Source organism: Salminus brasiliensis, chromosome 22, assembly GCF_030463535.1.
Source record: "Salminus brasiliensis chromosome 22, fSalBra1.hap2, whole genome shotgun sequence".
Lineage (NCBI taxonomy): Eukaryota > Metazoa > Chordata > Actinopteri > Characiformes > Bryconidae > Salminus > Salminus brasiliensis.
The window spans coordinates 22,407,435-22,472,007 of NC_132899.1; the positions used below are offsets into that span (position 1 = coordinate 22,407,435).

Sequence of the window (64,573 nt, forward strand, 5' to 3'; positions counted from 1 at the left end):
AGAAAGCTTTCGTTAGTGGGCTGGGTGTATGTACACTTTGGGGTGTAAAAATAACAGTTTTGGCGTTCTGGAGCCTTTTTTTCTTTTCAGTGAGGAATCCGATTAAACTATGCCAAGCTAAATACAGCTGTTCATCCAAGGTCACCTTTAAAACAATTAACATTTCCTGCCCACAGAATAAGACAAGCTCACTGCTGAACCTAAAACTAGTACAAATGTCCAGACAGTTCACATAAGATCTCATAAGGTCATTTCACATTTAGGTAGTTGCATAGGTAGCATATTATAGGATTGTTATATAAATATTGCATATGTTGACTAGGTTCGAGATATATTTACATGCCAGGATCTCTCTTTTGTAAATCTATCCATCAGACAATGAGCCACACACAGTAAAAGTTGGCAGGAGCCTCAACTGCATGCCATCTTTCAATAAGCCGAGCTTTTCTGACCAGAAACAGAACAGCTCTGAGTACTCCCGGCTGGAGTTTCAGCATAAAAGGCACCGAAGGTGTTGAACATGTCCACAAACAAACCCCAAAACAGCAGATAAAAGATTAAGGAGTCATATCAAATAGTAAACAGTGTTGCTGTATAACTTTAATCATTAAGAATGAGCAAAGTTGAAATAAATATATGGTAAATACATCTGTATTCAGTCATACAAGACACGAAAGCAATAAAGTGAACAGTTGCAAGACAAGTGGCTGACAACTGAGATAAGGACAGTTCACACAACGTGACCAAAGTTCAGCCATTCAGAAGGCAAGTCGAGAGAGCTCCTCTGCAGAAGGATCACTCATCTTTAACATCAGATCTTCCTGACAGTTCAATCAAAGGAAAAACTGCTACCAACAGAGCTTTGAGTCTCATTTTCATTAATTCTACTCGTCCAACCTGGCTTTAAGACAGACAGTTAATAAATTAATCTCCACACCGTTCGATGTTGTCACACACACATACACACACAAAAACACACCTCAGTGTCCAATCTGTACCCAACACACTTAACAATGAAAGTGCTACAAAGGGTTCTTTGAGTGATGCCGCAAAAGACTTCCATTGAAAAAATGAACCCTTGGTGAAAAATTCCACTTTGGTGAAAATGCATGTATGTTTCTGGCTGAATCCCAAATACCTTCTTACTCCCTACGTAGTGAACTACATAAGTCATAAAACTGCAATATCACACAGACAGAACAAGATTTCAGATTTTCCACATATAAATAAATGTAAATACTGTTCTATTATATATATATATATATATATATATATATATATATATATATATATATATGCTTTGTTTTATAGAATCCATCATTTTTTGACTAGTCTAGTACACTACATAGGGAGTAATGTGTAATTTGGGATGAAACCTCTGTGTGGTGTTGTGATGTCTGTCTTTATGAGGTACCATCACCCTATACAAGGCTAGCAGGCTCATGCAAGCTCATTTCAGAAACGGAGGGAGGGAAATCTCAGTAAAAAAAATGGCCAAAGAATCTCTTAAATAGATGAATGAGTCTTAAAAAACTTTTTAAAGTTTTAAATGACCTTCAAGGATCAAGGTCGACGTAAAATTTTATCTATTCAAACTTGAACATTGGTTCCTTTATGGCATTGCTCAAAGAACCCTTTGTGGAACCCTCTGTGGAAGAGTGAAGGGTTACTAGCACAGACGATATCTAAGCTATCATCGCTCACTATGGCTAGTCATCACAAGGGTCACTGTAACCGACACAAAAGCAGACATGTTAGCACTGTTCCTTTCCTTTCACAGAGGTTAAGAAAGGGTCGTCAGGACTTTTCAGAATTATATACACAACAGTTTTCTGGATTTCAGAACCTTTAACAACAGCTTTATCCACCTAAACAGTGGAGGAATATTGTGAATCGATTACAGTCTAACAAAGAGGCTTTGTATTACCAGCTAGACAGAGAGAGAGAGAGAGAGAAAGAAAGAGAGAGAGGGAGCATGTAGCCAAGGAGTCGGGGCACTGTCACTTTAAGCACTTAGAGCAGGGCAGTGCTAGTGCTAGTGACAGACTGTTAGCGAAACTATTTTCACACAGACCAAGCCTCTCTCTGGCCTATTTTCAGCCCCTTCACTGCTGGACTGTGGGATTGCATTAGACTACACCACCCCTGCTAGCCAAGCCAAATCAAAGCTGTCAAACTGAAGGGGCGCTGACCATTTAAATAGTTCTCAGCCAGCGTGCTTTCACGCTACTGGAGTCTTGAACATATCGAATGCTGATATTCTGCGTCGAAATACCACGTTCTAATGGAACACATCCAGGTGTTGATCACATCAATGTACGGAACGTGGATCAAATACATGGAGTCCAAACACCTGCAACCCGGTACACTTCAACTGGATTCTTCCTGGAATCCTGGTTCATGACAAACTGCAACTATCAACACGCACATACGCAACACAGCACACCACAGTCATATGGAATGGCTATCCTAGCTACAGTGCGAACTTCACTTGGCCTGCTGGGCTTTTTCAAGCCACTACTCCTCAAGGAATCTTTTTATTCTCCAGGAACAGAATGCACAAGGAACTTCTCTTGGCACAGCTATGTGACATATATTGCACTAAAATATAGAGAATATACAGTACGATGCAGAGATTTAAGGCACCTAAGTATATTCTTTAAATGCATTTCCACATTTTTGTAATTGTACAGATGAGACTGAACATAAATATAGTCAAAAGACAAGAATTTCTCATTCTGAAGAAAGCAGTTCACACCAGAGAATCAGCTTTCACTCCTCACTATTTCTATTAATGATATAATAGAATGAATATAATAAAATATAAAAAATAAGCATGATGATATTAACATGCTTCAGTTTTACAATTCGGGGAGGCTCTGACAGCACTGGAGGAAGAATGAGGGATCGGAGGAGTAAAGATTGGATTACAGACACCACGCACTACAGCATAATCTGGGAAGATCACTGTGGAGGCTTTTGGTGAAATCGCCAAATCGGCCTGATTCACCTGTACTGAGGGCCATTAGTTATTAATTCTGAGATTTTCTTTTCAAGCCAAGATACCATATCAATTGCCACAGTATCACTGCGGTGTAAACAGCCTTCTCTATGCTGTCTATTATGGGCTTTCTATGTTAATTTTTATATATATGTGATTGATGGGACATTACTGAGACACATACCAAGAGAAATTGCTTGCACACCCTGTACTAGATAACCGAAAAGATTGGATATCAAACTAATGAAAGGATGATGATTCCTTTTTCATGTCATGGTGTCATTTCACGTCACTCCAAGCCAAAGCCTTCAGCGTTTGAAATGGCGATGGTAAGCTTCTGCCTCAGTTCTTTCTTGCTCTTGTATGGAGGTAGGCAGATCTGGTTGAAGCACGTATGTGACACGGGCAACCTGCACAGAGGAAATGAGAGGTTAACATGACCCCAAGCTTACCGTTAATCTAGAACTACATAAACACAGCCACCCCCCACCCCCCACACAAACACACACACACAATCTGACCTCTCCCTTCAGGAGAGTTAATTACCAGTCCGTGGAGACGTCTATCTTGGAGATTTTGAAGTTGAGGTCGGCCATCCCTCCCACTGGAACACGATCACTTCCTGTGGTGAAGTGGAGCAGCCTCTTCTGCAGCTCCAGAGGAAAGGCCAGGACTACATCCCAGAATGCACTGCATCACAAAACAATACATTCGCATTTTGACAATTTCCTCCTCACACTTCAAATGTAGTTAATCTGTCAAGACATGTTTGGCCTGGATAAAGACCAATGACCCATAACATTAAAACCGTGAAGTGACGTAGGGTGAATAATATTGATTATCTGTTTACAATGGAAACTGTCAAGGGGCGGGATGACTGGATCAGAAATCTCCAAACAGCAGGCAGGTCTTGTGGAGTGTTCCCAGTCCAAGTTCTCCTCTGACCTCAGTGATCAGTCCCTACCAAAAAAGCTCCAATGAAAGACAACCGGTGAACCAGTGACAAGGTCATGGGTGCCCAGGACCCACTGATACTTGTGGGGAGCGAAGGCAAGTCCACCTAGTCCAATCCCACACTCTATCTGCTAAAAACGTTAATGTGGAGTCCATGCCTCAATGGGTCAGAGCTGTTTTTGGTGGCATGAGGAGGACTTTCTCCAAGTTAGGCAGGTCGTTTTAATGTTATGGCCTATTGTGCAGATGTAATGTACACCAAGCTATCTTAATATTGGTCTTTGCCATGCTCATACACTATATGTCCAAATGTTTGAGGACACCCAATGCTTTCAGCTACACCCATTGCTGACACAGGTGTGGGCTAGAGGGGTGTATAAAGCCCCCTAGGATGGGTCGTGGTGTTCTCTGGAATGATGTTGCGTAAAGTTGTTGAGTCGGGGGAGTGAGATGGGGTGGTGATCATCCACCATCTGGGCCTAACTAACGCTCTTGCTGCTGAATGCAATCAAATCCACACAGCAATGCTACAAAATCTGGTAGAAAGCCTTCTTCCCTGGATAATAGAGACAGTTACTCCAGAATAGTTCACAAAAGCAGGATAAACTATTTTAATACCCTTAAGGGAAGCCATGAATGAGAAGGTGCCCCAATACTTTTGTCCGTATAGTGCATCACAAAAGCTGTAACATGAGCTGAGAAACATGAGCTGAGAAACATGAGAAATGAGCTGCCGACCAATCACAGTTCAGAATCAGTTCAGAAGTTTCTGAGGGTGCTTTTTGTGAATCCTATGAAAGGAAATTATCTCAGGAGGTCGCATTATCTGAAGAACACTGAAAGTGGTTTGTGTAAAAATCATCCATCAGTGATGCTTGCAGAACTTTTACCGGATGGTAGGATCCGTCTTGCTGTAGCCCTCGTACTGTGCCACCCTCTGCAGAGAGCTCATGTCCAGATTGGGACTCCCACAGACCAGGATTTCCACCTCCTCTGGCCTCAACAACTACAGTGAAATAGACAGAATATCCATCTTACTGTAGTAAGTGATTAGCAAGATTAGCAACCCTGCTAGACAAAAATATCAAAGTCAAATTTGATTGAGTTTTACAAATTCACAATAGATCTTCTGTGACTTCTGCCATTTCATATTGCTTTAAGACTCTGTATTAGTGCATTCATCTTATCAGGTGTTTCAAATATATAGTGTTGCTCACCTGCAGTCAGCGGTTTTAACTCTGATTTAAAGGTAAAGCCCTAGTATGATAAGGCCCAGAGAGAGATAGAGAGATAGACAGAGAGACAGAGTGTGTTGCAAAAGACAGCACAATGGCGCGATCCCATCAGTCACGTCCCTTCCCCTCCCAACACCCTCCCAACACTGGGGTTATTACTGTCCTCGAGCCTCTTACATAAGCAACCAGGGACGGAGACAACTGTTGCATAACGGACAGAGCAAGAGGGTGGGCTTAAAACCCAACAGCATTCTCCAAAAGTAGGCCAAACTCAGCCTGACTGCTTACTTTTCACTTTAACCAGCACCACAGCGTGGACTGAGCAGCTGTGTACATACGAGAGCCTTCGCCCAACATGCGGCCTCCACACCCAGCTGAGTAAGTAGCGCCTGGTGATACGGCAGTTCAGTGAACTGAGAGATAAACACTGACTCAGAACAATCCAGCAAAGGGAGGCCAGGAAATTCCAAAAACAAGAAACTGCACAACACTCTCTCTCTCTCTCTCTCCATCTCCCCCTAATTTTGGTTTAGCTGCGTGTTTGGAAGAGCAAAGCCTTGAGCAGAACACTCTACCATATTGGGAAGCATAATTTTCAGCCTGACGTTGCCAAGACAAACACGTGTGCAATTTCAGCTTTTCTCCAAACCTCTCAAAGCGCACTGATGGCAAACAAAGGGAGACCTTCAGCTTCAGGTTCCTTCCCAACTTCCGCTACATGTGACGTCCATGCAATGGTGACATATGGTGACATTATTATGATTAGGATATCATGATGATGATGCAAAAATTATATTTTGTCCTGAAGTCTTGGGTCAAGCAAAGATTTCTTTCCCTTGCTGTATTGACATAACTGTGACCCGAACGTGTAACTGTGGCTAACATAGACAAAAACCACACAACTTTGACATAATGGTGTCGTAAACATGTTATGGCAGATAATGTTCATGTATCTATGTCATAAACCATGTTCAAGCAGATTGCATTGCATTGCACACTATACAACCTTATAAACCTGTCATAACCGTGCCACAAACATGTTATGGCAGTTATGGCAACATAATGATGTTATAAACCATGTTATAGATTATAATATTGACAAACATGTCATAAACATATTATGGCTAATAACACTGACATAGACGTGTCACGGCAGATGTCTTGACAACCATGTCTTAAATATGTTATTACAGATATTGTAATTAACATGTAATTGCAGATAGTATTGCTAAACGGTATGTCAGATAATATTGACATAACCATGTCATAAACATGTTGACATGACTTTGACATACCCATGTCATAAACATGTTATGGCAGATAATATGGTCATAAACATAATATGGCAGATAATAGACATAACCATTTCACAATCATGACATTGACGTGGCACATGCTACTGCAGACAAACAAGTCAACAAACAAGATAAACAAATGTTATTGCAGAGAGCTTTAATAAATATAGTCATGAACCATGTCATGTCATGGAACATGTTATAGCAGATGATATTGTCCAACATGGTATGGCAGATAATATTGACATAACCATATCATAAACATGTTGACATGCCATTGACATAACCATATCATAAACATGTTGACATGCCATTGACATAACCATGTCATAAACATGTTATAGTAGATAATATTGTCCAACATGTTATTGCAGATATTGACATACAAGTCAACAAACAAGATAAACAAATGTTTTAGCAGATAGCATTGATAAACATTGTCATTATCCATGTCATGTCATGAACCATGTCATGTCATAAACATGTTATGGCTGATAATATCGACATAACCACAGCATAAACATGTTGGCATGACACTGACATAGCCATGTCATAATTGACAATGTCAAAGATCTCAAGACAGTGTCATGCTATGCAATGCAATGCAATGTCTTGTTCACTTTTTAAATCTTTGAGTTTAAGTTCATTATTGTTCACCAAAGTATTTTATTTTTTGTATTGCTCTCCCTTTTTATTAAAACTCTTATTAGTGGTAATAACACCAGCAATGCTCATGCAGTATAATGCTCTTATATTACTTGACAGCATTTGGTGTGAGATGTTTATTGAAAGGCTATGTCAGTGTATTGTACCAGGGGTTAACGAAGCTGTTGCATTCCTATACAGGCCTACAAAAACATATGAAATATACATATATAATAATATATACATACTTAATATACATATTTCATTCCTCAAAGAGCTCCTTATAGTAATGCAGGCTTAAAAGTAGGCATCACTGTCTGTCATATCTAACACACAACTATGGCAGTGAGAGCAGTCATCACGGTAAGTAGTAGTTAAGAACAGAATAGCAAACAGGTGTAATTTGAATGTATGAGTTAGCTGCAAAGCAGAGTGGTTTAATCCCTTGTTCATGTGGGAGACCACCGTTTAATGCCCTTTTGCTCGAGTGTCCGACTGGTCTAACTTTAGACCAAGCAACATTCCTACCAATCCAATTATGTCACTCCCTCAGTGTGCATGTGTAATGTAATCTGCTTTGTCATTGTTTAAAGATGTGTCCATTAAGGAAGCTCGCACTGTGATTACAATAGCGAAAATAATGATGTCTAAAGACAGAGCCCAGTCTAGACATTATAGAAATTAGGAGTAAATACAGAGGGTATATGAAGAGGTACTCACAGCTGTTAACAGTCCCTTAAAATTAGGGATATTAGGAACGAAGAACGAATTGAATCTTTAAATCTGCACTGATTAGCTGGCAGTTTGTTGTTTATCTTTAACGAATAGAGTGTTTGGAATCCCTAAAATGCTCAGCAACGTTAGGTACTACTTGCTTACTCAGCAGAATAATTAAGAGAATACTCAATTACTAATACTAATACAATTTAGCCTGATTTACAATGGAATCATTGCAAATGGCCGCTTGTGCTTTTTAATGGTACAGTGGTGGCTCAGTTAGAGCACTTGTTGTGGGTTCAATACCCATGTCCACGCATTGACCTACCCAGGGGCAGTGGTGGCTCAGCGGTTATAGCTCCGGGCTATTGATGACAGGGTTGTGGGTTCGATACCCAGGCTCGACAAGTTGGGCCATTGAGCAAGGCCCTTCACCCTCTCTGCTCCCCGGGCGCTGGAGTGGGCTGGCCATCGCTCTGGATGTGTGTGTGCTCACCGCCTCTAGTTCACTAGTGTGTGTGTGTGTGTGTGTTCACTACCACAGATGGTAGATTGCATATTTTGCTGTACATAGTACAGTGACAAATATGTGCACCTTTACCTTCACCATGTTAGGGTAGATCACATTGACCTAACCGTGTCATATATAAGCAGTGGTGGCTGAGTTAGGTCACTGGTTGTGGGCTCAATAACCACGTCCACTATTGGACCTATTGGGTGCTGTAGCATTAACATCAACGTGTCACAAACATAGACATGTAGCAGTGGTAGCTGACTTAGGGCACTGGTTGTGGGTTTAATACCCATGTCTACTAAACCGCCATAATTGGATTTTATTCAGGAATGCTGTGGCATTGACCTAACCATGTTAGGACAGATCACACTGACTTAAACATCTTTAACTAGTCATGTTTTTATGGACTTTTTTAATAATAAAATAGAAAATATTAGACAACAAATCCAACCCTGCTTATTAAATCAAACATGGCCGTCACCCGATGTAGTTGCTTTAGAACAAAACTTAGTTGTAGAACAAAGGCTGGAAGCCTTCTACCCACTTCCACAGCCAGAACTAGAAAAAATTATATCCTCAGCTAATTGTACAACATGTACACTCGACCCGATTCCCTCTAAATTGCTAAAAGAAATTCTCCCAATTATAATCGGACCTCTTTTAACAAAGACTTAGCCTTGGGCATGTACCCCAAACCCTTAAAATAGCAGTTATAAAACCTTTAATCAAAAAAACAAATCTTGATCCTAGTGTATTATCTAATTATAGACCCATCTCAAACTTAACATTCGTATCTAAGATATTAGAAAAAGCTGTGGCCCAACAACTCTGCTTATACCTGAGTAAAAATGACATGTATGAGAAATTCCAGTCTGGATTTAGACTCAATCACAGCACAGAGACAGCCCTAGTGAAGATTACGAATGATCTCCTTCTTGCCTCTGATCAAGGCTACGTATCTTTATTAGTCCTACTAGACCTTAGTGCAGCCTTTGATACAATAGATCATTCTATATTACTAGAAAGATTCGAGAAAATGGTTGGAATCACAGGGACAGCCCTATCATGGTTCCAATCATATCTAACGGGACGCTTCCAATTTGTAAAGATAAATGATTTATCTTCAAACTACGCAGAAGTAAGATATGGAGTTCCGCAAGGCTCAATTTTAGGACCACTATTATTTACATTATACATGTTACCACTGGGCTTAGTTATAAGCAGACATGGCGTTAATTTCCACTTCTATGCAGATGACACACAGCTCTATATATCAGCCAAACCTGACGATAAATTTAGATTACAGAAAATGGAGGACTGTGTAAAGGATATAAAACTCTGGATGTCACATAACTTCCTTCTCCTTAACAGTGACAAAACCGAAGTTCTCCTTTTAGGTCCAAAAGACTCTAGAAATAAACTATCAGACTTAATGTTAGACTTGGCAGATTCTCCCATCATTCCTGGTTTAGCAGCTAAAAATCTTGGCGTCACATTCGACTCAGATTTATCATTTGAGCAACATATAGCTAATATTAGTAGAACAGCCTTTATGCAGCTTAGGAACATCTCCAAACTAAGAAACTCCTTATCACTACAAGACGCAGAAAAGCTAGTACATGCTTTTATTACCTCAAGGCTAGATTACTGTAATGCATTACTGTCAGGTTGTTCCAGCAGGAACCTCAATAAACTTCAGCTGGTGCAAAATGCTGCAGCCAGGGTCCTTACTAAAACTAGAAAATTTGACCATATCAGTCCAGTTCTATCAGCACTTCATTGGCTCCCAGTTAAATTCCGTATTGAATACAAAATTCTTTTATTAACATATAAAGCCCTACATGGCCTCGCTCCTGAGTACCTGCAGGATCTTATAGTATATTACGAACCATCAAGACTACTTAGATCTCAGGGTGCTGGCCTCTTACGCGTTCCCAAAATTCAGAAAACCTCAGCAGGGGGAAGAGCCTTTTCCTATAAAGCCCCCCAGCTCTGGAATAACCTTCCAGATAATGTTCGGGACTCAGACACAGTCTCAATCTTTAAATCTAAACTGAAAACGTATATGTTTAGTTTAGCTTTTGGTAATTAATGTTTCTTAGATAAGGGCTGCAGGTCCAGGGGTTCGCGGACCCAGGGAATTGTAGTACTCTGACATGCTGGAGCTGTCGTCTCGCTGCTTACACGCGATCACTCAGGTTTGTTGACGGTGGAGCAGATAGATGCTGGTGTTCTCAGGGTACGCCCGTGTCCGTGTTACCTTCTGGCTCTCTCCTTTTAATTATGCTGTGATAATCAGACCTGCCGGAGTCATCAGACATACCCAGATGATGATGATCAACATTCTCTGCACTCCATAAAATTCCTCTTAGAACTAACTTCTCTCTCTTTACCTTCCCCGAGTAAATGGCCACCCAGCCCGATCTGCAGGAAGATTGCCCGCTGAGGTCCCCTCTACCTGCATCTAACCAGCTGCCACCTACCAGTCCAGCCAGCGGGCCCCCCCCCCCAACCCGCCACCACCCATGGCTCACCCGCCAGCCGCTGCTGCCTGTTTGGTGGCCGTGCTGAAACCTAGATGGACTCGTGCCTGTCTGACACTATTAATATCACAACTATTAACTTTCTGTTGTACCTGGTTTGGTAATTTTTATCATTAATGTTTAAAACAGTCTGGCCAGAGGAGGATGGGTCCCCCTTGTGAGTCTTGGTTCCTCCCAAGGTTTCTTCCTCCAGCTCTGAGGGAGTTTTTCCTTGCCACTGTCGCCGTTGGCTTGCTCACGGGGGTCTTTGACGCTTCATGTGGTTTCTTCTTTCTTCTCTGAATCTGTTCTTTATTAAGTAATAATTATGTAAAGCTGCTTTGTGACGACAACAGTTGTAAAAAGCGCTATACAAATAAATTTGACTTGACTTGACTTGACTTAACCGTGTCATAGGCATGTACTGATCACAGGGTTCGGAGGTTCGGTTCATGCTCAACTACAGTAGGTTCCTGTAAAAGTCACTGTGATCCCATTTTTACCCACATAAGGTAACATAACAGCATTGGCTGCCTATCAGAGTGCAGCGCTGACCTACATTTCAGTCTGGCAGTTCATTAAACCAAACCGAAAAGTTAACAGCCGAGAGCATGACTGCACATATACAAGTCATGAGCTTTGGAAAATCTGCATGAAAAAAAGGCTCCTTTGTGAGGCCCCTAATTGAAATGCGAGGCAGGACACGGGGGTTGCCGTTTTCTTTGCATGCGTCTGCATGTGTTAATTCTGCAGGCCTCGGCTTCATATTCGCTCCTGTTGGCTCAAAAGCCTGGATACCGCATGCAGGCTGATCACACAACACTCCCCCTTTTTACATGGAGCTCAGCCAAGAGAGAGGGTGGGGAGGGCAGACTGGGCCCAACTTTCACTCTCGGCCTCTCTCTCTCTCACACACACACACACACACACACACACATACATACACAAATCAGTGCTGCCTGTTGCTTTGCTACCAACACCCTAACTGTCTCACAGCGACCAGAGGAACTTTCTAGACTGCACACCTACCCTCCCTACCTCCATGGCTCTTGCTTGAAGTTGAAGTTGTAGAGAATTACCCTAGCTCACTTAAAGAAAGCGCTTCCCCTAATGCTAATGTAGCTAACAGTGAATGGAAGCTGGTAGTCCCCAATTAGCATGATGATGCCTCCTATACAATGCTAATCTGTGGCTCTTTTTAAAACTTGAATGCATTCAAGTCCCTCCCCATATCTACTCCATCTTTAAAAAGCTCTATTATTTGGAAGCAAATTTTAAAGGAAGGATGTGGAGAAACTCACCATCAAGGCATTGGAGGCACACACGCTGTGAAAGCCATGATAGAAGGCTGCAAACTGTCTGTAGATGGACTTATTCAGCAGGAAATCGATGTACAGCTGGACGTACTCTGCACAGGGACACAGATTTCTCATTCAGCACAAAAGTCACGCAACCAGACAACTCCTAATGGTAATGGGGACATGCAACCAGGCGTGTCCATACTTTTGAAATATGACTTGGAAAGAGTTTCAACCTGTTAAGGAATGCTCGGCTACAGTCTGCTCTCCAGTACAGAGTAAATTCGATGCATTTGTATACACACACATGCTATTATATCAAAGAGAGTGAACACACACACACACACACACACACACACACACACACACACACACAGGCTGTTCTAGGAATACGAGTCCTTCTGGAAAGTCTTTTAATGTCACATTGACCTACTATTGTGTGTCTACTGTGTCTATATCACTGTAATGTAATGGACTAGTTATCGTTATCAGCTTATGTCTATATATATATATATAGTCTATATCTATATCCCTAGTCACGTGCATTCATGTGTGTTGCTCTGGACTTCGTCAAATGCACCCACTCACCTTTTCTGTTCTGGTTTGTGACGGGAATCTTATCCCCCCCTGGTTTCAGGTTATATGACTTGACTACTCCAAGTTCTTCTTGGAAAACCTAGAAAGATAATCAGCAGCATGAACCTCTAACTTTACCATCCCTCAACAAATCACTCACACAAGTGCAAAGAAAAAAACATACTGCACAAACAGCGCTTATTGCTACTGTGTAGCTCAAGGTGCCTCAGCCATCTTACAAGCCTTGAAGTTCTGCAAACATTTTCAGGGTTATGCACGGCACAGAGGCCCATCTGTTGCAAGAGCTGCACACCTGAAAGGTCGTATAGAAGTCCTCTTCAACGTTTCCCTCATAACTGAGCAGCTCCCCGAGGCCATGAGCGAGATCCTGCAAGACAAATGCACCGTTGATATCAACCCAAAAGAAGAGAGGCCTCCTCCACGCAGCACATCTGTCAGCGGAAACGTCCATCAGCACAGGTAATATTCCTCTGCATCTGCAAGGCCTTTAGATCACAACCTGAAACGTCTAACCACTATGAACATGATCTGTCCTAGCAAAAAGTATGGACGGCAGATGGGCTCACTTCTGCAACCTATTCCGGATGGCATGGGTTTCGGCCTATTGGGAAAATGAGTCAGTAAAGCTAAAGGCAGGGCAGTCGTGCATAATAACCCTATTCACTGGTTTTACGACGAAAGGCAACACTTCACACTGATGGAAATGAGCTGCAGTCATTTTAATCCACACCTCGGTGCTACCAATAAAGTGGCTTTATGACTAAAAGGCAGAGAGGAAAAAGTGAACAGCAAACTGCCATGTTTGACGTCAGCCACACCAGTATTCTTGCACTCGCACTCGTTAAATAACCTTCAGGAGCTCTGGCCGCTCCAGCTCCGCATTACTTTGTGGGGAAAAAAAGTTTGAAACAAGGGAGCAAACAACGCCCAGAGGCAGCGGGTTATATAAGTGTGGAGGAAGCCAGAAGTCTTCTTTAAAATGGAACATCTGGTACACTTAGGCCTGACTCGGCAGAAACCACTGGAAATGAAGGAAAACGCTCAATTGCGCTTTTAATACTTTTGCAAATACGGAGCAGTCTTAAAGCATATCAGCAGCACGCTGTATTCACATGACCACTTGTTGAATGAAGGATGTTTGACAGAGCAAGGCCATTTTATAGTTAATGTTAGGGCGCCCTCTTGTGGACATCATCAAAACAAAGGGAAGCTTGCATCGGAAAAGGAGCATAATTGGCTCCCCACTGCAGGGCCTCACAGTCTCAATACATGAGGTTGCTTATATTCAAGGTATTATGGTATTATGAAGAGGTAATTAAGTGTTACTGGCAAATATCTGAGGTCTGAAAACCTTGTATCTCCATAATAGCAGCTTTTCAGGAGAAGAAAAAAGGCTTCTTAACTTTCAGTGAAAGGAAATGTAAAAAAGATTTTACTCAAAGTCAGTATGGAGCATTTCAGATTCACATGATGTCAAAAAAGTGAAAAATGGCAGAAATGGAGATACAAGGTTTTTGCAGGACATCGACTACATTTATAATCAGAATAGAAGTAGAATATTACTATTAGTAATAATAATAGTAGAATATTACTATCAGTAATAATAATAGTAAAATATTACTATTAGTCATTATAATAGTAAAATATTAACATTAGTAATAATAATAGTAGAATATTACTATCAGTAATAATAATAGTAGAATATTACTATTAGTAATAATAATAGTACACTACATCTATCAGTAATAATAATAGTAGAATATTACTATTAGTCATAATAATAGTAAAATATTAACATTAGTAATAATAATAGTAGGATATTACTATCAGTAATAATAATAGTAGAATATTACTATCAGTAATAATAATAGTAGAATATTACTATTAGTCATAATAATAATAGAATATTGCAATTGTACAATATTACTAATTACCAGCAATGAATGACTGACTGTAAGATTCTGCATTTTCATAAGATGTTATTTATCACTTTCAAGGCCACTTTAGAGAGCAGACGTTTCTCTGTGCCGTCCTGTGGGCCGCAGCAACAATGCACCATCTGGAGCCGACCCTTATTAATCTCGCAGTGTCGCTCTGCCAAGTGACACCATCACACAGGGGGAGCTGCAACAATACTGCAGGTGCTATTTTAAATGCCGGTGACTCAGAGGGGGTTTCTCTGAGGCAGATTCACAGAGCATTCACTGGCACCGCTTTAATATGCTAAAGCATGTGTTCTGGATTTTCCTCTTTGGTTTCAACTTCGACTCCAACATGACAAAACAAAGGACAATCTTCTTATAGTTAATATGTCTAATATTCTGAAACTGTTGTATGATTATTATTCCATTACTGAAGACATTTTACGTTTTTTAGCATTTTCTAGTGCAATCATCAATTTTACTAGATTTTACTATTCTTTTCAGAAGTTTCTATAATTAGAATAGAAACTGAAACTGAGACCAAAATTCTATTGGCCGATAATTTAATAACATGCAAATTACCAGCCAATAAAATAAGACAACTTTTCAGATGATTATTTTAAGCATTTTTATCTAGAGAAACTGTCTATTTCTATTGGCTGACAATTTAATAACATGCAAAATTATCAGCCAATAAAGTAAGAGAAGTCTATTTCTATTGGCAAATCATTTTTTCTAGATGTTTCCTAGAAATTGTAATAACATAGTTATCCAATCGAATTCATGTTCCCTAGATATAACTACTTAAATTTGAGATGATTTCACTAGCCAGGACATTCTCGTTTCAGTAAAATATAATTAGTAGTACTATCCTGGATTTTGCTGTAAATTTGTTAGGAAAACAACATAAATGACTACGTTCATGACCTGAATATCAAATATATAATATATTTCATTATCTGGTGTCTAGTAAAGCTTTATGGTCATTTATGTACCACCTTTCTGTAACATACACACCTACTTTGTGGCTAAAGGCTTTCATTGGTTTCCAACTTTTGGGTTTTAATAAAATAAATGTGTCAGAATGTTTTATTATTAACATTAATAACATACACAGCTATTTATGATCTTTGAACAATCATAAATAAGTGAATTCTATCTCAACAAAACATGAACCTTACTATCCAGACTGTTTTGCATGACAGTGGAAGATGAGATACTGCAGCAGAGGAGGGGGTCTCAGGGGGCTGGCTGTCACTGTGATTTGTGAATGGCTGTGTGTGAGTGTATGTGTGTGAGAGCACTGCAGGCTGTGCCTAATGAGAGCGGATAGAGTGTTAAGCAGAACGGCGTGTCACAGCTTGTGTACATACAGGCATGATCTGCTGCAGGTCGTCCAGGGTGAGGGTCGCCATGCCGACAGGGGCGTCGGGGTCACACGGCACGATGGGAGGGGTCAGCAGCTTCTTGTAAACGCAGGGTGGGAATCGGATGTCTAGGGTGATGCTGTTATACACAGCTAGACCCATCAGCTGACACATTGTGTTAAGAAAGCACGACTGCACTGAGTCTACTCAGACACACACACACACACACACACACACACACAAACGAACACATCCGTCTATAGACACACACGAGTGTCTTACAAAAACTCTTCTTACCCGCCAGGGCTAATGTACACAAAGCCCTAGCTCAGGTCCTGGGAGCAGGGCCTCACTAGAACAGAATTCTCACTGATACTAATGTAAAGATCTTCAAACTTCTTAAATTTATACAGACAGAATCTAAAGAGAATTGAACAATATATGTTAAACCAAGTTTGGGCCATGCAAAGCATCACTTTTTCTGTGTGCCCTTGTTTATTTAAATTAACATAGAATATTTTCTGACTGGACTTGTGTTAAATGGGATGGAATGGGAACAGTATATTGTTACAAAAGGACAAAATGAAAATTAAATTTTGTTCAAATCTGGCAAAACATACTGGTGGCTATCTATAACCTATGTGCGGGAATAGGTAAATCACTTAAACTTAGATAAACAGCAGAAACTCTTAAAAAATACATTGTCTAAAATGTATAAATACAATATTATTATATATATATATATATATATATATATATATATATATATATATATATATATATATATACACCATTACAAATTTTCATAAAAAATGTTGTACTACTGTATTATAAATATTTGTAATTATTAAAGAATATAGGGGGCAGTGGCACAGCTTAATTCTTGGTGTGGAACAGATCAGATAACAGATCAGACACCAGATTAACTACCTACCAGTAAGTTACCAAACCATGTGGGAAACTGGGGTTTGACTCCCGACTATGGTGACTATGCTGTGCTTTACTAATAAGAGTCCTTGGGCAAGACTCCTAACACTACATTTGTCCTCCTCTATAATACAAGTAATCTTAGAAGTAAGTCGCTCTAGATAAGAGCAGCAGCAAAAGGTCATAAATGTAATGGTTTTATCGTTTGTGTTAATTCGATCTTCATGTTTTTAAATCAATTCTCTTTACAGATCTTTAGGATCGTCTAATAAGGTCGAGTTTGGGTAAATTTGCACAAGTGTTTTGTGTCTAGTTCAGTCTGTATTACTGGACTAAAGATAAGTGGCATTGTATCAGGCTCTGTCGAGTGTGATGTGTTTTCATTATGATATATAAAACAAGCAGTCCTAAAATGATGATGTAAAGCCCATCACAGTGCTGATTATTGCTAATTATTTTGTTTATTTCCCCCAATATTGTCCCCATATTTCTCATCCACTAGGTAGCACTACTCCCATTACACAATGATATCAATGCTGTAAGGGCAAAGGCTAGAACGTGCGTCCTCCAAGTCACATGAAGTGAGCTGACCACATCTTTTGGATCCATTTTAAAAAATGGACGTAACCCTTCAAATTTTATATTGGTGCTCTATTGGTGAGGTTTTTACCCTTAGCAGTAAAGGGGAATTCTGATTTCACCTTAATATTGTCTGATTTCACTGGACTGTCGATTTAACCGGTTGCATCCAAATTGAATTCAAAAGATTTACCTCAATTTTGACATTTTACCTTTGAGTCTCATTAACTCCATTGTATACAGTTGGACATGTCAGCTGCTCAACGGATTACACTAGCGTTACGCTATAGCAGCACTTTCTGATGTGCAGAAAGAACAGCCAACAGGTGTATTATACATTTAGAGGAGAATGTGAAGAGACTGCTCCTTAAGTGCTTACAGCTGCAGCTGATAGCACTGCTCCATGTGCTCTACACATGAGAGTGACAAAGAGAGAGAGAGAAAGAGAGAGAGGAGTGGAAAAAGAGAGAGTGAGAGGGATAAGCTGGATTTAAGCGGTTGGAGGGAAAATCTTTGTGATGGCTCGAGTGCAGAGACAACACTAGGCCAGTCCCGGGCTGAGACAAAACAAAAGAGACTATTTTCAATGTGCCAGGCTCGTGTGACACAACTACTTCCGGCCTGCTGGAAAAAGGGCACGCAAAGCTGTTTTGAGTTGAGGAGAGCTGCACTGGCAGCCGTGAGTGGGCCGAGTCGGACTGCCAGAGCCAGAGGGGACGATTAGAGGGGTAATGGCAGGACATGGCAGAGCTTGGCTGCCACTGTGTCTCCTTTTCTACCTCGGACGGAGCACTGCTTAAACTGCGATGCCAAGGCCACACAGCCAATCATCACTGATGAGTGTGCAGTCAGGCTCTCATTTACCTAATCATTTCATTACAGCACTGAAGTGCACTCCTCATTTCACTGTTTGGAACCATTTGTCATTATTAATCACTCTGTATATTTTCTATAACTTTAGAGACAACAAGCTGAAGCCCACTCAAAGCCCACTCAAAGCCCACTCGGAGATGAAATGAATAAGGCCGATTATCCTGTAACTACAGCGCATGTCGAGGTCTGGCATGTTCGTATGTTTCGTGGCAACAAAAAAGTCGGCTGGAGAAATGGGAAATGGACAGGCGTCAAGACTAGAGCTACTTTGACAAAGACCAAATCAGGCAACTGCGTATCAGAGTATCTCCACAACAGCCAGGCTCGTGGGGTGCTACCAGTCAGCAGTGAAAAGGACCAACCAACAAGAACCATCAACACAGGCATTGAAGGCGCATCCAATGGTAATACCTTCTGGTCAGAACCGAAAGGAGGGGTACTGTGGAACAAGTCACTTGAAGTAATGGAAGAAGAATGCAAGGTCCAATGAGCCCAGGAGGGCACAGGGATACACACTGTGAGAAGATCAGGCGGTAAAATGAGTGTGATTCTCTGGGCATTGCTCTGCTGAGAAACCCTAGGTCCAGAAATGCCAGTTGGTCATGTGCCACCTACCTAAACATCGTTACACACCTTTATGGAAATGGTGCTCCATGATGGCTAGGATAACGGATAATGTGTCCTCAGCACTGCACACATTGCTGATGAAGAAGATCATGGCCTCTAGATTCTGCAGATTTCAGTCCGATTGAGGATCTGTTGGACGTGCTTGAAGTCCCATCCGTGGCGACTCTACCTCACAACCTGCAAGACTTAAAGGATCTGCTGCTAATGTCTTGGTGCCAGATACCACAGGATGGCTGTCTGTGCCTCAGCAGGTTGGAGCGGTTTTGGCAGCACTAGCAGGACCGAAAGCATATTAGGCAGGTGGTCATAAGTTCTGGCTCGCTGGAGTATATTTAACTGAAAATTACAGAAAAGCCTCAGCAATTTAATCTAATATCAGATGTTTCAGTACTTACTGAGACCACCTTAACCTTCACCATGGCTTCCATTCTTTTCAGGAGACTTGCTTTCAAAGTTACTGCAGAAATCTGCAGATTTTGTTCCACACCTCCAAAGTTCAGTCTCAGAACTTGGAGCATTTTCTGCTGCTCATCATCCAAGTCATCCCAAACACATTCAGTGATGTTGAAGTCTGGACTCTGGGGTGGTCGGCCCATTGTTTTGAGAACAGTATGACCACATCCTTTCAGACCCACAGTATTGAGTCGTCTTCTCACAGCTGATGGACATACAGAAGCATCTGTGGACGTTTTATATGTGAAGCGAGAGTGGAGCTTGTTTTTTCCCTTCTCTATCAAAGACGTCGATCAACTTCGAAGGCAGTTTATCTAAAGTGGGCACTTTTGGTGGTCTAATAGGTCTGGTACCCTTGTTAGAGCTCCAAATTTCTCTGTATCTTTTAATCATTTTATGAACCTCCAGTTAATCACTCCCTTAATTTTCCTATTATCTTCTCCCTCCTTTTGCAAAGTGGATTATTTTGACTGTAAATCTTAAAACCTAGACATTAAATCCATCTGAAATGTTCTATTCTGAAACCAGCGTATCTCCTGTCCTGTTGTTGAAAGAGAAGCTCTGCACAGTCTCTGTGAATAAACGTTCCACGTTTACTCCAAGTGGAAGCGCACTGTATGTGGAAAGGGTTACTTAGGAAGCCACATATACCGTTAATGAAAGGATACAGCTCCAACCAGACGAAACTCAGAGCAGTTGTCACATTTCCAGCTGCTGAACCAGTGACACTGAGAATCCTTCAGATATGTGAACATGCCTGTGAATGATAGACACAGAAACACAGATCATCACTAAAACTAAACTCTTAAAAAATATAGAATTTCTAAGTGTTTTGGGCTGTTAGTAGTGACTGATGTTGTACTGAAACAAGCTAGTTTCTGACAACACTACTAATCTAAAAAGCCACTGATTATAGGTTAAACCATGCAAGGTCACAATTTTAGTTAACAGCTGCCAGTATGTCTGCGCCCATCAGGGCTCTTTCACTACAATACCCAGCATGCATCAAGCAACCATTGGGAACTCCCTGGTGGTAATTAAGGAGTCCTGTCTGCTTGCATAGCCACTGACATGGAGGCTAATAAATGCAGAAGTTTGCTGTCCTAGCAGTTCTGTCTTTAGCATTAGCATGGCTATCAGCGCAGCCTGATGTATCCACGCTAAAGCACTTTTTTCCCTTCCAAAGTCCCTCCCACCTTCAGCATGCATCATCAGAATCTTTTTCTATTTAGATTTCTATTGTAGCACCAAAGATTTTGAACCTTGGCTAAAGAACCTCTTTACATTATGCATTACAATCAAGCACTAAATAAATGAATTAACAACAATAATAATAATAATTGAATAATATGTTGGGGTGTAACAGTACATGTCTTCACCCTGCAGCATCACTGTACGGACGTTATGGTTGGAAGATTAAGCTGTAAGCTGTTAGCAAGGTAGCACCATGACATGCTAAGCTTTGCTCCAGCTGCTTGGTGTCTGACTACGGCGAGTGCGAATAAAACACAGGAGCTAGAAGACCTGGCTAAAGAGCTGAAGACCTTTTAAACAAACTAAGACACGCCTCCTAATGCACACGTGTATGCACAAGTGTCCCCTGCTTACATTTTCACTACTGCTGTAACTTCAGTGTTCCGTTACAACATCACTAATAAGTATAATTTTGCTATTACCTAGTTCCTTACTTTACTCAGTAGATTAAAGGGTCGCTATATGAATTTCAGTGGCCTTTCTGCCACTAGATCACCAGCATCTCAGACCAAAACAAATACTACGAATTCAGCCATGCTCTTATCTTCAGACACGCCTCCCTCCTCCCATTCATGTCAGAAAAAGCGTCTGCTAAACACAGACGAGCAGTTATAACTATGTTTCTTCAAATTTGAGCAACTTCGTAATGTTATTTCAATCTCAGTATGAATATTCGGAGCTGGTGAAAGCAACCCTGCTTTTACACTGATAGAATTTCTTCTTTTATCTCTGAGGTCGCACGCTAAATTGTGCCATGCCCAAATAGGGACTGTGGGATATCCAGATACTACTGAAACTATTTTTTTTAATTCTCTCCAGGGCGGGAAAACGTTTTTAGATGCAAAGTGGAATCAAAATGCAGCTTTTTAAAAAACACTCGACCTGGTTCACATTTCATTACACTGTAACAGAACATCTTGCGCTCACTTTTGGAAAAGTTACAGTACAGCATAAAAAAGTTGGTGTCACTTTACTTGAATGATCTGTTGTAGACGCCTCGTAGACTTTCATCAGACATTCAACTAACATTCAACTGAATGTGTATTAAATTTAACGGAACTCTAATGTAAATGACTGTCCATTGAATGTAACCATACATCTAACCATTAACCTTAACACTTTAGGGTTAGTTTATCTAAATCTAAATCTCAGGTTTACGGTTAGATCTAAATCTAACCATAAACCTTAGATTTAGGTAAACTAGTGTTATGCTGCTTATTTCAAACTTTAAGAGATATCAGTGACCCCTGCTGGGCTAGCATGATCACCCATGTTAATGTTAATCGGGGTCATTTTAGTGTTCTGGTGTGAATGAAGAGATTTGGTGTTCTGGTGAGGCCTAAGTTGGTTTTGCCTTTAGAAAAACTTTATGGCATCATTTGTAGTACACAGAAGTGCTAAACACGTAACACACTACGAGTAAGCTAATGCTAATGTGAGGTTAGTACTGTAAAGCTGGGCAAAATGGCAATATTTTTATGGTATTGTGATGAATACACAATATTCTTTTCTGAGCAAATCAAGGATATTGTTAGTGCTTAATAAACACCGATCAACTGCAGGATTCATTACTAACAGAGTAATTAGAGGCAGATGAATAAAAATCACTGTATTCAGTATGGGAGATTATTAGAATAGTAGTTTTTAAGAATCTGTCGCTACTAATGTATTTAGTCTGTGATTAAATGTATTGTGAAAATGTCTTTAAATATTGTGATCTATTTATTTATTTTATTACCTAAACCAGCCCTAAACTACACTACTACTACTATTACTAATGCTGTCAATCAGCAAACACATTAGCTAAGCACTAAACACAATGTCAGCACTTACCAAAATGGCCAACAAGACTTTTTACAACTACATTAAATGAGTCAGTAATATTCATTCACTAAATATTCATATGATTCCTTTCCCAGTCCTTCTGTGCGGTAAGCTGGCTAAAGATTTTCCACTGTCGAATAAAAGTTTTTTATATATAAAAAAAGATCCTGTCATCACAAGTCTGAATCCAGTCACGAGTCCCAAAGTCTTCAGCTCCAAGATGAGTCAGGCGTGTGGTTTGAATCTCTGCTGTAGACGTTCCCCATCAGGAATACAATGTGGCAAAAGTATAGGAAATGGAGTCCCTGTGGTTTTATAGTAGGGCAGTCTGTTACGCTGTATAAGAAAGGAGTGAGTAATGCTTCTGCGGGTGAACTATAGTTGTCCTGGCTTTCTAAACAAACACAAATCACGGGGCCTCTGATTAAGCATGCTTTTGGATGACGGCCATTAAAGACCAGAACTGTCCGTCCTGCCCGTACGTCTCACCGTAGTCAGTGTGAAAAATCTGTCGAATCAGGAGAAGAAACCACTCCTTTGTGAGTCCGCCCATGTCCAAGCCCGCTTCCCCAACAAACGTCACTTTCAACTTTTTCTTCAAGTCTGCTCTCTTTCTCGAAAGCTATTAAAAAAAAAGAAAAAAAAGAAAGAGAGAGAGAGAGAGAGAGAGGGAACACGTTTATGGTGGGGCCATTTTTTCCAAATTAGGCCATAGCCAGACATAGAACTTTCCAGACCAGACTATACTCGCTCTTGGCCAAGAGAGCCCTTTTTCAGTCTTAGAAAAATCAAATGTTGACTATGGCTCTACTTTGGATGGGAAAAAAAAGAAAAAGCAGAAGCAGGCAGAATACATACAAAAACCACTACATTACTCTTATACTTCTGTAAATATTTCCCTGCGCTTCAGAGCTTAGTGGTAACAACTGAAAGGAACAGACAGGCGCTGTCCATGTTTCCGTGTTCACATACTTGGAGCGAGTGCTATTACCTCATCCAGTGAGTCACTGACCAGCTGCAGACGCCTCACTTTAATGTTGAGAAAGAGCAGACTCATATCCACCCTCTGTCTGCGAGAAACCTTGTCCACCAGGGTTTGCTGCAGCCGAAATAGAAAGTCAAGTGTTTAGTCAGTCAGTGTTCACATGCTGTAAGCCTGTTTACATAACATTTACATTACAGCATGGCACATTCTGTCACTTGATATTCATTCAAAGGAGTTTGAGCTCTTTTCATGTTGTTCGGGTGGATTCATGTACCAGAAACGACACAATTTTTCCACTCTTCACAGCCTACAGCAGCACTACGTAGCATTTGTACTTTATATACCTTAGTTTTACCTTAGAACAGCTTCGAAATCATTGACATGCTCCACTGACTATAATCGGGAGAATAGCTTCAGCAAACGTTGGCTGCTCTGAGCTCGGTCTGCCGCTACCTGCACTGTGCAACTCTGGTGAAGCTGGCAGGATAATGCTCACAAGGGCTGCATAACGCAGCGTGACCTTATGAACTGAGTCATATGTGTGTAAAACCCTGCAATATTACTCTACCGCTTCAGTCCACATTCAGAAATGGAAGGAGTGCAAGGGAGCCCTGAAGCAAGAGATACCATTATATGCATCATTCTGCCTTAAACAGGCTGTTGTGGTTACTGCGGCATTAAGACTAATCAGATTGATTCCCAGACTAAGTGACTATGCAGCACTACACCATTAAGAGTCCTTGGGCAAAACTCCCAACACAAATAATCCTTAAATGATCTCTGCTCTGATTGGCTGACCAGTTCAGGCTTAAACACTCCTTATAACTTTACCATGAATAGGTGAGGTTAAACCCCTATGGGCTGAATAGGCAGATATACTGTGCCTATTCACTGTGCCTATATATCTATGTGACTGTGCCTGTCACACAAAAACCTTATCATGTTTGTTACTTCTTGACCATCTAAATCTGGCAGTTGTTTTTTTTTTTTTTTTTACATCAATTTACAGTTTATGCCATTTTGGAGATGCAAGCATGATGATGCGCATTAAGAAAATCCTGTTTGAAAATGTAATTTGTAATGTATTTAGGTCTGTTTTGGCCGTAACGCTGCTTTTTGAGGAGTCAGACATTAAACTTTGTTAGATGTTAGGCCCCCCTGCAGGGCCGGCATGATCCTGTCAGTGTTTTAGGGAAGTTCAGAAATGCTACTGAAGACGCAGAAAAAAACCTACGCTTTCAATTATATTCAGATATGTTTGAACAGGTCCTAACCACTGAGCAATGATGATAGGGTTGTGTGTTCGACACCCACTGTTGGGCCCTTGATGCAAGGCCCTTAACCCCCTTGGCTCCCTGGTCATTTCATATCTCTTACCACTCTAATAGGCTGTGTTTTTAAGATCAATATTTCTAGTGATCTCCGCTCTGACTGGCTGAAACACTCCTTGTAACTGCTTTCCAAAACAAGAAAAAATACCTTCTTAACTTTCAATAAAAGTGAATGTAGATTTTATTCCTGATCATTTTAGAGCATTTCAATGGGTCAGTTTATGATGAAATTCTGACAATTAAAAAAAAACTGCCACCAGGAACTCTGTATTTCCCATTCAGGCATAGTTATATTTACACCCCTGTATTTACGTAAAGCCAGTCCAATAGCAAAACCCCTAGGCAATACTGGGAGAATATGGTGGTGTTTGTACTGGAGAGCAGCACAGTGCCTCCAAAACCAGGCCACCGTGACCGTGGCTTTTCCTGTGCCGGACACCGGAAAGGGAACTCAAACTCTGCACATGATGAAGCAAAGGTTGTGGGGGGCTAAAAACAGGGATTTGTGCTGGGCTAAAAGCTAATGCTAGACCACGAAACAGGAGCTAAACACACATCAAAAAAGAGAAAGCACAGTATTATTTTTTTTTACAGGTAGGGCTAGAGAAATCCAAACTAGGGGAGGCTGGGCTGAAAGCCAATCCAGCTTCAGCGATCTCTCCAGCTTGCTGACAGCACATCACTGAGAGGACAGCAACACTATTTGGGAAGATATAAGCACGATTACGGTGCTCTTGTCATAGTTTTAAAGCAGTGCTGTATAACATGAGCTGTATAACATGAATAAATGCGTTTTTTTTTCATGTACCCTTTGTAATAAGGTTTTGTACAACCCTGTAACAGGGTTGTAAACAGGCTTGTTAAATTTTATCTAGAGCATTTTCTGGCCTAACCAGTCACATACTTAAAATTCTTAAGAAATGCCTTTTTTGGCACCGTTAAGGTCAAACAAATACAAAAAAACAGACGAATTGATGGCGGCAAACTAAACAAACAGATGCCGGATTGGATGTCCTATGCAGTTCCACTGCAGTTCTATGGTGAGTTTAGTTTTCTGAAGTTGCATCAATACATTCACTTGAATATGGGTTTGGACTACCCATTCAGGGTACATAATCTTTCATAGCAGCTTTGCCTTTTGTGCATTAATTGGCATTAATATATAGTGTAGGTTCCTTTGGTTTTCAATGCTTTAGTGAGGCCACTACGCTCTATGCTGATGAGAACACGTTCCCTTGGTGCTCTTTGGGGATGACTGTGGACACTCCTTCCAGACTGCACTGTCTTCCATCCGACAGCCACGTGTCTGCTTAGCCTACGCTCTCTGGTCACATATGTTTGGGAGGGAGCCTGGGAGGATTTTGCACCCCTCCATAAAAAAAAAAGAAGAAAAAGAAAGAAACATCTCACTTATGCAGCCCCACCCTGCACAAGACTGTTATCAGAAGACTTTCCCAGCAGTTCGGACACATGAGTGCACTTAACTCAAATGCATACATCGATTCCTCATGAATTAAGGAACTGTGTAAAACGTGAAATCCCATTAGGTTTCAATTCCAATTACATGCAAAAGAAAGTCAAAGGTATTTCGCCTTCCAGTGAGTAATAACCATCCGGCTTAACTTAAATTGGCTCATCTCCAGTATGATTAATGGATTTGTACCACAGCTTTCAGGAGTCCCAATGGACTTTTTTTTTTCTACAGCAGAGGAAAACTTGTTTTCTAGAGTCTCCGAGCACAGGATGCTTAGATAAATACTACGGTCTCTGGACAGTAATATAGAAAGCCATGGAGCGAGAGTCAAATCCCACAAGGCCCGTATGGGCTAAACAGTCTCACTCCTTAGTTTCCACTCTACTGTTCCCCGTCTTTTCTGGCAGCTCCACAGTCCAGAACAACTTCAGAAGAACGCTAGAACGCTCACCCTGGCCATGCTGATCATCTGCTGCTCTGAGTCTCGCTGGATGATGGCCTTCTTCACCACTGTGGACAGGATGAAGGGGAACTGGCAGAACGTGAACCTGAGCAGACAGCAGTGGGTTGGGTTAGACTGGACTGGCCTGTACTGAACTAAATTGCATACACATGCACTCTGAAAACTCAGAGGTCCCTAGAGGGCTCTAGGCTTGGACATATTGTTCTTGTACAAATCGTTACATTCTGTGGATCTAAAGGTTCTTCACATGAACATTTAATTTCTAAAGAAACTGAAAGGTTCTTTAGTAAACCAAATGTAGATATTTAATGACGTCACCCTGCAGAACCATTACTTTGTGGTCAAAAGGCAGCCTGGTCCAGTATCCAGTGCTCACGTTCTGAAGGGCTTGGGCTGATGAGGGCCCTTAAAAATGTAGTTCTATGGTGTCATCTCGAAGAACCATTTTTGGGTCTTTATTTGAGGTCTGATGAAAATAAACTGTCCACTATGATGTAGCATGTGGCCGATGTAGCAGTTTGCTCCAGCTAAGTCAGCAGCAGTTAGCTTGAAATGTCCCTCCAAGTGTTGGGATTCAACTGTGGCTTTTCTACGCTACCAACAGTGTGCAGGTCTTATTTTGTCTCCTCAAGTGCTGAAGGTACACAGAAGAGGGAGCTCCTACGCTCATTATTTTCCATAAGTATCTAAAAGACTAAAGAAAACACCTCGAGCGGAAAGTGCTCGGTGCGTGTGGGCAGGGAGAAAATTGTGCAGAATGGTGCTCAGTGAGAATGATATTTTCGTGCCACACCTGTTGGAATTTCCATGAGCTTGCCACGTCTGGTAGTCTTCCATGAAGTCAATGTGGTCCAGTGTTAGATTATAAAAATCGGAGAAAGGAATGATGGGAGGAGAAGAAATGCTGTTTGCAGCATCTGAGGAGAGAGAGGGAACATAAGGGTCAATATTTCTGTTGAATAGTTCAGGGTGTAGAAGGTTAGTGTATTATTTTAGATTTGCACAATTTTAGAGTGAAAACAAGTAAATGTGCACCATGCACAACATTGGGCAGCCCAGGAGATTTAACCTCTGATAACCTTTACCAAAGCCTCAGCCCCTTATTCACAATCATCGTTAAGAAAGGCCCGGTGCTGCAAATTGCAAAGCTTAATCAATGCTGACTACTTAAATCTTCCCAAAACCCGGCAGCCACAACCTTCTCTAAGCAGCTGTCTAGCAATAATTCTATTGCAATATTCCATTAAGTTGATGTTGGTAAACCAAAGGTTTGACAGACATCTCTAAATGGTTCTATTCCTGTTTTTCTGCCTCATAATATCTTCTGTCACTTTCATCGGCAAAGCTGTTGTCCTCGTGTCGACCAATGGAACCTACAGACTCCAAAGGTGTTTGAAAGCTTAGAAGCAAGCCTTGGTATCTTACTTATGTCTGCGCTAAAGCAATGGAAAACACAAATCACACAAATAATATGGACAAAAGTATTGGGACACCTGCTCATTCATTGTTTCTTCCTAAATCCAGGGTATTAAAAAGAGTTTATCCTGCTTTTGCTGGAGTAACTTTCTCTACTGTCCAGGGAAGAAGGCTTTCTACTTAATTTTGGATCACTGCTGTGAGGATCTGAGTGCATTCAGCAACAAGAGCGTGAGTGAGGTCAGGATGTTGGATGATCACCACCCTGCCTCATCCCCAACTCCCATAACTTCCAGAGAACACGTTAGGCATGCTGCCTAAAGATTCATGTTTATCTGCTCCACAGAGTGCTCCTGTTCTGTTGGTAATACGTCTCCACAGGGACCAGACAAGGTGTGTAAGCAATGGGTGCAACTTTCAGTAGCTACATTCATTAGACAGGGTGTCCACAAACTTTTCAAGAAAAAAAAAACCAAATAAATAAAAAATATTTTTGTGGATAATAGAAAATATAGTTTTTTTATATTAATATATTAATATATATTTAAGTAATGGTGCTTTATCCAATAGTTTTGGGATGAGTTGGGGATGAGGCAGGTTGGTGATCATCCAACACACTGACCGACCTCCCTAACGCTCTTGCTGCCGAATGCAATCAAACCCTCACAGTAATGCTCCAAAATCTAGTAGAAAGCCTTCCCAGCACAGTAGAGACAGTTACTCCAGTTACTCCAACAGTTACTCCAACAAAAGCATTTTTTTTAAATACCCTTGATTTGAATGAGCAGGTGTCCCAATACTTATGTCCATCTAGCGTCTTGCTTAAATACTTGAGTTGCCCCACTCTCCCCCAACTTTCATTGAAATCTGAAAGCAGTTACAGAATATTTAATAACTCTGGGTGCTTCTCAACATCATGCATCATCATCATCTTCTTCAGCCCAGCAGTGATGTTCAGCGCAGCCCTTCGTACTCACTGAGGAGCGAGAGAACTTTAGTGGCAGACGGGATCCACCATGAGCACTTGGCCATGGGCGGCAGCTCCTCTGGTTTGGCAGGGAACAGCCGTGTGGTGATGAAGAGCTGTAGGCGTTCCACCAGCTGCTTAAACCGCTTCTGAGATAGTCTGAGAGAGGACATGTCTCCTCAGTCAAACATACGTACACAACACTGAAGGCACAGGGCGTATACGTTTCACGTGGCGTTAACCTCTTACAGGCCTGTATGTGGACAGTATGCCCAAATCTCCTCACTCTCAAAACAGCATAACTTACATATTACTCTGGTTATTCCTTCAGCATACCTCCAACTATATTAACTACTATATTATATTATTAAAATTCTAATCTGAACTTACAAGGTATATAACTGACTCTCTAGTCGCATTATTACAGATAATTACGCTTAATTGAGTGAAATAGCCACTGGAGTTGATTATGCAAGAATACGTAAATAGTCCTATAAAAAATCCCCCCTTATAATCGTGGTCGTTCTGTAGTTATGGTTTTAATTTGCGAATTGCTTCCTTAAGCAGGCTGGACTGCAGACGGTGGCGACAGAAGGGAACGTTTCAGACTCACTTCTTAAACCAGTGCATCAGGAAATGGTGGTCTGCTTCAGCCAGCGCCGCGATTTGCCTCAGTAAGTGTGCATAGATGACATATGTGGCCGTGCTGGTGTACTGAGGGTTCTGCAACACAGAGGAGCCTTTTTTCAACACACTTCAAAAAGGAAATCTAGCTTTTCGTTCCTCGGGAGAGCCGAGGAAGCAGTCTGGCTTTTAATAAAGAGTGGCATTTCAGCGGAAACCAGCCATCCCCACTCCAGCATGACCTCATCGGTTCCTCAGGCTCGGAGAAAGGCAAATAATACCAGTGGCTGACTCACATCAGCGGCAGACACATCAGCCCAATAATTGCTGCTGCCTTTCGATTTCTGCCCTGTCTTTAAGAGATATGTAGGTCGGGACACCCATCCACAGCCCGAGGACGGCCAGGATGAGAAGCTAATTCTGGAACGGGCCGACCTTGGAATATGAAAGCCATCGACTCTCGCGTAACCACGGCGTTCGGTTCCCCTCCACTTCAAACAAGGAGTTCAGAAACGGAGCAAAAACCCAAACAAAGACGTTTTCAAGCAAATCAACAACCGCTTAAAGACACCGGCTCTCTTTCATCCGTGCCAGTCTAGCCCAGACGTGAAGCCCAGTGGCTTTGACCTTATTTGGACAAGCCAGAACCAGTCTATGCTGGTCATGTGTGAAGTAAACACTTAGCTCATAATATATCTGCAGCCGCTCTGACTGCAGCTCGCAGCTATGGCTGGAGTCAATGGGCCATGTGGTGAGAGGGGAGATCAAGAGTTTCCTGCCTCGTCTCGTCTCGTCTCGCCTCGCGCTCTGCCTGCGCCGGTTTTTGACGTGTGCCCCGACACAGAGGCCACGTTTACAGATCAGCCCGATTGTGCACATATGCATGTCTATAAGCGCACGCAGATAAACGCCTTGATTTAAGGGAAGGAAATTACAGCTATTACAGAAAAGGGCCACATGTCTTTTGGGTTATATAATGAAGGCAGTTTTCTATTCATAGCATACTTCTGGCCATTCTGACTCAAACTCAACCGGACTAGATCGTCACGATAAATCCTAACGTATGGTTTGATGGTCATAAACAGAGCATGCCAAAACCTTTACTGCATTAAACGGCAACTTTACGAGAAGTTTTAATGGAAGTCAATGGAAAAAGATTTGAATCCCAGGCATTTTGGAGCATTTCTATTGGTCCATTCGTTACAAAATTCTGACACAATGTAAAGAACAACTGTCAGATTCATGTTGTTATGTCAAAAACAGAGAGGTGAGGTTTTTCGAGAGTCGTGCTATACAAGCCAACACCACCAAAAATCACATATAGTCATAGGATAGGAAACAAAGTGAGACACAGTACCTGAACCAGAATGAAATACGCCCTCAGGTCGTCTTTTGTCCGCGGCCTGAAAGACATAAACTCTCGGCTTAAACATCTCCCATTAAAACCCAGCTTTCTGCAGCTTTCCGCAGGTTTTAACGTCATCTTTTAAAGGTTTTAGTGAGTGAAAACACCACAGCACTCACCCTTTCCATTCCCTTAATAAGCTATTAATGATTCCCTTCAGGACAGATTTCTGGGTGTCTGGGGGCTGTAAATTGAACACAATTACGAGATCCTGTCCAGATCCAAATTCTTGAGAAAGCAATGAGCTAAATAGCAACAACAACAACAACAACAACAACAACAAAACTAAACACACACACACACACACACACACACACACACACACACAATAGCTCATTGTGCGTCTCCATAACACAAGACACAGAGCTTTTCAGTTGACATACGTTCTGTTACCCACCGTGTGAAGTAAGGCGTCATAAACAGCATTGACAAATTTGGTGTTAATTCCTGAGTCTTCAATGGTGTTGAAGGGAGCGTTTGCTTCTTTCTGAGGACAAAAACCAAACAATGATTTTTGCAAGCGGCCAGGGAAGCATACACAGCTGTCTCAGAGCAAAACCACCATGATTACTAGCAAGCTCTTTTGTTCGCTTGTTATGAAGGCTGTAATAAATGATGAAGTGGATGCTAAGTAGTTCTCCACTCATAAGAGGAACACATGCACTTTTTTTGAAACCGCTCTCTGAATGAGCTCATTCATTCATCAGCAGACCAAAAAGTAACGTTTGGTTTTCCCCTTCTCCCAATTTTCACCGTTACTGTTTCACATGGGCCCAAATTCCAGCAGCTCTCATTAAAAAAACATTAGTGCAATTCAAAGGGAAAGCAATGGACCTGCTCTTAAGAGCTTAACGCTATACTCTCTAGTAAGGCCACATAGTCTTTGTGCCTAAATAGACATTTGTAGAACTGCTACAGTGATAAAAGTTAAGTATGGCACCATTCGTGTGGTTTGATATGATGTATATTTTATGATTGTTGAGATTATGTACACGTGTATTATACACAAGTCTGACAAGTCACTTGTTGCTGTAAACTTACTGTAAACTCAAACACGTTCAATTACTATAAATCAAGAAACATAACTGTAAGCTAGAAAAAGGAACTGGCTAAAAATGTAAATAAAATAAATAAAAACAATTTCCTCTTTACCTTAAGCATAGCTGATCAGCTAAAAACTTTGCTAAAACAAAGTTTGAGAACCCCTGGCCCTTAGTAGTAAACACAGCCTATGGATCAAATCTAACGTATCGACACATAATATTTCCAGAGCCCCAGAGCTCATCTCTGGACATCCACAGTTCCGCTGAACTGCCATTATTTCACAACAGTCTGCACTGTAGAAACTGCAAGCTGAAAACACTTGGCTGTCTAATGGTTTTCGTCCAACTTAGTGCATTACTTAAGGTGGAACAGACCATTTTAATAAGATAATGAGCCACCTGTACTGATGTGAAAACCTGCATGTTAGATCATTTAAATTACATAGAAATAAAATAAAACTGTAGTATTTTTATCATTATATTATTTATTTCTGTTATTATTTCCATTTAAGCTGCAATAAAATGCATCAAGTTTTTTTTTACATTTTATATTTAATTACAATTTTCTTAATAATTTATGTTACTGACTAGATAAACACTGTAGTAATTCCTTCGACATGTATGGCTGAAACTGGGATTTCTTTGTAAAGCATCCATTTACAATGGTAAACAAACTCACTGAAATGACCCTTAGAACACATTTGCTGCTCTCGAAACACACATCATATATTATCGGGGTCAAACTTACCTTAAAGGCAGCATTGAGTTCCAAGAAGGAGTCAAATGTGGTCAAGTAGAAATCATGGACTTGCTTCCAATCACCTGAGATAGTTGCCTTTTCAACGTCTTCCCTGGACTCAGACAAATGAACACAGTTAGGCAGGGTAGGTTCGGTCTGACTGTAACAGGGTGGTAAAATGAGGGAGTATTGGAAGTAGGGTCCATACTGAAACTCTTTGGCGGTTTTGGTGCGGATGGGGATGATGGGGTCTGAGGCAAAGCGAGCTTTAACCTCCGGAGGCAAAACGTCAATGGAGATTCGCTGCTTCTGTCTAACATCTGGACAGATCGGGGGGAGCTCTCTCACTGTAGACGAAAAGACAAACACACAGGCGTACAGCACTCAGACACACACATATACATCCACATGGGTGGGCAATAGGGCAAGAGAGACTTTTACAATACATGTCAAAATATTTAACACTTCTGAGGTTTAGTAAGTGGAAACAGACACAATGCACCGGGTATGACACATTACAAATGCCACCAATTAAAACGCTATTACAACTTATGAGAACAATACTACAGTTTTTCCCCCTAGTATTTTACTGCATATCACTACATGCTACACACATGAACACAGCCAGGTACTGTAAGTTCTGAAGGGCTCCTGGGCACAAGGTCAGTGGAAGTGGAAAGATGATATTAGGAAAAGCATAACTATGTATTACAACAACATATCTGATGACCCGGTCCAATCCAGGCGATCAGGATTGGGGTTGATCCAGGTGTATTTGAATGGATCAGGTATTGAGGTGCCATGAACATACATAAGCCACACCTGCAGCAGTGGGATGTTTTCAGACCCCCCCCCCCCCACACACACACACATACAGTTTGTCATTGTCAGTTCACTCCCACCTACTAGCTAGGGCTCATCTTACCACACAATGCTACCAGCACTAGTGGCCTATAGGATAGCATGTGCTTTCTCTGAGACATATAGGGCCCTATTTTAGCAATCTTTTGGTGAGCCGCCAACAGAGCACCATGCAGCTTGATTTAGGGCGTGTCAGCTTGTCTTTGCCCTTCGCCACGAAAAGCACCCTTTTGCTGTTGTGACCTGCTGCAAATGTGATGCATAGTCAGACACTAGCTTTCTGGTAGCCTTCCTGAGCGATCTTAGTGAAATGGCCTCCAGAATCTTTCAGGACTTCTTCTGAAACCAAGTCTTGGTGGACTTTGAGGTATGCTTAGGGTCACTGCCCTGTTGGAAGGCCCAACAACGCCCATGTTTCACCTTCCTCTCAAAAGGCTTGACTTTTTCTCTGATACTTCATTAAATCCACCAAGGCACCGCCAGGCTTCACTGTAGATAGGGTGTTCTCTACAGCGTATGCTTCCTTCGTCCTCCTCCAGACATAGAGATATTGGGATTCTGTTCTGTGAAGCAGTGAAACAAAACCGGAACGTTTCAGATCAGCTGTATATATCTGGAGGAAGGAGAACAAAGCATACGCTAAAAATAATACTACAAAAGTGGTGTCTCAGTGATGCTTTGGGGCTTATTTGCTTCCTCTGGCATGTTTGCAGCTGGTCGTAATAGAAAAAAAACAGATGCTCTACTATGTACTTCTGAGTAATTCTGAGATCGCCGTCATTAAAAATGGCATGTGTGTTGAATTTGGAGAAACACTTGTTGTATTAGAAGTGTTGAGCAATTTAAATTGGTCGTGCTTGACTGCTTTATTGCAGACAACACATTTGGATATTGGAGATTTGCTGGAATTTGGAGAAGCACACAAAAATCTGTCATCTTTATGGACTAGTCAAGAATTAAGATAATGGGTGTGTGCAAGTGCTAAGGCTTGCAGTTTACAGGACCTGGGTTCCTCTGTAAGGAACCTTTACCCTTCTTGGTCTCTTGGTGATGCTTAAGTGTTTCCCCAGTTGCACCGAACATTCTCTCTACCTCAGCAGAAGCTCATCAAGCTTCAGCTCACGATCCTCCACCTCCACATTCAGCTGTGAGGGGAAAATTACACAGTCTCAGTTCTTCAGAAAGCCCAAGGGCCAAAAGACATCACCTGATTCCAATCAGTGACAAAGACTCAGTCCAATAACACACGCACAGAGTCATATGCAGCTGGAGTTGGCTTTTCGTTTAATACTCACTGAAAAAATTATGCATTGAACAGATTTTGAACAGATAATTCAAATATTACACTTCAGACTTTTGTTTATTTGCAACTATCCAAATGACCCCCCCACCCCCACCCCCACCCCTCTGCGGTCAGGAGCAGCCACCAACACCAGCTGAACGCCAGCTCAAGATGCTGTCATTAAAGTGGAGCACAAAATTACACATGATAGAACCGCTCTTGTTCCCTTTGCTATTTTGGCCATCAGAGACGTGCCGACGACTCCAGCGGATACGGTGTAGCTATGAGTAGAAACAGCTATATGTAATAATGATTATGCTAGTCCATATAATAGACGTGTCACCACCATATTGATCTTAGACATGGTCAAATCAACTGCAGTCAAATACACACAGCAACCGAGTATTAAAAGGCACACTGTGAACGGTACCCTTTGAAACAGAATTTTTGAATTCTTTATTAATTATGTGAAAATAATAATGTCTTAAAATAAATCATAAAAAAAACAATATGGTAAAAAATATAAAGTTTCCTAACTATGGTTTGTATATGCAAGGTCGACTTCAGTCCCACTTCAGTAGCAGCAATTTTACCAAATAATAAATAAAAGAACAGTTAAGCACCTTTTTCAAAGTTTTACTAGAATTTTTGCTTCAAATTTTATTTCAAAATATTGAGATTTTGAAAAACATTGAAAAAGGAAATCACTACTACTAAAAAGTACATTTCAGATTTCCCCCTCCTAAACTGAATATGAATATTATCTGATTTTTCTGGATATAGACATTGTCTGTTGAGACGGTTTCTCAATAGTTTTAGGGTTAGGCCTTGGACCAGGATTAGGGTTGAGGTTGAGCTTAGACCAAATGTAGGTGAATTTAGCTGGAAGTTAAATGCTAAAGTATGCATCTACAGTAGGCCATCCACAATTACGTGATTCCCAAGTTTCTTTTCTGGAAAAGCAGTTTCTATCAGGATGACATGTAGATTACTGTGTACAGATCACTGTACTGTACTATAAAGAGAGAAAGAGCACAACCGTGCCTTCACAATAAGACATGTTAGCCTTGTCAGCCGTTTTAGAATTTAGTACCATTCATTAACTTTGTTTATTCAAGATGAAATCACCTGATACTACAACCTATCAGAAAGAAAACCGGGATTTTCAGTTGATCAGTAGCACCAGAATCTCCACGTAGGCCCCACCTCACTGCTATCTTCTATACTGCTGCTTTCCTCACTCAGCCATGAAGAAGCAGGCTAGACCTGATTAGTCCTCCAGCTCGTCTACGTGATGCATTGATCCTCAATTCTTTCCCGGCATCTTTGATCTCACAGACAAAGAAAGCGAAACACATCTGCTCGAAGCACTCGATTGTTCATTAATTCAAAGCAGCTGAAGAGGCCTCTTTGAAATGCAATTAGGAATTTCCTTTTTTGTCTGTGAACGTATTGAACTTTACCTTTCCAATAGCAGGAGCATTATGTTTAAAGGCCGAGGTGACCTTCAGGTGACGACACAGAGAATCAGTAAGACATGCAACCAGCCTAGCTAAAGCTGGCTATAATGATGACGTGTGTTTTATCAAGATCAACTGTGTCGTGATACACTCCTCTGACCAGGTCATATAACCAGTACTTCTACAAAACAGATCAACGGTTTTTAACAACTGTTTTCAACAAGAGTTCAGTGGAGTATGGAAGCTACAGATGCACCAATCCGATACTAGCATCAGATATCAGTCACAATACTAACAAAATGAGCTGGATCGGGGACTGGATAATTAGGCCGATCCACAGGACCAATCCATTCACTGAACTCGACTCCTGCATACTTTATAACTCAGAATCAGATTAACCTACAGACATGATGCACATATCCTCGCAGACAGCAAGACACACACGTCACTTTCAGCAGCCTGCTCCATTTCCTCAAGAGCAGCACAGGCAGGCACACATGCAGTCAGACACAGGCGAACACCACTTTGAGTCCCAGAAGTGTATATACAGTGTAAATAACATTAAATTCTAATTTAAATCCCCCATCCCCATATTTAAAAGCCAGAGCTTTGCTGCTTTTACCGTTTTTTAGTGATAGGGAGAGAGACGAGAGCTGAACTGCTCCCTGAGCCCAGAGGTCCAGCACATTTATTTAGTTTAGTAAAAAATGTACAGAAATTCAGTTCATTTATATAATTTGTGTTCATTTGTTATTAGTCATGTTTAAGTCAATCCTGATGCCTTAAGGCTCTCCCACATGGTGAGCTATATGGTTTACTAATCCAATAATAGTATTGGATCGGTATCGGGTATCGGCTGATAGGCCAAATATGTATCGGTCACAGTATTAAGCAGCACGCAGAGACGTTATAAATGAGGAGGCCAGCCACTGGACGAAATATGAACAGGTGTTCTTGTAACCCTCAACGTGGCATCGTGGAGAGACTTTCAACAAAATGAGCCAATCAGCTTGCTGTTTATGCCGCATGAGTTTTGTCCGATTTTTACCGTTGATTTAAAATGTGGCTTTCAGTATTTTAGTATCTCCTCATGCATAGAGATAGACTGGAAATAACTCTCAGACGGCCGAGTGAAGGACTTTAAATCAAGCCTGTTTTAACCCCTTAACACTCCAAGGCTTATTACACACTAAGGTGTGTTGCTCAGTAACTATAGGGACTTCTGGTCAGGCTATTCTTTGGTAACAGAAGTTTGTAATAACACATTTTGGCCTGCTGGCGTGCCATAGGCTGTTTATGGGGTGTTTTTGTGAGGCCTGTTTTTTGTGAGGTCAAAGGGCAGCACATTTACACAGGACTAAGAGGAATGTAGAGTCTACTGATAACATCCTCAATATAAGGCAAGGGACAATACTTCAATGTACAAGATTTACATCATCTTAACTCATCTTAAGACCAAAAGTATTCAGAATATTCAATGCGTGTCATTTATTCAGATAACAATATAAAAACAATACTTAAAAAGAGCAATTCCTAAAATATCTATACAGAACTAATGACAGCTCCTCTGCAAACGCCTCGTCAAGATCATCCAGGTAATTTATGCGAAGAAAAGGGCCTCAGCTGTTTCACGAATATTAATAATGTCACATTAAGTACGTTATTTAATCGTTGTTTTACCCAAGTAAACACCAATGTCAAATTTAAGTAATGCATAATGAAGTGCCCACAGCCACTGGATGCCCCTGGGCAATCGACCAGGTTCACCTATGTGGTTGATATGGCCAGGCATTTACAATAACACATGAGCCTGCAGCAGTTTAGCTCCACCCATAGCTCCACCCCAAGGAGTGTTTCCGTCCAGACTACTTATTAAAAAGCACAATGCAGGACAGCCAATTAAGGGGATGAAGAGAGGATAGAGAAATGGTCATGTAACAAAAGTAAATATCAGGAGTGGACATTAAAGGAAGTGTCCACAATGTACAGGCCAGTTAAACAGTATGTTGGACGTTGCGTCTACTCCAATAGATCATCGTGAGACACATCAAGGAAACGTGATCAAGCAGTGCACTATGACATTTGTGCCATGCAACCCTTAGCTCTTAACCCTCAGCTTAGACCCTTCTCAATCTATTGTGGCTAAAACCCTGAGCCAGCGAACAGCAGTAGCAGCAAGTGTGGCCTGACCTTGTCGGACTGCAGGCAGGAGGAGCTGAGTGGAGAAGCTGTGACTGCCAGACTCTCTCTTGTGGTTCAGGGTTGAGATGAAGCTCCCATATGAGGAGAACGGCAGCTTTGGTCCACGATCCAAACTCTGTCAGAGGAACGAGACCCATGTTCAGGCAAAGCGGATATACACACACACACAGTATGGACAAAAGTATTGGGACACCTGCTCATTCATTATTTCTTCCAAAATCAAAATATATATATATATATAAAAAAAAAAAACAACAAAGTTTATCCTGCTTTTGTTGGAGTTAGCATTGCTGTGTGAATTTGATTGCATTTAGCGACAAGAGCGTTGGAGAGGTCAGGATGTTGGATGATCACCACTCTACCTTATCCTTAACCAATATCAAAAGTACTGGATGGAGCACCAGCCATCATTCCAGAGAACATAGTTCCACTCCTCCACCGTTCCATGCTGGTAGGGGGGTGGGGTTATAACCATCTAGCCCACGCCTGGCATTAAGCAGGGTGCCAACAGGTTCATGTTTCCAATTCTGTTGGCAGTACTTCTCTGCAGGGACTAGACAAGACTAGATAGTAATAGTAGCTACATGCATCCATTAGAAGGGGTGTCCACAAACATTTGGACATATAGTAAGTGCATATTTATATATATATATATATATATATATATATATATACCCCGCAAATTACAAGTATGAGTTCAAACTCGAAACACAGCGACTGGGTGGATAACTCTAATTTTCTTCGTGCAGCGCAGCACAGTGGACCACCTCAAAGCCTGCAACCAGTGTAGTGCTGTGAGTAGGATGTGGAGCGTGACCAGGAGTGGTTTCATCAATTCAGAGGCCTCTAATCTCAGCATCAGCGCAGAGGCCGATAAACAAAGCGGTGCCTGAGGCGAACACAGTGGAACACAAAAAACGCTGAACCTTTTGCTCTCGTTTGCCCTCATCAGAAGCAGAGATTCTGAATGCTGCCTTACACAACCGAATAAATCAAGTGTTGGCCAGATGGTCCCGCCCTTTGGTTTAATCAGGAACACAAGTTTTAAGCAGCAAAAAACAACAGCTGAACGGGTGATGTGTTACAAACACTGCTCAAGTGGTGAATTCAGAACCGTTCTGGACGTTAGAACCAAAGCATAAGGCGTGCATGTGTAGTGATCAGCATCTGCAATGCAACAACTCGAGAAATACGAGTCAGTACAGTACAGTGCAGCACAACAGGTCTTCACTTTTAGAACAAAGTTCTAAATAGTACCTAAAGTACCTTTCTGCTGCCGGATAAAACCATTTTTAGAAGTTCTTTAAAGAACCATCTACAGGATGCTTTGGTTGCAGCATTTATATGTAAAATCATTTCCAAACACAAACGAAGAACCTCTTAAAGGGACCCTGATTTTAAGATTGCAGATCCAAAATAAGGGGTTCTTTGCAAACTTTCTTTACCATTTACGGTTCTTTAACATTTGTTCTTCTGTAAACGACGTGTGAGAGAACCTCCAAGGTTCTAGGAGGACTCTGTTAAATTTATACAAGATCTGTTAAGGTTCTTTAAGGTTCTTCATATTTACAAATCTCGTTCAAACAGGGTTCTTCATGAAACCAAAGGTAGATCTTCCACATTCTTAAACAAAAATGGATTCGAAAGGCTGAGGCTGTATACAGCCTGTTTTACTGGGTCTTCTCTACAATGGAAAGCGTTGGTTTTGGTTCTTTAAGGAACCAAAACATGGTTCTACAATAGTTGCACAAACGGTCAATAAAGTCAATAATCCCTTTTTCAGTATAATATAGAAGCTTTCTTGTTTTAACAGTGTGCTAAAAAAAAAAATGTGGGAGACCTCCAGCCAACTATTTCTTATGCTGGGAACCAACCAAGTCTGAGGGACTTTCAATTTCTAACATTCTTAGACAGAAGGACACTGAATCAGGTTCTCTGGAGCGATGCTGCAGAAAAAGCACTTTTTGGTTCTTTAAGAGGTTTTGCTGAGATTTCTTGAAACTACCATCCATAAAAAAAAAGATCTCCAAGGAGCCAAAAGTGGTTCTTCTGCAGCATCTTTATGTTGCTGAGGGCAGAGAAGGGGCCGGCTCGTACTGCCATCACCTTGAAAAGAGGACCAACAGCACCTGAAGTGGAACACAGTGACACATTTAAGACCAGAAAGGGTGTCTTACATGGGTTAGAATGGGAGGAAGCCTGTCCCTGTCCCTCTCTTCAAGCGGGTAGTTGTTCTCACTCATCTTCAGACGCATGTCCTCCTGGGTGATTGGGTGAAGACACAGTAAAGTCAGTCCCTCACATGGCTCGGTTCGCTGGTTGAGGGGAGAAGTCCGTGGTAATGGTGGTTAATGTCCAGCAGAAAGCTCCGTCTTCAGTTCTTCTTCAATCGTCTGAGAAACGCACGCGCGCGCGCGCACACACACACACACACACACACACAGTGCAGTAAACAGATGCAGCAGGGTCTGGATTAGCAGGTGAGTTTTCTGCACTTTCCAGAAGAAACCGAGGAAAAGAAAACTACGATGTTTTCGCTTCTGAAGACGAAGCTCAAACTCCGTGAAGGAAAGCCAAGGAGAGAGAAGAAGGGACGCAGAGTTCCCTCACTCCAGCGGCTCACTGAAGCGCTGCCCCGTGTGTGTGAGTGTGTGTGTGTGAGAGAGAGAGTGTGTGCGTAAAGCAGCTGCACGCTGGCGCCATGTTGGTTAGGAGGATGGGGCTGCTAGGACGCGCGTAACAGTTGTGGGTTGGGTTGAGTTGACTTGTACTTGTGTGTGTGTGTGTGTGTGTCTCCACTGCTGCACACCTCTGATAAGGGTGTAGCTTGGTGATTTGGAATAGCACAGATTGTGCAATAATGTGGTGCTGGGTGGACAGTCATATGTGTATGGGTTTTTTGGTGGGGGGGTCCCACAGGGTTCTATTTTAGGGCCTTTCTTTTTTTTCTCATTCAGCCAAAAATACACCGATTTCTTACATACCGTCATCTCGTCTGATCTAAAACACGTATATAACAGAGTACAGAATGTTTTTAAAGTTTAAAAACGCTTAAACAGTAAATGTGTGACTTTGGGTGGGCTAAAAAATAATATGCCCAGATATTGTTTATCAAGCCAATTTACAACCCTGTTATTTTGCCTCAGACTGAAACATGAAGATTTTCCTTTAATGGAGGACTTAATGGAGCTCTGCTTTTATTGACCGGGTTATGGTACGGGTGGAAGCTTGCAGAACCCACATATTATAAAGTAGTTTGAACCCGAGTCATCCCGGTTAGTTGATGCTGTCGTCTAGTTGTGCCGGTAGCAAGCTGAAGAGATTGCGGGTAGTTAGCTTTTAGCCTTGCCTCCACTCGCGAGGTAGTGCGGTTTGTTTTCGGGGGAGCAGACATTGGAGAGAAGAGATGGTAAAGCAGTCGGTCAGTGTTAGCTTTTAGCCTAGGGCGGATCCCAGTTTGCTCCAAACCGTCTTCCGCTTCATTACATGCTAAGTTTGAGGTCCCTTTCGGAGTACGCTGGCACAGGAAATGTCGCAGTCAGGAGGCCTGGTTCGTGTAGCAGCCTCCACTCCCATTCCCGTACTGACTTACTGCTACACCTTGCGAAGCTGTGAGTGGAACATAGTGTAATTGCTAATATACTCCTATTAAGAGTGTATATGCATGTAACAGTCCTGATATCACTCGATGTAGTAACGATATAGCCTGCTGGAGGCGTGTAGCTACTGAATTTGTGGTGGGTTCAAATGACAGCTTGTTCTAAGAAAATCCAAGTTGACTTGGGGTGTAATTCTCATGTGGCTGGAATTCAAATATCTGTGATGGATCTTATGTAAGAAAACACAACTACAGTAATCTTAAGCAAAAGGGTAATGGAGTCAGTTTACTCAGGAGAGAGTGATTAGTGATACAGGATGCACGATACGCGTCACAACAGTCAGTTTTCCTGAGGTTTCATAAGTTAAAACACTATTAATTGCCACATTGAAATAGTGACCATTTTATTCATTATATATTATATATTATATCATTATATATTCAATGATTGCTTCAATAGTTTTTACTTACCATTGATCTATGTGTATTACTACCTCTGCAAGGTCAAACACTGATATATACACACACACACACACACACACACATCATCATCATCATCACTGTCACGCTTTGATTTAAACATTCTGAATTAAGCATTTTCTATTGGTCTGTTCATCATGACATTTTGACAACTGTGTAACAAATTAAAATATATATATATATATATATATATATATATATATATATATATGCACACACACATATATATATTTCACTGCTTTACTATTATATATATATATATATATATATATATATATATATATATATATATATTACTGCTGTCCAATGAAAAAACATATCTCCATTTTTGTCCAATTTTAGTTTTCTCCATGGTTTGAGCCCTGTATCTGCTTTGTACACTTTATGATTAGTTCTTTATGAATAGACCAATAGAAATGCTCCAAATTACCTAGAATACATTTTACATTGACTTCCATTCAAAATTAAGATCAATTTTGGCTTCTATTTAGAAATCTTCTTTTCTGTTGCTGAGTTGCTGTCGTTGTATATTAAATGCTAATCTCTATTATAGATGAAAGACAGATAAAGCTTCAGAAATACAAGCCTATACACAGAAAATCAGAGCCAAAGGAATAAATTATGGTGGGGGAGGGGGGTGTGTGTGGGGGGGGGGGGATACACACAGGAAAATGCTAATTAAAGGGAGGGACTAAAACATGGATAAACAGGAGGGATGGGGATGAGTAATTAAGCCAAACAAAGAAAATAAATGACATGCTTTGGTTTACTGAAACAAAGCTAGATATGATCAGAGATTTGTTACCACTGCAGGTCCTACACCTTTCTTACCCCTCGGTCAGCTAACAAAGCAAAATTAGGATTAGTCCTATCTGTGCTATTCATTATCACATTATTTAAAAACAACAGTAAACAGTAGTATTTGCCTTAATTGCCTATTTCTTAGGGGTTGAGGGTACCTAATTCTGTTCTAGAGCTGGTACATACACTCCACCAGCAGGTGGGGGGAGAGACCACTGTTGTGTCTTACTCAAACAGCCAAACCAGCGGAGAGCAGGGAACTCCTGGAATACGCTGAACACTGAAGTCTTGCAGCTTTTAAATTCACTTTTTTATTGCTGTATAAGAAATGACAGCCTAACATTACGCTAGGCTTTATCCCTGTCCCTACGCCCCTATAAGTAACTACACACCCCCTAATGAATTAGGCTCATATCATGGAAAGATTTAACTTTCTCACCCTTTTGATTTATTTTCTGAGTTATATTATCTGTATATGAATTTTGTTACAGTTTCTAAACACACTTCCGTCCAATTACGTCCGTCACAAAAACCGGTGTACTTCTGCATCTCCCTTTAGTTTAGCCCCACCTATTTATTTTGAACATATATGGATAGTTTTAACCTGGACCACTGGTGAAAAATGTTCATGTAAAAATGAGTATGACTGATTTCACCCATAAAATGTTATCCATAAAAGCCATAAAGAGTAAATAGGAAATACATGAAACATGTAGAGTATCAGCCTTTTAAGATGCACCCATTGCTGACATGCAGTAGGCCTAGTGGGAAACCTTCTCAGAAGAGTAGAGGTTGTTGCTGTGGTGATTTAATAACATTAATTAATATTAATAATACAAATTAGTATTATTGTTATGGTCAAGTAAGTGTTAGTATATGTATTGTAATTAACAGTAAGGGCAATAAGTAATTGGACAGTGACATTGGGCCTGGTCATGCTTGTACAGGTTTTCTCCAGGTCAGGTAGGCCATAAGTAACAGGACTAGTAGTCGCTAAATTGATTTCTGTCCGGCTGGGTTGTATGATTCTTGCTATCTGCACAGCAGAGCTAGCAGAAGATCTAGAGTTCATTCTAAATATAGTATTTTGATCTGGAGTCTGTTGCTGTTGCCAACGGACCAAACGGGTTATTCTCGTGATCAATGCTAAATACAAGAACTCAAACCCTTACATTTTCTTTCTTTCTTTTTTATTTGTTTGTTTGTTTGTTTTTTTATAAGTACTATACAAACAGTGAGGTCTGGAATATGTCAGATGAAGCCACTTGGCAAGGCCTGAAACCATCACCCTCACCTGAGAGGAAAAGCCATGACCTGGAAGCACCAGTGTCACAGTCTACAGTCAAGCGGGTTTTGCATTGGCATGGACTGAGAGGTGTGCCGTCCAAGAAAGATACCCTTGTTTTTATGCTCAGATGAAAGCAACATGTTTGGAGACTTAAAAGTGAGGCCCAAGAACCCCATGAAGGCTGTACCAACTGTTAAGCATGGTGGAGGTAGCAACATGCTTTGGGGCTGTTTTGCTGCCAGTGGAACCGATACATTGCACAAAGTGAATGGACTAATGAAGAATGTCTACCTGAATTCTTCAGCATAACCTCAAACCATCAGCTAGACGATTGAACCTGGGACACAATTGGAGTGTTCCAACAGGACAACGATCCCAAACACAAAGCAGAGATGGTGGTGGAATGGATGAAGCAGGCTAACATTAAACTTTTGGAATGGCCTATTCAAAGTCCAGACCTGCTTGAAAGTCATGAAATTCAAGTGAACTCTGCCATTTGTGCCAAGAAGAGTGGTCAAATATCCAACCACAGTTCTGCCAGAAGCTTGCTGATGGCCATTGAAAGCATCTGGTGAAGAGATCATTTGTTAAGGGACATTTAATCAAACTGTAGATGTGCTGTATGGATATTTTTGACCATGTATGTAGAATTACGACCAAAAAAAATACAACTTGAGCATCACGTAAGTCTCAATAACAGTAAAGCAGACCATCATGAGGCTGAAAAAAATCAGACAAAGCATTAGATTTGTCAAAGTCAACTGCTTAGTTTATTGCTAAGAAGCAAGACTGCACTGGTGAGCTTAGCAATAGCCAACAACCTGGTAGACGGTGATAACGACTGACTGAGGAATACTTCAATCCAGGACTGAGGCACACTGAGAAACTCCCACAAAGAGAAGAACACATCAGTGTCATCTTCAGAGGGTTTCAGAAGAACTGATCCCAGCTGAACCCAACAGATGCGCCAGGTTACAATCGCTCTTTATAAAAAAAGGCTGTGAAGGGTTCTCTGGAGTGATGCCATAGAGGATTCACTTACAGTACCACTTAATGAATGTTTTTAGTATGAGTGAGATGTTAAGAACCCTTTTAAAAAGTGTACTAAACCTGTGTTAAATGTCCTATACCAATTAAAGATTTCCCCAGAAGTGTACATCCAAGCCAAAGTCAATTTAGGAGCCATCATTTTTGAGAGTGTTCAGCAGATTAGCACACATGTTCTCACATCCCACTCCCACTTGCTTTGAGCATTTCAGGCTCTCCGGCAATCAGGGGGAAAAGTCCCAGTCCGTAACCTGAGCGAGCACATAGCGGCCCGTGCTTCTGTGCCCAGTCTGGGAGAGCATGGGTCAGCTGGTGTTGGCACCTCTGCCTGCCATTAAGTCTAGCTGCAGAGCCTAGTGCTTAGCTTTACTGATTTAGTATGTTTATGGCTTCAGATTAGCACGTCTTTAAAGACGCCAGCCACTAAAACGGGATCACAACATTTTCATTAACAGGACGAGCAAATGTCAGCCCAAACAGCCAACTTTGGGGGTCCACGTTTGTCCCCGATATCCTGTTTTAATGAGGCTAACCCGTACAGCATGTACAGACACAGTCAGCATGGCCTGTCTTTTAACAAGATCGCGAGGCTTCCGTGTTCTTGGCTGCAGCTACATGCAAATGAGGTGCTGGTTCTGACAAGTGCTTCGCGAGGGTCTGTCTAGTGTGAGTGTAACGTGAGACAGGAGAAAAAGCCACAGTCATAGGACAAACCTAACTACCCAAAATGCCTGGAACTTAAACATAAATGCAGGAAACAGAGAGTGCAGGGTCAGATAGCTGAGGGTAACGGGTCAAAGACTGGGCTTTGGAATAAACCGAGGCTGGGATTGGTGGATTGACTTCCAATCCGGATGGATCCTTACATAAAAATACCAATATTAGATGTGTTCATCCAGCGGAGAAAAGTCCAATTAAAGTAATGTATAATTGTTGTGATGTCTTAATAAATCCTTGACCCCTGGGCTTATGCTTATGCATTCACAGGGCTTCCCCTTGACACTGTGATGGTTTCACACCAACTCCAGTGCTGTAATGAAGCTGAGATCCGCTTCTTATTCAAATAAACATACAGGGAGTAGTACAATCTGCTCAGTTAGAGGGTGTCACCACAATTGGGAGGGTAGGCAAATATCATCACAGGTGGCGGGAGTCACTGCGGCCACGCCCACTGAGTGGCATAAAGACAGACTGAGTGGCACTGTCAGCTTGCAGTGTCAATGCCGCTAACACAGAAAACGAAAAAGAGCTGTTGGACGTTTGGCTGTACAAACAGATCCAGCAGGAATTCTGAGCTATTCTTTTACAGACTGCTAATGGCTGGACTGGAGTCCAGGCACCGAAACGTGCAGGTGCTCAGTGAGTGGTGAAGTCATGCTCTCTGAAAACAGGAGGGGAAAAAACAAGCCCACTATAGTTGCGAATTAAGCGACATGCTAAGTTAGAGTAAGAGAGAAGTCTAGTAAACCTGGAGGAACCAGTCTACTAAATGCACCTGAAAACATTTATTCATCTTATAAACTGGTGTGATCTGAGCCTCAGTTAGCTGGACTTTCCTTGCTACACATTGCTGGCCATGGACCATTGGTTCTTTGGGAATTTCCAGCTGCCTTTAAGTTGCGCAGATAATCGCTTGTTTTAATTGCGGTTTGGCTCATTGTCCCTAATAATCACAAGCACCGTCAGCGTCAGTTTCACCAGAGCTTCATAACCGAGTTTCTCCTCCACAAAACTGTAAGAGTAGACGTATGGACGTCTGGGTGGTTCTTTTAAACGTAGCCGTGGGTCCTCTTCTTTGGAAGGCGGTGGATGTTTTATGGTGCCCCACAATCCTCTCCTTTTTGTGTTGTGTTGAAAAGCTAGATCAGTAGCACCCATAGCAGTAGCCTACTTCAGACTTCAGACTTGGTGTTGCACACTTTGACGTAGCTTTTTGATAGTGGAATTACAAACATATAAACACTCACAGTCCAGCTTGTAATGATCAGCTGCTGTGAGAACAGTTCTTTGCATCTAGCTCCCATAGAGTTGGCTAGTCAGCTAGCATTGTTAGTGGCAGATGACCAGTTTTACATAACCATATAAGCCCCGAACATCGTCCCTCTCCAATATCGGCCACTTCCACGTATTGCGCATTTCCGCCCCCTAGATGCCCAAGATTAGGTTTTTTTGCGAGAAAATAAAGATTAAATGCCTCTCTAAGGCAGGAGCTCAAAGAGAGATAGAGCAGAAATGCGCAATTACGCTGAAGTGGCCGACATTGAGGCCGATGTATTTCTCTGAAGGAGGTTCACCACAGTTTTACTTTATTCAGCTCTCCAAGTGATGAAGATTCATCTACTATGTGAGATTGGTCAGTCACTCAGACAGTTCAGCACATTATACAGATTTACAGCGTTTACATACCTGTAACATCACTGATTCTGTGTCCAACTTCATCCCCTTAGTGTGTAATAATCATCTCCATTTAAAAAAAAAAAGCAATGTTAACTCTTCTTTACTGTTTCTCGTTGAGTTCGTTTTGGCAGCACAGCATGTTTGTCGCCCGCAGCGATACAGAGCACTTACCTGCTTTCTCTATGTGCGTCAGCCAACAGATGGAGATGAGGGGGTGGAGTGGCCTAATGGGGGGTTGAGGGGAAGAAGCTGTTTTTTTTTCAGGCAGCTAATATGTGCTGATGCCATTGCTAAAATTATGATGTTATATTAGACATTATGTTTATTGTATGATTTTATTACCAGGAATAGTCGTGGTGGTGACTACTACAGAGTTGGTTGACAGCATGGAAAGATGGCGACCTGGGCGAGTTGGACCAATTTCAAACTACGAGTGAACCTAAGACACAACCCCAGTGGATCCCGGGAGGAGTGGGAGAATGACATTCCGAGTAGGACGGACTTAAGGATTATGACCCATACAAATGGCCAGGTGATGATGAATGCAAGAACCTGGATGGCTTCAAAATCTATCAGGTCAGAATGAAGTGCATGGACAAAGGAGAGACAGGCGCAACGCACAGGACTACTTCCGGGTGAAACACAGGAGGAGCTCGGCCAGTACTCCAGGACCCCGACAGAGCCCAGCACCTCCACACACCTGGATCAAATGGCCTCCAGCAAACAAAAATGAGTGGCAGCTGTTTGAGAGAAAGCTGGCCAAATACAAGGAGCTGGTAGAGCAGTGCAGAAGTCCAGGCTGGTGGGCTACCTGCAAGCAGATTGAAGTAGGCTATTGGGGGTTTGCTGGCCGCTCACTCTGTAAAGCACTGGCAGGCCCAGTAGTTAAGTGGCAAAGACGAGGGCCATTCGCTCTTTCACAGATGCAGCAGAGAAAGCCATGCCATGGCTTTGGATAAAGAGGGCTAGCTCATGGATTGTGGCTGTGGGATGCAATCAGAGACTTGATCAACCCTGGGGGGGGTCACCTGGGCCACCTGGGGGTCTGATGTTGAAAGACCCACTTACTGCAGCACATCCAGCAACATCCAGCATTCTGTAAGTACTCAAGGTGTTAACTTACTGATAACTGTAAAGACTATTGTAGTTCTCATTGTTTACATTATTGTTTACACTTTTCAGTTTCTATGACAACCAACTTTGTTTTTATAGACCTACAGCCCAGTTTCTTAATGTGTTATTACTCATCACATGATGCTGCTCTAGTCAGTGCTGCCCGTCTCTCTCAGAGTTACCCACAGCAGTGACAACAAGACTACACCCAGCTTTCAAAAGTCCATGTTCCCTGCAGCATCTGTGCTGGACTATTCATCACGGAAGATCTTGTGGCTGTTGAGGTGGCGGTGTTACAACATGCACTATTTAACAGGACTCTCCAGCACTGGATGTCTTTGTTAGCATACAATACAGGCCATTGTGTTGATTGTTTTTTACCACTCATAATTTCCAAGGCTGCAGCCTTCCAGACAGTGTGACTTTTTTGTTTTAATGAAGGAAGATCCATCCAGATCTGTTTTAGTGTCACATGATCAAGCTCTTATGACTCTTGTGTGTCATTCAAAACACACTGTTGTCTATAGTCTTGTTTTGTGGGTGCAGAATTGTAAATTATTGGATTTATGTAAAAAAATAAATATATAATAATCTAAAAATGACCAACTGGGAAATGCTGCGACTAGAAAGAAGCCTTTACCTAAATAATAGGTGGGGGGTGCGCACAGGAAAGCCGGAAGGCCTCATCGCAGCATGCAAAAGCTGGGGGAATTGGCTAACACAGCAGCAAGCTAATGCCGACCATGGAAGGGAGAAGGGCCACTGAGGAAACACACTGGTGAAACCCAAACGTTTTCAAAGGTAAAAGCTAAGCCAGTCAGCCGGCTCCAGTCTCGTCGGCTAGCCAACAGCACTTCACCACAGCTACATGCTAGGCAAGGCTACAGGGTAACCTAGACCAGCCAGGCAGAGCTCATTATTTTTTCCACCAGCCCACTGAAAAAGGGAACTCAACGTATTTCATTTGGAGGCAAAATAACTGGGTTGTTGAACTAAAAGCAAGCTAAGAAGTACCGGTACTGGACTTTGGAGTAATGGAGAAAGGTGGCCTGGTCTGATAACCTATGTGCACATTTGGGCACAAGTAGATGGCAGTGGTGTTCCCTGTTAGCTGTGGCTGTGCCACACTGAAGGAATCAAAATATACATTATCATCATGCAGTTTTGCTAAATATATTTTGGAAACGTTTTTTTATTATTATTTATTTTAAATCAATTATGAAATGCAGACGACTGCATTATCACAGGAGTGTCCTCATCTTCCGATCTTTCAAAAAAGTATCATCTTTCAAGAACACTTGAAGTTGGTACATAATTTACAATGGATTTATATACAATGTACACTGCTTATTATGCCAGTAACTACAGGACTCTTATTTTTCAATTAAAGTCAATATAACAATGGTTTATTTTGGGCCATTTGGGCCATTTGTATCAGACCCTTCATTAGGAAATGGTAACATGATGTAAAGGGCATATGGGGATATCAAATGAAGGGAAAAAGTCCAACAGTTCCAACAGCAACAATAAAATTACTGATGAAATTGTTGGACTGTAGGGATATGTGTTGCTACATATGTCAAAACAAAGGTATGTGGTTGGGAAAGTATAAACAGTCCTTTAGAAACTCATGAAAAGGGATAAATATGATTTTTATGAGATAGTTTGGAATTCAGGGGAATGCCAACACCTGCCAATACATCCGCCAATGTCTTTAGTGAGACAAGCTCTTAAATCCTCTTAGTGACAGGAATGTGGTCTCCGCACAATCGCCAGAGCAGATCAGGCGCAGCAGAAAGGCGCAGCCTCCTGTCTTCAGTCCGTTTCACGGCCTCCATAGACGCATTGTTCCTGACATACCACATAAGCATTTTCCTGCGCCAGTGTTTAAGCCTTTTCATTTGAACTCTCCTCTCAGTCCCTCTAGATTCTATAAATAACCTGTCAGCTCAGAAACATAACGTCAGCTGGACACATTGTCTCATAGCAACAAAAAAGTCCTTCCCACCGTTGAGCTGCCCTCCACTTTATAATAATGCAGCGTCTGAGAAGCAAAGTATGACTTGTACTTCTGGACCTTGGGCCAAGTGTTTCGGTTAACTGAGGAGCCTTTCTGCAGAGCTCGGCGGGCAGTGGACTCACGACGGGCCCTCTATCTGCCAAAAGATGATGTCAATTCTGATTCCCCCAGCTTAGCAACAACACTGGGATTCATAAATAATGCATGATTCTACATAACCCCAAAATGTCTCTCCTTTTTTTTAGGGAGGAGATTTAACACACTGAACCTTTAGGTTCACTATTTATTATGAGTTATTAGTCCTATACAGAATGCATTATGAATTCTTTGGTAACCAAATTAGCTCAGCACATTTTGCAGCATCCCACAGGGTTCTGTCTTAGGGTTTATGACGTTGATGCTAATTGTGGCAGTAATGTAGTTATAAGAATGAATGATTGAATTTGGGCCAACGCACAAGGTTTAAGGGGGCAAACTAAAGTCTTCTAAAGCATTATTATGCCATACTAATGTAATATAGTGTATATATGTAATATAATGTAATGTAATAATCACATTTATTACACTGCAGTTTTAGACTACAAATTACTTTGCATTAATAAAGTTAATGGACACATTGCAGCAATTTATGCTAAAAGAATGTCTTGCAAACCTGAAACAGCTAATTTTGATTGGACTACATCTAATAAAATTACCACAAAACATACTTTCCATGTTCCTGTAATTGTTTAACAGACTGAAGCTACAGTTACAGAAATGATTTATTCATATGTATGTATTTATTCTATATTTTGAAAAGTTATTTCAAGTTAAATGACATTCAGTGTGGCTTTCTATGTTCATGATGTCTGCCAGTATCACTAAAGCCAAAAATCTATATTGCACTGTGACACTACTATACCAGTATGCCAGTACAGGCTATATATCGCCCATCACTGTACCCAGTTACATCTGGACGCAAGATGTTGGGATTTGTAAAAAGCAAAGCATGCAAAGGAGATCAAAGCATGGCAGGTTTTATGCGACCCTAGCCGACAGACACCGGTTCTTCTGATTCCCACCTACATTCCTATCATTACACCATTTCCTCGCATATTCCTGTAGTCTGACACAGCCTTAGGTCACTGTGATGAGTGGCCAGTTATAGGCCATGGTCTGCTTTGGGGAGATAATCACCCATGATGTGAGGAATCTTACACCATTTGTGACCAGAAGCACTAAAGATAGAAGAAATCATTTATATGGAACAGCTGTCCACCTAAGTATCTAATCAGCCAATTATGTGGCAGTGGTGTGCATAAAATCATGCAGATATGGGAAAACAAGCGTCCAGGCTTTTTTCTGTTCTGCACCGAAGTGGTGGAACGAACTTCCCCTGGATGTTCGGAACGGCAGAGTCGCTCGCTGTCTTCAAATGCAGACTGAAGACCCACCTCTTCCGAGAATACTTGGGTGAATAGTAGAGTACTATGGTCTCCTTATTGACTTGTGTTTAGTAGTGTCTAAACTTAGAGGTATCTTTGAATTTTTTGTCTATTCAAACTAGCTGAGGTTTTTCTTGAGTAAACAGTAAAGCACTTTTGTAAGTCGCTCTGGATAAATGCTGTAAATGTAAATGGTTCAACAGATTTAGGTGATGTTCACATCAGAATGTGGAAAAAATGGGATCTCAGATTTCAAGCGTGGCATGATTTGCTGGTGCCAGAAGGGCTGGTTTGAGTATTTCTAGAGCTGCTGATCTCCTGGGATTTTCAGCATAGCTCTAGACTTACTCTGAATGGTTTAATAAAGAAAAAACATCCAGTGAGCAACTTTTTTTTACTTTTTTTACTCCTGGGAGGTCCACAGAGAAAGGCCAGACTAGTTCAAGCTGACAGAAAGGCTACAGTAGCTCAGACAGCCACTATACAACTGTACAACTTTGAAGTAGAGGCTAGAACTGCAGATAACCAAGCCAGGTTCCAGACGTCTGTCAGCGTAGAACAGAAAGCTGAGGCTGCAGTGGGGAGAGGCTCACCAAAACTTGTGACGCTGGTGAAATCAATAGACCTAACCTGCCTTGCCTTGTCCAGGCTGGTGGAGGTGGTGGTGTCATGGTGTGGGGAATGTTTTCTTGGCACACTTTGGGCTTGTTAATACCAATCAATCATTGCTTGAATGCCAAAGTATTCTTCAGCGGCCTTTCTGGCCATAGGATCTCAGTCCAGTAGGACATCTTTGGGATGTGGTAGAAAGGAAGATTCACTTCTGAAGAATCTGCGGGAATTGCGTGACACAGTCATGTCAACATGGACTAGAATCCAGTCTATGAAGAGTTGAGTATTAGTAGTAGTAGTTCCTATGCATATACATAGGAAAGAAAGAACCTTAAAAGCCAGTATCTGTATCATGTATCATGAGGTTTACAAAGCCTCAAATGAATCATAGGTTTAATTGACACTAACAGTGGATTCTGGAATCCCTATTAAACCCTGTAATGTGAGTGAGAATCTGCAGACTGTCACTTCTGACACCCTGTTTGTTTATCCTTTGTGCAGCATAAAGAGTCCTTTGACAGGCGCTCCAGTTCAGCTTAGTCTTGGCCGGAATATATATATGTGTGTGTGTGTGTGTGGTGAGAGCCTTTTCTTTCCTTTTCTAGTTCTCACACCCAAGTGTCTGAATTAAACGTCCACTATTAGGAGGGATATCAGTTCCTCTGTTACCACTTTACTTATTTCTCAGCCTCTCTGCTGTTGTTTTGACCACAGATGTGTAAATGTAGTGTTTGTTGTCCTGCACTGATCCTAAATTCTCTGTTTTTCCTGGTTAATTTCCTGTAATAACCTCATTTCACGAGCAGTGTTTCTTTATCATTATAGGAATACTTATGTAGGAAAAACATACATAAATCATGTCCATGTACACAATTTCACCCTTCCCCTAAATGTCGTCTGTCAGCTATGACGCATTTGGTGGACAGAAATGGACAAAAGTAGATTGTGAAATCCAACGTTACAACCAGTAGTGATTAAAAACATCTGGAAGCCTGAATTTCTTCTGTAATTTGGTCTATTTTTATAGATAATACCTCGTCATGCAGTGTCAGAAACCACATCAGCAAGTCTACCACTCAGCACGGTTTAAGGCAAGTGTGTGATGTAGGCATGCACTTTGCAGGTTACACAGTGCTAAATGAATTGAATAGCTTCCATTACTTGTTAGCCACATTAGCCTAGTAGCTCCAGTGTACTGTGTAAACTAGACTTCTTGCTGAACTGTCCTATTCTATCTATTTCATATGTTGTAAATAGTGTAAATAGTGCATGTAGCAGTCAAAGTAGCCCAAAAAAAAAAAAACTTCGACCCGCGGTTGCCTGTTGAAACTCTGCCTTTGGAAAGGTAGTGGGTGGAGCTACTCAGATGCGGGGCAGTAGCATTCTAATGAGATGGCTCAGATGTAAGAAGCCAGGTCACATGTGTATGGCTTGTTGAATGGTCTTTTCTTTCCTAGGCAGCCCTCAAAACACTGACCGGACAGCCCTGTTTGTGGGTACCCCAATATATGTGCACAAGCACTAGTGGTGTTGTGGAGACTCCACTGATAATCAGAAGGCTGCAATCCAAAATTCAGCAGCAATTAAACTGGGTCTGCTTCTGGACAAGTGCCATTCCCAGTGCCTTGAAGATCTACAGATATGTGGTGTTTCTTTAGAGTCAGATTAGTGTTTATAAAGTTCTTGGACCCTTTAGAATTTATTTAAAAATGAAAATGGTCCATTTTAAAGTAGGAGGATGCATTTTAAAGGCAGTGAAAAAATCCTACACTGATGTGGCCAGTAAAGCAAAGGCTGCTGGTATAAGAAGAGTCAAAATGTTGCAGCTGGAGAGTGGGGACAGGCCCAAAATGCAGCACTCTGAGAAAAGAGAAGAATGCCAAGCATGACCGTTCACAAAGAAGCAACAGTTCAAACAGCTGAGAGCTTTCAATACTTGATGAACAATTGAACTGTTATAAAGCATGAACCTTTGTAACCTTGAGGGCTTCTATTTAGTACCCCGCTCTCACCAATCGTCAGCCATTTAAGCCTACAGTGTTGTGAAAAAGACGCTTTTAGATCTTTTACCAAAATGTAAAAAATATTAACCATAGCAACCACTTTTTTTTGAAGTACTGTACAGGGCTTTACATATTCGCTTCAAAGACAAGCTTCAAAGACAAAATATCAAATTACAAAAATCCAAGAATCACTGGTTTGAATCCCAGGTCATTCTGCCTGCCATCAGCAGCCAGAGCCAGAGAGAGCACAACTGACCTCTCGAGTGGGTGGATGGCTCTCACTCTCTCACTCCACATCACTTCAGTGTGATGCTGGACTACACAAGCATCTGCCAGCCGGTGCATTGGAGCTGGGTACCCGGCGCTTTTCCCAGGTCATGCTGCCTGCCTTCGGCAGCCAGAGCCAGAGAGAGCACAACTGAGGAGGCTTGTGTCAGTCCTTACCCTCCCAGTGTCAAGAGAATTCCATGCAATGCAGTAGAGTTTGGGTTGGGTACCTTTTTCTCTTTTTTAGGAATGCAATAATTACACAAGAAATAATTTCTCAAGGAAAAATGTACACGATGCGTAAGTGACCGCTCGGCAATGCTGAAATGAAATGAAATGAATTATTCCGACCTTTGTGCTTAAGAGACATAAAGGGACGTAAAGCTGCTCCTGTGGCAAGCTGAAAGCTGTCGAGTTTGAGGATCAGAGTGGATGACAGTCAGCAATACAAGACCTGTCAGTGACAGCCAGTGTGGTCAGTCTAATGAAGGAGAGGACGGACAACACGTCCTTCACACTGTATTTCAAAACAGCTCGGCAGTCATGCAGAAATCTAAGGGTTTATATAAAGCTAAGGATGTCATAACATTCAGTCACGGGCAAACGCATGCCCTCTGTCTGTCTTCTGGATGTTCAACAAGCAGCCTGGCAAATGACTGCAGCCACTGCTGCAGCGTATATAAGGCTGGGACAAGTAAAGGTTTTCTTTGGAATGATGCCAGAGATGAATACCAGTGTTTTTTCTAGGTTTACTTAACTTGGGTTAGTCAAAGGTTCTCCTAATTCACATATACTAATTGGACAAAAGTATTATTCATTGTTTCTTTGGAAATCAAGGATATTGAGGTTTAAGTTTATCCTTTAAGAGTTCAGAAAAGGCTTTCTGCTAGATTTTGGAGCATTGCTGTGAGGATTTTATTGTATTCAACAACAAAAGTGACAAGAGTGAGGTCAGGATACAACTTTTAGTCTGTGTCCCTCCCTCTCACTCCATTGTCTATTCTCATCTGCAGGTTGGAACGTCCCCATCTGCAGGTTAGGTCTTCCTATTCTCAGACTTCTGAACATGAAGGGTTGTGGTGTCTAATTAACCATACTGCTGTCAGCATAATCCACACTCATATTACCTAACTAACTAAAGACTGGGCAAATGGGAGACAGAAAGAGTGAGTGACAAAGAGAGAATGCAAAAGACAGAAGGAGAGAAAGAAAATGAGAGCGAGATGGAGAGATAAAGTTAGAGTCTCAGAAAGGCTTCAGTTCCATTCTTCTTTTGTCCAGACGGAAAATAACTTTGGCTCAGGTCAGGAGGCATTTCTGCCGCACTTTACAGTCTTTGGAAAAAGTGACGGCATCTTCAGCGAGGTGGCAAGTGGAAATCCAGAGGCAGAGAGGGCTCTCGGCCTGGCCGTTCTGGAGAGAGCTTGACTCTCACTAAGCGCGGTGCCCGGTGCCCAGACAACGTCCGTCTGAAAGAGCAGTGTTTTCGTTCTTTCAGAAACGGATTAACCAAGAGAAAGAAAAGCTGACCACCGGCTGAGAGAGCCTCAATTTGGCAGGGCCTCTCTTTGTGTACTGTGTACTGTGTGACCTTCACTTCTAGAGAGCAAGGGCAGAGGACACACACACACACACACAAACACAAACACACACACATATATTCATAAATAGTTAAGCTTTATCTATATACAAGTGCAATCAAATGAGGCACCCCCATTGCAAATTAGGTTTATTAGTAAAATGGACAGAATGACACTTTTAACAGCCTACAGCCAAAAGCGTTAGTACAAACTTCTATTACCAAGGAATAGCTCCACCAGTTTGTACAGAAGTGCCTTATACCTTACTGTGTAATAAGCCTTGCTGCATTAAGGGGGTAATATCCACTGCAGTCTCTGAGTTATTTAACCCCTTCAGATTAGCATCTTTAGTACTTAGCAGAGACCTTTTTGATGTAACGACCTGCTGAAAACGTGATGCATAGCCAGACACCAGCTTCTGGCAGCGTTCCTGAGGAATCTGGGCCTGTTCCTCATGGGCGGTGGCCTAAAGTTCACTGATATTAATCTTGGGTTTGCTGCTGCACCTGCTTTCTTCAAATCCCATCCAAGATTTTTTATGGGGTTATGGGGTCAGGCCTCTCTGAAGACCACTCCAGAATCTTCCAGGACTCCTTCTGAAACGAAGCCTTGGTGGACTTTAAGGTATGCTTAGGATCACTGTCCTACGGCACCAAAGTTTCAGCTTCTTCACAGAATGCATCACGTTCGGGGTGGATTTAACTGAACTCCAAACTCTTCAATAACCTTTTCTCTGGGTTGTGAACAGTTTTCTTTTGGCTTCATGGTGTATGTGTAGCCAGGGATACTGATTAACCAGTGACTGGGTTGCCATTACAATAGGTCAGTCTCTTTAAAGGTAAATCACATATTATATATTTTTATTTATTGACATTAAAGAGTTAAAAGTTATATCAGCCAAGTCATATGTATATCCCATACGGAACAAACCACACACACAGCAATCTTTCCCACCCTCGTCAATCTCCAAAAAAGGCTGTGTGTGTATGTGATGTGTGTGTGCGTGAAGTGGCTTCCCAATAGATGATTTTTTGGCAGCCTTCCCCTGCACACTCAAAGCAGAGGCAGCAGAAGGACTTGAAATGTAGATTTTAGCGGAGGAGAAATTCTATCCTTGGCAGATAAACCACAGATGAAATCACAGAGAAAATATGAGGCAGACAGCTCCACACACTCTGCGGTTCAGCAGAGCCTGAAGATTTAGATGTAATTGTGTCATTGGAGAGTCATGGATTATACAGCTCTGGGGCTCAGCTAATGTGGGCTCTGGATACAAACTGTGATTTTCCAGCCATGTTTGGACCAACTGCCCGTACCAACTGCCCGGTCGAACCCATTTTCAGCAGCTGACGTATCCCTTTTCACATCATCTTTACATAGACGTTACTGATGGGTTTTAAAGAAACAGACTCAAACAGGCTAGCTTGGCTAAGAAGAAATAAAAGGTAATCCAGGCATCAATCACTCAAAGAAAAACTCCAGCCTAACAGAGTGACCTTTCACACAAATACAGTTTGCAGGAAGTCACAGTGTGTTTACATAGGCTACACTCATTATGGGCAGGAAAGTCTTGGTAATAGTGGGCTTTCTGTGATGTCCATGTGACTTTATCTTACATAGAGCATAAATATACAGACAGCATTTCTAGAATTAAGCTAAAACATCTCTTAGCAAGTTGCAGTTTGCCCAGATACCTTTGGTAGACATCTACAAGCTTCTGGCAGAATTCTGGTTGGCTATTTGATCACTCTTCATGACAGAATTGGTAGAATGCAATGAAATATGTTGGTTTCCTGGCACAGACCACACTCTTAAGCACAGTCCAAATATTTCCAACAGGGTTGAACAGGGACAAGACTTTGAGGCCATTCCAAAAGCTTAATGGCAGCTAGCCTTGTCCTGTCGAAACACCCAATTGTTTAGTCTAAGATATTTGCTGTACTCATCCTTCTTCATTATTCCATCCACTTTGTGTGGTGGATCAGTTCCACTGGCTGCAAAACAACCCACCATGATGCTTGGTACAACAGTTGGTACAACATTCTTAGAGTTGAGTGCATCACTTTTACTCTCATCTGAGTCCATGCCCATGACCATGTGGCTTTAATCAAGCTTGAAGAGCTTGTGGAGTCAGGTCTTTCTTTTTGGATGGCATGTGGTAATGGTGTAAAACTCGCTTGACTGTACACAGTGACACTGGTGTTCCAGCAGCTTCCAGTTCATGGCAGGCCTGGGCTTTGGTGGTTCTTAGGTTGTTCCTGACCATCTAACCCAATAGCCTCTCAGCTGAGGTAGAAAGTTTGGGTCTAATTCTAGATTTTAGACAAAGAGATTAGACAATCATCCTTCTCAGATCTACAGCGAGGTCCCTGGACCCTCCCATTCTACAGTGTCTTGGTGATTCCAACAAGTGCTGTCAAAAAAAAAAAAACAACTTGTGGGCACAGAGAAGCTACCATCTGTAGCCAATCATGATCACTAGCAGGAGGTTAAGAGGCCTTGGCCCTGACAACTTTAGAGACATTTTGGAGCTTCTTTACTGAATTAACAATCAACAAGTCGGTGTATGTATATTTTTGACACTATATGTATATTGAAACATATCTAATAGCATGTAATATGAAATTTCACTTGGCATGGACTGGACAAGCTTCTGAACTTTGGCAAGATGTTCAGCCACTCTGGCATCAAATAATTACGCAGTTCGGCCAGATATATTCAATGGATGCCTTCCCTGGCATTTTACTCGTTGTTCCAGATAGTCCCACAGATTTGCAAGAGGATTAAAATCTGGGGATTTTCAGGGCCAGTCCAGATGTGTAAATGCTCCTAAATGTTCCTTCACACTGTGGCCTTTGGCACGCCCTAGTGCGATCACTGTTTTTTGTCAATCATTAACATCTGCTTTGCGACCCATTTTCCACACATGCAATGAGACATTCACTGCACTGTACCACCTTTTCTCAGCCTATGAATCCCATCGCACACCCCACAGGTATTTATAGCCTGATCATCCTCATGCAATACCTTCTGCAGGGTCTTGAGATTACTACCACCGTAAACACACAAAGTGTCTGGTGAGCTTTCATTCTTCCCCCGAAGGTGTTTCTTTAGTTTATTGGTTCCTATGTTTCGGTTTCTTTTGTTAGTCCCAGTGTTTGATTGGTTCTCCAGTTTTTGTCTGTTTTGTATGGTTTGGTTTTGTGTTAATTAAAGTACCTGCATTTACGTCCGCCTCCGTGCTCCATAGGTCCGTGACAGAAGACCAGACCAACAAACACTGGAACAAAGGGGCTACTTAAACAAGGACCAACAAGCAACACATGAGACTAACAAGTAGACAGGGCTACAAAGGAGGCACAGGTGGAAACAATAATGACAAGGCGGGGCCATGAACAAAGAAAAACAAACATAAACAGAGCCATGTGCTGATGAACACATGGCAGGGCAAAACAGAGACACAGGCCAGGAGGGGAAAACACAAGGGCAAGACAAAGACACCTGTAACAGTATGACAGTATGAGTTCTGGAATTCACGCTGTAAAAAGCAGAGCATCACTCGGTTTATTCAGGTTGTTTTTTTATTCAAATACTGTGTAATCCAAATCACAACACAGGCAATTCTTCATTCATCGACCGGCATGTATTTAAACAATGCTTCACAAATAGTCTCACTCACTTACAGTATGTACAGGTCTAATCTCTATAGGAATGATCTCAGGCACATTTACATTGAAAAATAGATTATTCTAAGCAGCATCTTATGTTTGTTAAACATACATCCATTTTTTAAAACAAGTGCTTCCTGTTACAAAAATACATATAGTTCATTGCAGCACGAGGACATTTCAAGGATTATTCGGTCTACACATTTATTCAGCTACCACTTTAAACTTTAAACCACTACTGGTGTCCCCCCAATCCCCCCAAGCACTATTGATTTACATACATTAAAGAACACACCAAAAAAGGTTCTTAGGCTTCATTACAGTTTAATCACTTGAAGATGATTGTTCCTTTTTTGGTTAAATCCATCAAAAATTGGTTCCATGGACATTTCCCAATGGCTCGTCTCGACTTGACTAACCAAACCCATGAGGAAGCTTGTGAATTTTGGCTAAAATAATGTCTACATGCTAGGTTTTGCTAGGTAGTTTGTCTAATGTACAAAAAATGAAAGCCATTGTTTTTTTGTTTTTTTTCCTTCAACAGGTCGTAAAGCATCTGTGAATGCTGCAGCTGTAAGGCAAGTTCAGTACTGTTTTAGCTTTCCTAGTTTGAGGAGGGCTTAGGCTTTGTGTCTTTGGTGTAATCTTCTCACCGTGGAGCAGGAATTTTGTCTACAGCAAAGTCTAATTTTGGGATTTGAGATTGAGACCTCCTTACATGGTCACTTCACATGGAAAACAGAGGGATAAAGGAGTAAGCCCCTCTGATTTTGCCTCCATTATTTATACTCTTTTGGACACTTTCAGCAAACTTGACATGAGGCAGGCTAGCAGGCCTCATTTTAAAGCTAGAATGCCTAAGAAGGTACCAAGAGAACCTTTGGAAAGACGATCTAATCAATGACGAAAGCAACACTAAAAGAAAACAATGAAAATGTGCAGAAGCTCCATTAAGATGCTGTCTGTGGCACAATGAAATAGAAACTTTGTAGCTTAACAATAAAAGAGTCCAGGTTTATGAGATCTTCAGGGTCATTCCAGTGACAGCATTTGTAAACAAGCTGGAGTCAGTGAGTAATAGCTTGGAATACTATGCAGATGCTGAACACTGTCAATCTGGAGCTGTATTGACTAGCGGTATTTGTCCAGTGTCATATCAAATTATTGGTATGGGTCCATGTTTCCCTTTGGAGGGAAGAGTCAATGTAAATCAATACCAAGAAATTCTGACTGATCACTGACTGAAAATTCCTATCCTGATCTGCAGCCTACCGCAGTTTTTCTCAACCCTGGTCGTGGAGGCACCCTGCACCGCACATTTTAGTGCTTTTCCTGCTCCCAACACACCTGATTCCACTAATCAGCTCATTAACAAGCCCTTTCAGAGTTGCAGGGGGTGTGCCTAAAGCAGGGAGTCCACTAACATGTGCAGGGCAGGGTGCCTTCAGGACCAGGGTTGAAAAACTCTGCTCCACCAGACCACTGTCAACATCTACAGGACACAGGGGGCACTGAATGGTGTGTAGGTTATTAAAATGACAATAACACAGTAACCAGATCTTACCAGCTCATAGCCAAACAGTATACCGCTACCAATCAAGGGGATACATTTTGGAAGAACAGCATTCCTTGTGTACAGTCTTATGCAAAAGTTGGAGATGGACCCTTGCCTTTTGAGAAGCAGTAAACACAGCATCTATAGCTAATAATGCATAAAACACAATATTAAAAAAAAGTAATGCACAGTTACTCTGTGTTAAAAAATGAAATCATCAAACTGCCCTGTGCAAAGGTTTGGCCACCCTAAGCGTTGCAAAGGCTCAGTGTTTTATATCTTACCTTGATTAGCAAATCAGGCTGGATGCATGTCACTAACTGTATCGGCTCGATCCAATTTCCAAGCCTTATGAGTTCTCTGACTCTTCAAATCCTTGTGCTAAGGCAATTCTGACACAAGACAACAGTTCAGCGGGGCTGTGGGGGTCAAGGTAAGACCTGGAAGACCAAGAGAACTGCTATATGCTGGTAAGACAGGCAAATCAAGCCCCTCATATGACTGCCAAGAACCTGCAGGAAGCTTCAGCTTTAGAGGCAAAAAGGTGGTACACTATTCAACTGTGCAACATTGCTTTCACAAACCTAATCTTCATGGAAGAGTCATAAGAAAAACACACCTTAACCTGTGACCCCATCGCAGAACTCAATGTTTGGAAGTCTGCTACAGAGCTTCTAAGTTAAGGAAACCACTGCTGTAGGCTAATGGAGTCAAACTAGAAGGAGGAATTTGGAGGAAAAAAAGAACTGTAGATCATGAAAAGAACACCCTGCCAACTGTGAAGCCTCGGGGTGGATCCATCATGTCTTTGGGGTTGTTTTGCTGCCAGGGGTTGTTTTGCTGCCAGTGGCATTGGCCATATTACACAGTGGAAGGGAAGAATGGATTCCACAATGTACCAGCAAATCCTGGAAGCAAACGTCAAACTATCTGTGAACAGGATGAAGCTGAAAAGAAAGGTTTCTACAATAGTATAATCATCCAATATATACCTCAAAAACTGTCATAAATTACCTGAAGGATTACACAAACCAAAGCTTTTGGAATGGCCCTCTCAGTCCTATGACGTAAACATCATAGAAAATTTTAGAATAGACCAAAATTGCATTTGCATTTGTGATTTCTGTAAAAGGGGGTGGTACTAAGCCCTGACTTTTTAAGGTGCCCAAACGTTGGCACAGACTAAACTGATGACTGAACTACATAACTGTGCATTATAATTTGCTGAAAATATGAGGCTGTGCTTAATTAGCTACACATGCTGTGTTTACTATGTCAAAAAAAAACAAAAAACAATTTAAACAAACAGATGGAAAACAGATGGAAAAGATAATTTAGCAAAGGATGCCTAAACTTCATCAAATTGCACAAAAATAAGCTCAAATACTCCACAGATAACAAACATCTGCACATTCTAGAGCATCGTTTCTATTCATTTGCTGAACATATTGGTAAAAAAGTGAACACAGAGGATACTGCTGTGGATGCTGCTGATTATAAAGTAGTAGTGATCTATGCTAAACAGTGGGTCACTGGGCTGTGGTGGCTCAGCAGTTAAAGTTCCGGGCTATTGATGACAGGGTTGTGGGTCCGATACCCGGGCTCAGCAAGCTGCCACTGTTGGGCCCATGAGCAAGGCCCTTCACCCTCTCCGCTTCCTGGGTGCTGGAGTTGGCTGTCCACCGCTCTGGTTCACTTGTGTGTGTGTTCACTACCACAGATGGGTAAAAATGTGAACGACACATTTCACTGTAGAAACTTGAACCTTTACCTTTAACCCCAAATTGTATATATATATATATATATATATATATATATATATATATAGTATAATATTAAAATGTGCTTTTCAGATTAGTCTGGA

The 64,573-nt window shown here is 41.6% G+C and overlaps 1 protein-coding gene across 1 annotated transcript; it reads right to left on the reverse strand.

Moving 5' to 3' along the window:
- Nucleotides 1-582: 582 nt before the first annotated feature.
- Nucleotides 583-41,515, reverse strand: hectd2 (HECT domain containing 2). Its single transcript, XM_072667243.1, has 21 exons — nucleotides 41,034-41,515; nucleotides 38,845-38,971; nucleotides 33,260-33,398; nucleotides 33,061-33,163; nucleotides 31,667-31,756; nucleotides 31,389-31,453; nucleotides 31,222-31,267; nucleotides 29,854-29,963; nucleotides 29,251-29,399; nucleotides 27,651-27,774; nucleotides 26,846-26,942; nucleotides 23,596-23,703; nucleotides 23,094-23,226; nucleotides 20,195-20,283; nucleotides 16,074-16,232; nucleotides 13,071-13,145; nucleotides 12,770-12,857; nucleotides 12,185-12,291; nucleotides 4,846-4,961; nucleotides 3,548-3,691; nucleotides 583-3,411 (listed from the first exon to the last, which is right to left on the reverse strand). The coding sequence occupies exons 1-21, from the start codon at nucleotides 41,109-41,111 to the stop codon at nucleotides 3,291-3,293; spliced, it is 2,268 nt and encodes a 755-aa protein (XP_072523344.1). The 5' UTR covers nucleotides 41,112-41,515; the 3' UTR covers nucleotides 583-3,290.
- Nucleotides 41,516-64,573: the final 23,058 nt, after the last annotated feature.

What these genes read in the sequence shown, in the direction of transcription:
- hectd2 (XM_072667243.1), bottom strand. Translation starts at nt 41,111, where the DNA reads ATGCGTCTGAAGATGAGTGAGAACAACTACCCGCTTGAAGAGAGGGAC. An exon ending in CGTATTTCATTCTGGTTCAG is followed by an intron (nt 29,964 to 31,221) that starts GTACTGTGTCTC and finishes TCTGTGTTGCAG; the next exon opens with AACCCTCAGTACACCAGCAC. An exon ending in GTGCCTCCAATGCCTTGATG is followed by an intron (nt 4,962 to 12,184) that starts GTGAGTTTCTCC and finishes ATTTCACTGTAG; the next exon opens with TTGTTGAGGCCAGAGGAGGT.